This window comes from Triticum urartu, chromosome 2A (assembly GCF_056163025.1).
Source record: "Triticum urartu cultivar PI428250 chromosome 2A, HENAU_Tu73, whole genome shotgun sequence".
NCBI classification, from domain to species: Eukaryota; Viridiplantae; Streptophyta; class Magnoliopsida; order Poales; family Poaceae; genus Triticum; species Triticum urartu.
Window position 1 is genome coordinate 343,596,512 of NC_141874.1, and position 72,089 is coordinate 343,668,600.

At 46.1% G+C, this 72,089-nt stretch overlaps 3 protein-coding genes, 1 long non-coding RNA gene and 1 pseudogene across 4 annotated transcripts; 2 read left to right on the plus strand and 3 right to left on the minus strand.

The window, feature by feature from the left end:
* Positions 1–597: 597 nt before the first annotated feature.
* Positions 598–1,642, plus strand: LOC147985039 (uncharacterized; annotated as a pseudogene).
* Positions 1,643–3,617: 1,975 nt separating this feature from the next.
* LOC147985040 (uncharacterized) lies at positions 3,618–5,211 on the plus strand. Its single transcript, XM_087541376.1, has 4 exons — positions 3,618–3,821; positions 3,905–4,102; positions 4,424–4,523; positions 4,844–5,211. Exons 1-4 carry the CDS (start codon positions 3,618–3,620, stop codon positions 5,209–5,211), a joined length of 870 nt encoding a protein of 289 aa, XP_087397502.1.
* A 367-nt stretch (positions 5,212–5,578) lies between these two features.
* Positions 5,579–6,850, minus strand: LOC125537008 (uncharacterized). Its single transcript, XM_048700288.2, has 3 exons — positions 6,503–6,850; positions 6,271–6,410; positions 5,579–5,838 (listed from the first exon to the last, which is right to left on the minus strand). The coding sequence occupies exons 1-3, from the start codon at positions 6,833–6,835 to the stop codon at positions 5,700–5,702; spliced, it is 612 nt and encodes a 203-aa protein (XP_048556245.1). The 5' UTR covers positions 6,836–6,850; the 3' UTR covers positions 5,579–5,699.
* A 13,020-nt stretch (positions 6,851–19,870) lies between these two features.
* LOC147985041 (uncharacterized) lies at positions 19,871–20,962 on the minus strand. Its single transcript, XM_087541377.1, has one exon. It carries the CDS (start codon positions 20,960–20,962, stop codon positions 19,871–19,873), a length of 1,092 nt encoding a protein of 363 aa, XP_087397503.1.
* A 24,558-nt stretch (positions 20,963–45,520) lies between these two features.
* LOC147985042 (uncharacterized) lies at positions 45,521–49,167 on the minus strand. The gene is made up of 2 exons (XR_015616386.1): positions 48,803–49,167; positions 45,521–45,828 (listed from the first exon to the last, which is right to left on the minus strand). It is a non-coding gene; the product is annotated as an uncharacterized LOC147985042 (long non-coding RNA).
* Between the last annotated feature and the right edge of the window lie 22,922 nt (positions 49,168–72,089).

Here is a 72,089-nt window from a genome sequence, read left to right on the forward strand (position 1 = left end):
GATTAAAGGCAATATATCTCAGGGGATAAGATGTGTTAGAGTTATATTATAAGTCATGTACCCCTTTGTATTTATCCCGTTATATAAGGGGTTTCCTGCATATGTTTCACATCTGTACATGTATATATATCGGCCTATGGCCTCATGGGAATACAAGTTGCATATTCCTAACATGGTATTAGAGCTAGGTTAACTTTTTTGCACGCTGCAACTCGTGCGATTGATCCATCTCTCCTCCCGATAGAGGCCGCAGCCTCGATCTCCTTGTCCCGCTCGGATCCCGTCCTGGATCGAAACGGGCCTCCTCTCCCGTTCTCGATCCTATAAGGATCGCTCGCAGCCCCTCCCCCGATCGATCGCTCGCAGCCCCTCACCCGATCGAGAAGGACGCTCCCGCTCGAGCTCGCCCTTGTCCCGACTCGCACAGGCCCCTGCTGGATCCCGCCGCTGCCTCCAGCTGCCAGTCGCCCCTTGGTCTGGATCGACTGCCTGCTGCTCCCCCGATCCCGTCCTGTTGCCGATTGGAAGCTGGTGGTCTCGTCCCTGCTGCTCTCGTCGGATTCTGCTGATTTTGGATCTCTGCTAAAAAAAAAAGATATGTCTACTGCATCGGGCTATGTTGCTGTCCCTCGCTGTCCGGTGATTTTCGATGGTACTAACTACACCGAGTTCACTGGCTTTATGCGCATTCACATGCGTGGCATCCGTCTCTGGGGTGTTCTTTCTGGCAAGGTCTGCTGTCCGCCACGTCCGGTTCCTCCGGTGGCCCCTACTCCGCCGACTCCACTGGTTCTTGCTCCGGATGCTAATCAGGCCACCAAGGATGCGGCTAAGCTTGCTGATGAGGCTGCTGATCGTGCTTATGATGAGAAGGTTTTGGCTTATGAGGAGGCTCTTCAGATTTATCATGGTGCTCTGTCTGCTTACACCCAGTGGCTTGATGATGATGCTCGTGCTGCTGCTGTTGTCACTGCTAGTGTTCTGCCTCAGTTTGCTTCTGAGTTTCTGGGTCTTCCTACTGTCTTTGAGATGTGGACCCGTCTTCATCAGCGCTATCAGCCCTCTGGTGATGCCTTATACCTTTCTGTGGTCCGTCAGGAGCATGCTCTTCAGCAGGGTGACTCTACTGTTGATGACTTCTATGCACAGAGTTTTGCTATCTGGCGCCAGCTTGATTCTCTCCGCAGTGCTGGTTGTCGTACCTGCCCCTGTTGCCAGGCTGTCCAGGCCAATTTGGAGTTTCATCGCGTCTATGAGTTCCTGTCTCGGCTCCGTAAGGAGTTTGAGCCCCGGCGTGCTCAGTTGTTTGCTTGTGGCCGTATTTCTCTCATGGAGGCGCTTTCTGAGATTCGTGCTGAGGAGACTCGCTTACGTGGTGCTGGTTTGCTGGAGGTTCCCTCTGTGCTCGCTACTCGTGCTCCTACGCCACCTGCTGCACCGACCCCTTCTCGCTCGAGTGCTCCGCCGCTCTTGCCCACTCCTTCTGGAGGCTCAGGTCGCCCGCGTCCACATTGCGACTACTGCAACAATGATGGTCATCTTGAGTCTCAGTGCTACACGAAGAAGAAACACCTGCGCAAGGCGCGATAATCATCTTCAGGGACTTCGTCATCTACCTCGACAGCTTCAGCCATTACTTTGAGCAGGATATTCTGAGACTTAAGCGTCTGCTCGCGGCTTCAGGTTCTTCCTCGACGGGTACTGCTGATTCTGTGACTGATGCTTCCCGCACTGAGCAATCACCCTCTACATAGTCAGGTACATCCCCATGGGTTCTGGACTCTCGAGCTTCTTTTCATATGTCTTCTCATTCTTCCATTTTGTCCTCTCTTCGCTCGCTGGATTCTCCTGTTCATGTCCTCACTGCTGATGGTACTCCACTTTCTGTCGTTAGTAGAGGCACTCTTACCACTCCTTACTCTGTTCCTGATGTTGCTCATGTTCCTCGACTCACCATGAATCTGTTTTCTGCTGGTCAACTTACTGATTCTGGTTGTCGCGTCATCCTTGACGTTGACTCTTGTTCTGTCCAGGACCGTCGCACGCACACTCTGGTTGGCTTCATGTTCCTTCTGCTGCCACCACTATCGCCAGTTCCTCCGCTTCAGTCGCCTCTGTTACTGGTTCCTTCAAGCAGTGGCATCATCGACTTGGTCATCTGTGTGGTTCTCGGTTGTCGTCTTTAGTTCGTCGAGGCCTTCTGGGGTCTGTCTCAGGAGATGTCTCTTTAGAGTGTCAGGGTTGTCGTCTTGACAAGCAGATTCAGTTACCATATTCACATAGTGAGTCAGTGTCTAAGCGTCCTTTTGATTTAGTCCATTATGATGTATGGGGTCCGGCTCCTTTCGCTTCCAAAGGTGGTCATAAATACTATATTATTTTCATAGATGACTTCTCCCGTTACACATGGCTTTATTTCATGACTTCTCGTAGTGAGGTGTTGTCTATATATAAGCGTTTTGCTGCCATGGTTCATACTCAGTTCTCTTCACCCATTCGTGTTCTTCGTGCTGACTCTGCTGGCGAGTATATCTCTAAGATGTTGCGTGGTGTTCTTGCTGAGGAAGGCACTCTCTCTCAATTCTCTTGTCCTGGTGCTCATGCTCAGAATGGTGTGGCTGAGCGAAAGCATCATCATCTTCTTGAGATGGCTCGTGCATTGCTAATTACTGCCTCTCTCCCGCCTCATTTTTGGGCTGAGGCCGTCTCCACCTCCACCTATCTTATCAATCTCCAGCCTTCTGCTGCTCTACAGGGTGGTGTTCCTTTCGAGCGTCTTTTTGATCGTTCTCCCGATTATTCGATGCTTCGCTTGTTTGGTTGTGTTTGCTATGTTCTTCTTGCCCCTCGCGAACGCACCAAACTGACCGCTCAGTCTGGTGCTCATGCTCAGAATGGTGTGGCTGAGCGAAAGCATCATCATCTTCTTGAGATGGCTCGTGCATTGCTAATTACTGCCTCTCTCCCGCCTCATTTTTGGGCTGAGGCCGTCTCCACCTCCACCTATCTTATCAATCTCCAGCCTTCTGCTGCTCTACAGGGTGGTGTTCCTTTCGAGCGTCTTTTTGATCGTTCTCCCGATTATTCGATGCTTCGCTTGTTTGGTTGTGTTTGCTATGTTCTTCTTGCCCCTCGCGAACGCATCAAACTGACCGCTCAGTCTGTTGAGTGTCTTTTTAGGCTACAGTGATGAGCATAAGGGCTATCGTTGTTGGGATCCTATCGGTCGTCGGATGCGTATCTCTTGAGACGTGACTTTTGATGAGTCTCGTCCCTTCTACCCACGCCCATCTTCCTCGACCTTTTCAATGGAGGATATCTCTTTCCTCACTTTTCCTGACTCACCTATCACCCCCTCGAGCCTGTGCCTATTCGTTCCGCTCCCTCTGCTTCTCCACCTCTAGTCGATTTGATGCCACCATCTTCCACGGTCTCCTCATCTAGCATGTCACCGGATTCTACACCTTCATCTCCGGTGACTTCTTCGTCGCCACCCCTCGATTCTACCTTGGCGATTCCTCCTTCTATTGTTCCATCTTTTCCTCAGTATTACACTCGTCGTTCACGTCCTGTGGATGCCTCCGTGGATGTGTCGTCATCTTCCTCTCAGCCTACTTATGGCTTGCGTTCTCGTCCTCGTCCGCCTGTTGATCGCTTTGGATTTCCCACCGCTGGTGCTGCTGTTCTTGAGCCGACTTCTTATCGTCAGGCTGTTGTTCATCCTGAATGGCATTTTGCGATGGCAGAGGAGATTGCTGCTCTTGAACGCACTAGTACCTGGGATCTTGTTTCCCTTCCTCCCGGAGTCCGTCCCATCACTTGTAAGTGGGTCTACAAGGTTAAGACTCGCTCCGATGGTTCTCTTGAGCGTCACAAAGCTCGTCTTGTGGCTCATGGTTTTCAGCAGGAGCATGGTCGTGCTTATGACGAGACTTTTGCTCTTGTGGCACATATGACCACTGTTCGTACACTTCTTGCCGTTGCCTCTGCACGCCACTGGTCTATATCTCAGCTTGATGTTAAGAATGCTTTTCTTAATGGTGAGCTGCGTGAGGAGGTGTACATGCAGCCACCACCTGGGTATTCTGTTCCTGATGGCATGGTCTGTCGTCTTCGTCGCTCTCTCTATGGCCTTAAGCAAGCCCCCCGTGCCTGGTTTGAGCGTTTTGCCTTTGTGGTCACTGCTGCTGGTTTTTCAGCAAGTGCTCATGATCCAGCATTGTTTATTCACCTTTCTCCTCGTGGTCGGACTCTTCTTCTTCTCTATGTTGATGACATGGTCATCACTGGGGATGACCCCGAGTATATTGCCTTTGTAAAGGCCTGTCTTAGTGAGCAGTTTCTTATGTCTGATCTTGGCCCTCTTCGCTACTTTCTTGGGATTGAAGTCTCTTCTACCTCTGATGGCTTTTTTATATCCCAGGAAAAGTATATCCAAGATCTTCTTGCTCGTGCTGCTCTTACTGACGAACGCATTGTTGAGACTCCTATGGAGCTCAATGTTCACTTCCGTGCTACTGATGGTGATCCCCTCCCTGACCCGACGTGTTATCGTCATCTTGTTGGCAGTCTTGTCTATCTAGCTGTCACTCGTCCGGATATCTCTTATCCGGTTCATATTCTGAGTCAGTTCGTCTCCGCTCCCACATCGGTCCACTATAGTCATCTCCTTCGTGTTCTCCGATATCTTCGGGGCACAATCTCTCACCGTCTATTCTTTCCTCGCTCCAGTTCTTTACAGCTTCAGGCTTATTCGGATGCTACATGGGCTAGTGATCCTTCAGATCGCCGTTCACTTTCTGCTTACTGTGTTTTTCTTGGTGGTTCTCTCATTGCCTGGAAGACGAAGAAACAGATTGCAGTTTCCCTTCGAGTGCCAAGGCTGAGTTGCGAGCAATGGCTCTTTTGACGGCAGAGGTGACTTGGTTACGGTGGTTACTTCAGGATTTTGGTGTTTCTGTCACTACACCGACTCCGCTCTTATCTGACAGTACAGGTGCTATTAGCATTGCGCGTGATCCTGTGAAGCATGAGCTCACCAAGCATATTGGTGTTGATGCTTTCTATGTACGCGCTGGTGTGCAGGATCAGGTTATTGCTCTTCAGTATGTGCCTTCCGAGTTACAGTTGGCGGATTTCCTGACGAAGGCCCAGACTAGAGCACAACATGGCTTTTATCTCTCCAAACTCAGTGTTGTTCATCCGCCATGAGTTTGAGGGGGGGGTGTTAGAGTTATATTATAAGTCATGTACCCCTTTGTATTTATCCCGTTATATAAGGGGTTTCCTGCATATGTTTCACATCTGTACATGTATATATATCGGCCTATGGCCTCATGGGAATACAAGTTGCATATTCCTAACAAGATGCATCTTTCACATCTCAGTTAAAAAAAGCCCCAACATCACCAGTAAAAGTGTGTCTTTGGTTCAGTTTTCCCGACTTCCCCAAGTGCTTGTATAGTTGAAAAATATATCATAACTGAATACAATGAAACAACAAGAAGAAAATAGTAAGAAACTTGAAATGGTGTAGCAATTAAGTACTACAACAAATCGAATAGGAACAGACCAAATATAAACAAAGAAGTGCAATGCCCTTATCCTTATGGTGGTATTCCTTAGTGTAACATACAAACCAACCATGTCACCTATTTTTGTGCTACATATAGACTGAAACCAAGCAAGATAATGTAACCTCACAAGAAGTATAGTATAGCCGATTTAGAAATTGAGAACTGGCCATTCCAAACAAAAACAACATTGCTGGTGCTGCAAAAATGGATAATCCAGCGCCAAATAGTGATGCCTCCATCAATAAAATCCCTAGGAATTTTCCTGCAGATAGCAACAGAAAAAAACTAATCTCAGAACACGGTACCACTCAGTAGAAATCCAAAAACCGCACTGGGCAATGCCATCAAAAAAAGTCACCCCACCGACCATCATTACACCATACTGTAAATTTTGCATTTTCAGTGTTACGATCGTTCATACATATATCATCTACACTGCAGTTCTCCAGAAATAGACTGAGTTAACCATTCTATTCTACAAAAATATCTAAATCACCACTGCCGAGTATCCACGCTCAAACTAAAACAATTCGTAGCTAATCCCCAAATACAGATAGTAATCTGACGAAACCAAAACACCGCATTCACCAAATATAGAGATCTGAAGATCGGAAGGGTGGCGTAAATGCATACAACACACACGCATCAAGCAGGGCTGTAGGACCATGGAGAGCAGGGATTTGGAGGAAGTTACCTTGTCGGGAAGGGATTCCTGGCGGCAACGGTGGAGCTGACTCGCGGCGGGGACGGAGGTGACTCGACGCGGCGGCTAGCGAATCCAAGTGCAACGGCGGTGAGGCTAGGGCGCCCTCGATCCAATCCGTTGCCCTGCTCCTGTCAATCGAGCGAATAGGGTTAGGAGTGGGTTTCTGCTGCGCTCCGGCTGAGCTCCGTCGCTGCGTATCCCCGACGTGTCGACGGCGTACCTTACGGCGCATCGAGGGCGGCTGCGTTGTAGAGGAGGGAGCGGGGAGGAGACGAGTTGGAGGCGGCGCGGGCTCGAGGGCAGCGTCGTGGGAGAGGAGGGAGTAGGGAGGAGACGAGGCAGAGGGGCCGCGCGCTTGACGAGAACTGGCGGCTAGGGTTTTGACCCTTTTGCACGTTCCGCAGGGCGAGCGCAGCGCACGGGCGATTCCCGACCGCGACGAGACGCGCAGCCAGGGCCACCGACGAATGGGACCAGGAGCAACTTCGGTCCACCTGTCATCACTATAGGGCAGACGCGGGTGCATAAGCCGGCTACACACGCATTGGCCCATCCCTGCGCAACTGCTCCCCGTAACGCACGACGCGGGCAGCGTGTGTTTGACACACGACGTGACGCGGTAGGCAACGCTCACACGAAAAAGGCACAGCCATTAGACTGGCGTGTGGGACCAAGGAGCAGGTAGACCCACTTGTAGCTGCACCAACAGGCGAAAGAGAGGGGCGAGCGGGAACCGGGAATGGCACAGCGCCCACGACGTGCACACGCGGCACGGCAGGGGAGGCTGCATGCGCACCCAAAAATGTGAAACCCAGCCAATTGGATCCCGCCTCGAGCCCACAGGTCATTCTCTGTCCACAATTCACCGCGCGGTCAAAACTGCACCAACGTTTTCTAGCGACGATCGAACGGCCATCAGCGAAAAAAAGACTGTGTTGACCAAAATCGAACGGCTAACGAAGGCTAAAATCGGGGGAGCTCCCTGGGAGCGAGTTGCCACGCCTCTGTTTTGTTTTAAATAAGTCGTTTTGACCTAGGAAAAATAAGAAGAGGACTTTCGGGACGGAGTGCCGCCGTCTCGAGGCAGAACTTGGGCAGGAGCGCTTTTGCCCTCCAGCAGAGCAATTCCGCCGGGGGAACTTCCCTCTCGGAAGGGGAAATCAAAGCCACCGTCATCACCAACAACCCTCTCATCTTTGGGAGGCCAATCTCCATCAACATCTTCAACAACACTATCTCATCTCAAATCCTGGTTCATCTCTTGTGTTCAATCTTTGTACCGGAACCTCAGATTGGTACCTGTGGGTGACTAGTAGTGTTGATTACATCCTGTAGTTGATTACTATATGGTTTATTTGGTGGAATATCATTTGTGAGTAGTTACTTTTGTTCTTGAGGTCACGGGAGAAGTCATGTTGCAAGTAATCATGTGAATTTGATATGTGTTCGATATTTTGATAATATGTATGTTGTGATTTCCTTAGTGGTGTCATGTGAACGTCGACTACATGGCACCTCGTCATCTTTGGGCCTAAGGGAATGCATTATGGAGTAGTTATTAGATGATGTTTAATGCTATGGTTAGATTTTATCTTAATACTTTTTTCGTAGTTGCGGATGCTTGTAAGGGGGTTAACCATAAGTGGGAGGCTTATTCAAGTAAGAACAACACCCAAGCACCGGTCCACCCACATATCAAACTATCAAAGTAGCGAACATGAATCAAACCAACATGATGAAAGTGACTAGATGAAATTCTTGTGTGCCCTCAAGAACACTTTGCTTATTATAGGAGACCGTTTTGGCCCGTCCTTTGATACAAAAAAGGATTGTGCTACCTTGCTGCACTTTATTTACAGCTACTGTTACTTGTCCGTTACAAATTATCTTGCTATCAAACTAACTATTACCGACAATTTTACTGCTTGCAGAAATTACCTTGCTGAAAACCACTTATCATTTCCTTCTGCTCCTCATTGGGTTTGACACTCTTACTTATAGAAAGGACTACGATTGATCCCCTATACTTGTGGGTCACCAAGACTCTTTTCTGGCGCCATTGCTGGGGAGTGAAGTGCTCTCGGTAAGTGGAAATCGGTAAGGAAAAATTTATACTATGTGCTGAAATTTATTGTACTTGCTACCATGGAAAACAATTCTTTGAGGGGTTTGTTTGGGGTATCTTCACCACGATCGGAAACACAAAGAGTTGCTCCTCAACCTTCTTCACCTACTGAAAATATTAGCTATGAAATTCCTTCAGGTATGATAGAACAACTGCTAGCTAATCCTTATGCAGGAGATGAAACAGAACATCCTGATATGCACTTGATCCATGTGGATGCAATTTGTGGATTATTTAAGCTTGCAGGTTTACCCAAAGATGAAGTTAAGAAGAAGGTTTTCCCTTTATCTTTGAAGGGAAAAGCATTGACATGGTATAGGCTATGCAATTATATTGGATCTTGGAACTAGATTCGATTGAAATTGGAATTTCACCAAAAAAATATCCTATGCATCTAGTTCATCGTGATCGGAATTATATATATATTTTTTTGCCTTGTGAAGGAGAAAGTATCGCTCTATCTTGAGGGATGCTTAATTCAATATTATATTCATGCCCCAAACATGATCTCTCGAGAGAATTATTATTCACAATTTTTATGCTCTTTCTTGTGATAATCAATCTATGCTCAATACTTCTTGTACCGGTTCTTTTATGAAGAAGACTATTGAATTCAGGTGGGATCTTTCAGAAAGAATTAAACCCAACTCTAAAGATTGGGAGTCGACGAAGGTAAAGAGTCAGGTATTAAGCTTGAGCATGATTGTGTTAAATCTTTTATGAATATCGATGCTTTTCACAAGTTTAGCACTAAATATGGATTTGACTCTGAGATAGTAGCCTCTTTTTGTGGATCATTTGCTACTCATGATGATCTCCCTAAGGAGAAGTGGTTTAAATATCATCTCCATATTAAAGAAGAAATTAAAGAACCGGTTAAAGTTAATGATGAAACTATTGTTTACAACGTTGATCCAGTTGTGCCTACTGCTTACATTGAAAACCCCACCTTTCCCTGTTAGAATAAAGGAACATGCTAAGGCATCAACCGTGGTTCGCAAAAGTAATATTAAAGCACCTAAACCCTCTGAGCAAATTAAAGTAGAACCTAGTGTTGCTATGGTTAATATCTCTTGGTAGAAAATATTGATGGGCATGTTATTTATTTCTGTGATGAAGCTGCTAGAATTGCCAAACCCGATGAAAACGATACAGGTAGCCCCGTTGTTGGAATGCCTCTTGTCTCAGTTAAAATAGGAGATCATTGTTATCATGGTTTATGTTACTTAGGTGCTAGTGTTAGTGCCATCCCTTTTACCCTATATTAAGAAATTATGAATGATATAGCACCCGCTCAAATAGAAGATATAGATGTTACTATTAAACTTGGAAACAGAGACACTATCACACCAATAGGGATTGTTAGAGATGTTGAAGTCTTGTGTGGGAAAATAAAATATTCTACTGATTTTCTAGTTCTTGGTTCCCCACAAGATGACTTTTGTCCCATAATTTTTGGTAGACCTTTCTTGAACACTGTCAATGCTAAAATAGATTATGAGAGAGAAACTGTCAGTGTAAGCTTTGGTGATGTGTCTCATGGTTTAATTTCTCTAAGTTTCATAGACAAACTCATGATAAAGAATTAGCTAATAACGATGAAATAATTGGTCTTGCTTCTATTGTCGTACCTCGTACCGATCCACTAGAACAATATTTGCTAGACCATGAAAATGATATGCATTTGCATGAAAGAAATGAAATAGATAAAAATTTCTTTGAACAAGAACCACTCCTTAAACACCATTTTCCTATTGAAACTCTAGGAGGTCCTCCTCCACCTAAAGGTGATCCTGTGTTTTAACTAAAGCAATTGCCTGACACTCTGATATATGCTTATCTTGATGAGAAAAAGATATATCATGTTATTATTAGTGCTAACCTTTCAAAACATGAATAAGAGAGATTATTAAAAATTCTGAAGAAGGACTATGCTTCTATTGGATATACTCTTGATGATCTTAAGGGCATAAGCACAATATTAATACGGAACTTGATGCTAAACCTGTTGTTGATCATCAACGACGTTTGAATCCTAAGATGAAAGAAGTGGTAAGAACTGAAATACTAAGCTTTTGGAAGTAGGTACAATCTATCCCATAGCTGATAGAAGATGGGTAAGTCTTGTTCACTGTGTCCCTAAGAAAGGAGGTAATACTGTTGTTCCTAATGATAAAAATGAACTCATTCCGCAAAGAATTGTTAGTGGCTATGGAATGGTAATTGATTTTAGAAAATTCAATAAAGCTACTAGAAAAGATCATTACCCTCTACCTTTTATTGATCAAATGTTAGAAAGACTATCAAAGCACACACACTTTTGTTTTCTTGATGGATATTCTGGTTTCTCTCAAATACCTATTTCACAACCTGATCAAGAGAAAACCACCTTTACTTGTCCTTTTGGAACTTATGCCTATAGACGCATGCCTTTGGTTTATGCAATGCACCTGCTACCTTTCAAAAATGTATGACTGCTATATTCTTTGATTTTTGTGAAAAGATTGTTGAGGTTTTCATGGATGATTTTTCCATTAACAGAACTTCTTTTGATGATTGCTTAAGCAGACTTGATCGAGTTTTGCAGAGATGTGAACAAAATAATCTTGTCTTGAATTGGGAGAACTGCCACTTTATGGTTAATGAAGGTATTGTCTTGGGGCACAAAATTTTTGAACGAGGTATTGAGGTGGATAAAGCTAAAGTTGGTGCAATTGAGAAAATGCCATGTCCTAAAGATATCAAAGATATTCGTAGTTTCCTTGGTCATGCTGGTTTCTATATGAGGTTTATTAAAGATTTCTTTAAAATTTCTAGACCTCTTGCAAATCTTTTACAAAAGGACGTTCCATTTGTTTTTTGTGAGATTGTGTAGAAGCCTTTGAAACACTTAACTTCCGCACCTTTTGTTCAACTACCTGATTGGAACTTGCACAACTACAGGATGCTGCTAACACGACACTACGATCAGAGACCCTTTGACGAAACTGTGTGCGATGCATTAATCGCAATCAGTGATGTAAAAAACTGTCAAAAAAGACGCAAAACGTTTGCAATGGCGAAGACATCAAACATGGTTCAGATTTTAGTTGCGTGTGCGATGCAGGGCACACGGTTGATCCATACGAACTATTTGCAATGAGAAGAATAATAGAAACGGGCAGCCGTATCAAGGTTTGTGCGATATACGACATACAGTTCGCTCAGATGAACTGTTTGCTATTAGGGAGTGCAACAGAAATGGTTAGCCAGATCAAGGCGTGTGTGATATACGACATACGATTCACTGGGACGAACTATTTTTGATTAGGGAACACAACATAAATGGTTCAGCTTAACAAGATGTGTGTGATATGCGGCATACAGTTCACATAGATGAACTGTTTGCTATGAGCCAAAAGAACACGAACGAGTCGTGTAAACAAGATGTGTGTGATATGCGGAAAACAGCCCACTCGGATGAACTATTCGCAATGAGAAATTACAACACAAACGGTTACTACAGTTAATTCGTGTGTGATTCTATGTGTACAAAGAACTTTGAATATTGCAAACTAGTTGCTTGCGGTGGCTAGGAGCATCGCACACCATGCGTCTGCGAGTACTCGTGTGCGATGGTTAGTAACTTACACATATGTTTCCTTATGCTAACACATATGTGAATTTACAATATGGACAATTAATATGCAAATGCCTTCTGGACATAAGCGCTGATCGCCACGTCCAAAACATGGGCGTCCTCTACTCTACCGCTCTACCGGGCACACGCTTAAACTCAATGAACTGTGTACAATATTAATACTTTCCATGGAAATTTAAGAACTTGGCTAACAACATTTGAGTAATATATATATATAGTGGTTACACTATTCGACAAAAGGAGGATCTTCGTAACACGGTTTTGACAACCATATGGTCCATATCTAAATACTTAACTGGTGTAGGGTGGAACCCTAAGTGGAGATCTTTCACGAATTGGAGGGGGGATCCCCAATAACAAGATGAACACAAGAGGGAAAACAAGAGGAACACTCAAGAACAAGTCCAAATCACACATCCACTAGACAATCAAACACACAAGATCCACAAGGTACATGAACAATCAAAGGGAAATAAGATACATGGTAGACTTCATCCCAAATCCTATGAAGGAGATGAGGGCTTGATGATCTAGATAGATCCTTCCCTCAAGAGGGGTCTTCATCCACTAGGGATCTTCTCCAATGGAGGCCTTGAACTCCAATGGAGTGTCTCTCTCTCAAGAGGAATCCCACAAGGGGAGATACATGAGCTAAGCTCTAGTGTTTAGATATATTCTTAGCTAGGTCTAAATGGAGGAGATGAAGGAGTATATGTAGGTCCAAGGGATGAAGGGGTAAGCAGGGGCGAAATGGGGATTACATGGGCAAAGCCCGCAGCAACAAACAGGGGGCCCCGTGTGCACGGGGTAAGTGGAGCCCGTGCGCACGGGGTATCCAGAGACTTGATGCAAGGGACCATGCGCACGGGGTCCGTTGGGCCCGTGGACACGGGGGTCCCGTGGGCACGGTACACGCCCGTGCGCACCGGGGCTTCAGGACCGCCAGCCTGAGAGGCCCGTGGGCATGGGGTTGCCTGGGAGCTGTTGCCTTCTTCTTGGCGCTTCCTTCTCCGCTTCCAGGCTTCCCTCTTGGATGGTGTAGATGTTCTCTTATTCTTTGACTCCTCATCGATGAATGTGTAGGTCCGCTCACACCTATGTATGCACACGAGAGAGGGGTCAAGTAGTATACCATCCTCGAGAGGTACAAGTGGACACGTTTAAAGGAGATGATTCACCTTTGTATGTATGAAGTAGATGTGGCACGTGTCACTTGCCAAATGGACTCTTGACATGGTGATGTCCAGAGGATGCTCCGCATCATCCCCTCCCCCTTGGGAAAGATCCAACCTCGGATCGAAATCCAAATCACCATGGGAAAGAGATGATGTTGCTGTGTAGTAGTGGACGATCACCAAGCATTCATCATCTTGTAGTTCCAAATGGGCACACTCCGATGTCATACCGTCTTGTAATTCCTTCAAAAGGAGAAAAGATAACAAGCACTTGGAAAAACAAATGTGGTTGGCGTAAGAGCAAAACCAAGCATTCAAGAGGTTATTCACCCAACAAGTGTTGTCATCAAGCATAGCATATGGTTTGACAAAGAAGTGTGGCATGGCATTTAAGCATATAAGGTGAGCACAATCAAGTACATCATGGAAACAAGTATGCAAATGGGAGGTCGATATGCAAATATGTGTGACAAGTGAACAAGCATCTACCTCACGGTCATAGCAAGCATGCATAAAGCACTCAACAAATGGTCTATGGTATGCATAGGAATCATTCACGACACCAAATATAATGAGATGTCGAAACACATGGGGAAAGTGCAAGACAATCCAATCATAATGTGCATATGGTGTGGTGAAGATATCATGGCACTCAACACAAAGGAAGGAGCAATTGTTCAATATGTGTGAGGCAATCAAGTCAAGCATGTAGCAGTCAATGGGACATGGCATATGTGAAGTGATGACATTGTTGCAACCAAACATGTGATAGGAGCAAGTAATCCAAGAATTGAAATGCAACACACAAGGCATATATATCATGATGCATGGAATTGTGAAAATGACAAGTGGAAGCAAGATCTCTAACATGTGCGCAAGCAAGGGGTCCAAGATGACAAATAAGTCGCATGGTGCAAGCAACACAAGTAGTATGATCGATGTCAGTGTCAAAACCAGCGGATCTCGGGTAGGGGGTCCCGAACTGTGCGTCTAGGCCGGATGGTAACAGGAGGCAGGGGACACGATGTTTTACCCAGGTTCGGGCCCTCTTGATGGAGGTAAAACCCTACGTCCTGCTTGATTAATATTGATGATATGGGTAGTACAAGAGTAGATCTACCACGAGATCAGAGAGGCTAAACCCTAGAAGCTAGCCTATGGTATGATTGTATGTTCTGGTTGTTGTCCTATGGACTAAAACCCTTTGGTTTATATAGACACCGGAGAGGGTTAGGGTTACACAAGGTCGGTTACAGAGGAGGAGATATTCATATCCGTATTTCCTAGCTTGCCTTCCACGCCAAGTAGAGTCCCATCCGGACACGAGACGAAGTCTTCAATCTTGTATCTTCATAGTCTAACAGTCCGGCCAATGGAGATAGTCCGGCTGTCCGGAGACCCCCTAATCCAAGACTCCCTCAGTAGCCCCTGAACCAGGCTTCAATGACGATGAGTCCGACGCGCAGTATTGTCTTCGGCATTGCAAGGCGGGTTCCTTCTCCGAATACATCACAGAAGAATTTGAATACAGGATAGTGTCCGACCCTGCAAAATAAGTTCCACATTCCACCGTAGAGAGAATAATATTTTCATAGATCTAATCTGCTGGCTTGTTTTGACAGCATGACGTTACATCATGGCCCGGTGATTATTCGAACCGTTTCTTTTAACCAGACCCGCACATAACGCGAGGCAGTTTTTCGACACTTCTTGTCAAAGCAGAGATCGTGTCCCCTTATTACGGGATTCTCATCAATACGGGCATGGGTAACCCAACCGCGCCATCAATTGCGGCGCTTGGGGGATAAGCGAGTTTTACCAGGCAAGTGGGGACGCTTAGTTTTGTCCGCCCATATAAAGGGATAAGGATTCACCTTTCTATCCACGCCTTCTTCCTCCCTTATCCATCCATTTTCGCACACTCGAGCTCTAGCGCCCAAGTCCGCACTTCCCACCTCGACCTTCTCCAATCATGTCCGGAGCGGGAGGCAAGTGGATGGTCTCCTCCGTCATGGAGGGAGACATCAAGAAACTGAGGAGAGCCGGATACCTACCCGATGACATCGCGCACCGGCTCCCCGATGAGGGGCAGCTCATCCCCCCCAGGCCCCATGAGAGGGTGGTATTCCTCACCCATTTCCTCCGCGGACTAGGATTCCCTCTCCATCCCTTCGTCCGGGGGCTCATGTTTTATTACGGCCTGGATTTCCATGATCTGGCCCTGAACTTCATCCTCAACATCTCGGCGTTTATCGTCGTGTGCAAGGCCTTCCTCCGCATCAAGCCCCACTTCGGCTTATGGCTAAAGACCTTCAATGTCAAGCCGAAGGTGGTGGGCGGCCGTCAGGCGGAGTGCGGAGGCGCCATGGTGGGCAAGATGCCCAACATAACATGGCTCGAGGGCTCCTTTGTGGAAACCATAAAGGGGTGGCAATCGGGGTGGTTCTATATCACCGAGCCGCGTGACCCCGCATGGGTAGCGGCCCCCGAGTTCCGATCTGGCATCCCCATGCGGCTCACCTCCTGGAAAGAGAAGGGCCTGTCCTGGGGTAGTTCAAAAGAGCTGACCGGACTCCAAACATGTATTCAAAATATGGTGGACAAGAAGCTCAAGCTTGTCAACATAGTCCAGGTTATGCTCACCCGCCGGATACTCTCATGCCAACAACGGGAGTTCAACTTGTGGGAGTTCAATCCGGCGCAGCACCGAACTCTGAACAGGCTCTTCGACACGACTCATGAAGACGCCTGGAGGGTGCTGTTCAAAAGTGCCGAGGTCCCTCCCCCTATTACTGAGGATCGAGGATTCAGCGCGAAGCGCCAAGCCAGTGCAGTAAGCTGCTTTACCTTTCACAGGATACTTATTTTTTATATAGATTGACTCTATGCGGGATCTAAACTCCCGTACCTTTGACAGGACTGGCAGAAGATGGCCGGACAGATCGACTGTCCGGCTCCTTTTCCCAAAGGCCCCTCAGACGCTCTTCTGGCGAAGATGCTGACTCCGGCCCCTTATAAGGTGCCGGAGAAGACCAAGAAGGCCAAGGGAACCCGAAAGAGTTCCCGACGCCAAGCGTCGTCGGACTCACCGTCCGATGACTCTGCGGCGCACTCTTCCCCCGAAGACGAGGAAGAAGAAGACGCTCCCCCACCGACTGGGGGAGACAAGAAAAGGAAGGCCGCCCCAACTGGGGAGGCCGGAGGGTCCAAGAAGGGAAGGACTCTCCTTCCGGACAGTTCCACCGCCGCCTACAAAGGCGAAGGTGAGTGGTTGCCCAGGGTCAAGCCCCCGGGGAGATCGTAAGTATTCGGATACCAGAGTAACTCCTAGGATTCCTTTATCGCATTGCTTTCCCTAACGCTGAACGCAATTATGCAGGCCGCCACGGGCCAGTATCGATGTATCATCGTACGGCTCCTTGGGCTTGTCGGACATGGATAGCGATCCAGTCCCGACCGCCACCTCCCCTCATCCTGCCGACGACGCCGAGGTGTTGTCTCAAGAGGCACCGGATCGAGGGGAGACAGTCCTGGAGGCACCTCAAGGCGACCTTCCGGACTCCGGGAGCCGCGGGGACGGGGCCCCCGAGAGCTCCGAGTTTGGCCCTCAGCCGAACACCGTGCCGGACCCTCCAGCGGTTCCGGGCTCGAGTAGGCGGCCTCCTTCTAAGAGGGGCAAAACGCCTGTGCCGGTGACCTCTGTCCATCCAGAGGCACCGGACAATCTGCTGGAAGCGCTTCACAGCGCTTCCATCGACGAGGAGCATCGCACTATCATGAGTGCGGTGATCCAGAAGGTTCAGTCCGCCAAGAGCGGATTGACTGAAGCCTATGCCAGCCTTCTAACATGCTTTGAGGTAAGTGTTTTAAAATGTACTAGAAATATTACCGCATAGACAGTAGCCCCTGATGCTTTGTTCGGTGTTCACAAAGAAAAGCCGAACAGAGGATCAAATAATATCGCATGAGTCTAATGTAAGTATGTCAATATGCATATGCAGGACTCCCTCAATCCACAATATGCATGCTCATGGTTTGGGGGTTCTCAAAAGAGAAGGATATCACCTTGAAAGCATGTTCTTGTGCGTCCTTCACAATGCCAAAGTACAAGCAAGTGTGATGTAGAATCATCATGGTAGAAGGTGGTTCGCTCTCAAGAGCTCAGATTGTCAACTCACGTGACGTGGAAGTTTACACGAAGTCCAAGTATCCTACACATGCACACAACAAAAGAAAGAACATATGCACATGGTAGATAAACACATCATCCATCATGATGGTTCTCTTCTCTTGCACATAATCATTAGAAGCACAAGTGCGTGAAGAATATGATGCAACAATGGCAATATTCATGGCACTAGGTATATGGTGCAAAGAGGTAAGACAAGCATGCTTCATAAGGAATATGTCAAAATCTCCAAATATACGTGAGAATGCTATGGGGGCAAACTCATTATCAAGACTAAAGGCATAATTGCACTCAATACATGGCAAATCATCTAGCATGAGAGAGGAAACACATGGAGATATATGACAAGAAGCAATAACAATCATATGCAAAGCATGTAAATGGTTGTCATCAACCGCATGAAGTGAGCAAGTATGAATCATCGGTGATGCAATAAGGCAAGCAATCATAAGAATCAAGTCGTGCAAGCTAGTAGTGCGAAGATGCAACATACTAGAGGAAATCATGGCAATCATGTCATGTGAGCAAATAATAAGCATAGGCAATGCACATGGCATATCACAAGCACAAACACAAAGCAAGATGAAAGTATCATCATAGGTATGGGGCACAAAGCAAACATGGCAATAACAAGCAATGTCTCCACCAAGCTTGCAAATACACATACAAGTATGAGAATCAATCATCATGTGTAATGCAAAGCATGGGTCACGAATGCATGGCAAAGGCATCGTAATGAACATATCATGCAAAGTGAACATGGCAAGATGGGCATAGAATAGGTAATGGATAATAACCCATAGCCAAGGGAGGGCCATGTAGAAGAAATGCGCGAAGAGAGCGGTGGGAAAGACAATCCATGGGATCCCACGTCATCGTTGCTCTCTAGAGCTCGTTTTGTCAACTCGTGGGATTGCGAGGTTGACAAGAATTCATGGGTACCTACACAAAGGAGACACAAACGAAAGAAATTGTGTGTGTGGTAAATGTACACATCATCCATCATGATGTGTATGTGCACGTGAGAGTTAGCACAAGATAAGCATCGCTCAAAGAAATTTGATGCATGGTATAAGAACATGTCATCCATCATGAAAGAATAGTTATTATGTATAACATGATGGGGATGCAAATTGAGCATACAAGTATAAGGATCATGCAATGGATGGGATGAATCAAAATCTCCTAAAATGTATGAGGAAACTATGGGGGTCTCCTCATGAGCAATGTTGGAAACGTCATATGGAGAAAATGGACAACATCCAAAACAATGCATATCCGTAGGTAGATGGTTATGGCATGGCATATGAGATAAATAATGCAAAGGTAGCATATCAATATCATCACAAGAAAAACAAATGCCAATAACCATGGGCTTGTCATCTATGCCATAAGTGCAAATTGGGTTAATCTTAATGGCATATGCATAGTCACTATGAAGAGATTGCAAATATGACATGTGGTCGATCTCATGCATAGCATATGACAAGTCAAGCGGATTGGCAAACATGATGTGACCGAGAGAATTAGCACAAGAAATCCTATGTAACATGGCATCACAACTAATAGACTCCACATGGCAATCATCATACTAATCATAAATGGGTAAATCATCGCATGGGGAAGTCACACTAGCATGAAGCATGGAAATAGGTTGATCAACGTCATGCAAGCAATCAATGTCATGATAGTCCACTAGTGGGACAAGAGCATCACCTTCACCTATATTACCTTTGTCATTCTACTCAAGTGGTGTAGGTGAGGTGGTAAAGACCAAATGGTGGTCATCATCATCATCAACTTGATGGAACCATGTGGGGGGGTGCATCATATTCCACTATGGCCATCGTCTTGTCCAAAGGTAGGACGTAGTCATCGTGAATCGGCGTGTCATCATATATGGGACCTAGCACCAAATGAGAAGACACAATAGAGATAGAGGTCAAGTTGTTAGTGTTGAAAGTGGCCTCACATGCCCTATCAACTACCTCACTCTCTCTATGTGGTGGTTCACTCACTCCCTCACAATAGGTGCACTCAAACTCACATATGGTGGAGTCACTCTTCTCACTCAAGAGGTGGGGGTTGTGGCTCTCCTCACATGGGAATTGTGGAAGCACATCATATATGGGGCTAGTGGTGAAGTCACTCTCACTCTCAATATGGTGGCAAAAGTCACTCAAGTCATCATGCGTCGCCGTGGTCGAGGTGACATACTCAACCATCTCATCGCCGTCGCCATGGATGAAGGCCGAAGATGGCACATCATCACTCTCGCCTCCTAAGATGGAAGCATCATCCTTGCTCGCCACCGTGTCGCTCGCCTCCAAAGCTTGGTTGTTGAAGGTCTCCGTAGTTGAACTCGTCACCGCACCGTTTTGAAAAAGAGTCATAGGAGACTCGACATCATCAATGCCACAAAGAGGGATGGCGGTGAAGTCGAACTTGGGAGCATCGTCCTAGAGCTCGTCGGGCTTGGACATCGTGGTGGTACTAGCCTCATGCTCGTCGTGTTGGAGATTGGTCTTCGAGAAGTGTGCTTGGGGTGGAGAAGCCTTGGCCGTCATGAGTTCTTGTTCCGCCATGAGAGCACCAATGTAGTTGTCGTCGAGGGACTTGTAGTTCTCGAGGAAGATAGGCTTGGAGATGTCGTTGTTCAATCCCATCATGAAGTGGAACTTCATTGACATGGGGTCATCCACGCCGGCACGTCGCAAGGCATGCTTCATCTCCTTGAAGTACTCGTCGATGGACTTGGATCCTTGGATGGTGTTCATCAATTGGCATAGAAGTTGTTCCGTGTAGGCTGGAGGCACGAACTCTCGCCGCAAAACTCTCTTCGTCTTGGGCCAACTCATGTCGTAGCTCTCCGAAGGTGTGTGAAGCCACCATGTGGACGCGTAGTCGTGGAAGTTTCTTGAGGCACCACACTTCACTTGATCTTCGGGAGGGACTTGATGTAGCTTGAGGTAGTCGTCCATCAAACGCTCCCACTCGAGATACTCCTCGGGTTCTAGAGTCCCATAGAAAGGAATCTTGTGGTTGGTGTCGAGGTCGTAGTAGCTCGAGGGAGTAGTGGACTTGAGCTCGTGGAGTAGGCGAAGATGTCGTACGTCCAAAGGCGAAGATGCCGTGAAGTCACTTGGCGAAGATGCCAAAGGTGTTGAAGAAGCCGTAGCCTTGTAGTCGATGTTGTTGTACTGTATGGCCCATGCGCACGGGGGTGCTGTAGGCCGTGTGCACGGGGTCCCATGTGCACGTGGGTTGAGGGCCCGTGTGCACGGGGGTGGCAGATAAGCCAACTCTCGTCTAGTAGGTCGCTCTTCATGGTCTTGTCGATGTCGATGCTTGTGTGTACTTGCCGGAGATGGTAGCACGAAATTCTTTGCACTTGAGCGTCTTCTCAAAGATGAGGAAGACCGCTTGCGGTTCTTGATGAGGGCCTTGAGCTCCTCCATTTGCTTGTCCATGTTGGCGTCGATGACGTTCTTCATAGCATCGAACTCGTCGTCATGGTTGTAGACCGGAGGTGAAATGCCTTGCCTATCCATCACAAAACTCGAGCAAAGGTGAGTAGGAAATGAGATAAACAATACCAAGCTACCTTTTCCCAAAGTTGAGGATGTATCTCGTATCACTCAACGTGAGATGAAAGAATAGTGGAATTGGTACCGGACTTGTTCACTCACACCTATCAAGTAAAGCTTAAGGAGGAGCTTGGTGAGGATAGTGGCACAAAAATTTGATGCAAAGTGTTAGCAAGAGTCAATAATGTTGGAAAAGATTCAAAAATTCGCAAAGTGAAACAAGTAGACCAATAGCAATATGTGGCACACGAAAACACACATACGGATAGATAAATGGGGTCGTGCAACCAAGGAATGAGCACAAAATGTGGAATCCCCGAAAAATGCTCGTGTTGCACAACTCAAGAGAGATGCTAGCACGATTGCTCAATAGGCGGATACGACACTTGTGCACAACCTATAAGATGCAAAATGTATGAGCTTTCTATCTCAAGTATGCTATGTGTATGATGTTCCCGTTGTTCTTCTCAAGGTGATCCAAGATGATCGGATATGACAATCTTATGCGCAATGTGGTATGATGCTATGGCACTTGCTTACAAGCTCTTTACTCTCTTTTCTTTTGCTTAAAAGCTTATTCTTTTTTTTGATATGGCCACTATGCGAAATGCACAAACCAAGATAGCAATTGTGTATATGCGGGAACAATCTTGTGGCACAAGAGATGATATGATGATACCAATATGATATGGTATGTATGCAATGGAAGGTGTAGATCACTAATGTGCACAAGTAACGTTGCCGGCAATACTCAAATGGCTAGTCTCGATAGGCAAGTGACGCAAAAGGGGCTCGGGGTTATCAATGCAATTGCAAGGGGAATGTACAATGGTGTCGTCGAGGTTACCGTCCTTGAAGATGGCGAGTGGCGGTGTTCTTGATGTAGATACCAATATGATGGAGATTCGTCCCTAAGTAGCCGAAACACCTTAGGAAACGGTAAAAACCACGAACTCAAAATCTCAAGGGCAAAAGTCAAATGGTGGTAGTGAAGATGGCAATGTGGAAGTGGTGGTGATGGATGATGAAGAAACAACCGTCCCTAAGTAGCCGAAACACCTTAAGAGACTCAAGTCACCACTCAAACAACCACAAATGCTAAATGGAGCAAAAAGGGTTAGGTTGCGGAAGGCTATGGTGGTTTTGCGAATGATATGGTGGAAGGCCTAGGCAAAGATGCCAAAATGTCAAAATGTTGATGGAGTCAAATGGTGTTGGAGCCTATCTATGTGGATGGGGGATGTCCATAGCTACTCATCGAGCTAAAGAACGCGAAAATCGGACTCCGGATGTGGAAGTTATGGGCGAAATGGTGAAGTACTCGCGGCTGCTGTAGGGGGGGGGGGGCGTGCGCACAGGGTCTAGGGCCCGTGGGCACGGGGTGCCGTGCGCACGGTACACACACCGAGGGCACGTGGTCACCTGGGACACACGGGTTTGGCGGATTTCTTCCCGATCTGGGCTCCAAATGGATGGATCTCGTTGCTTTGGTGTAGCTGGGGGTATGGTGGTGGTATGGGAGGGTGGGAGGTCGAAGGGACAGTGGCCGAAGCGCACTAGAAGGGTTGCGCGCACGGGGTCTGTCTGACCCGTGCACACGGGGTCCCAATGGCCCGTGTGCACGGGGTGCTCTGTGAGCGGACGAACTGCTCCGGATCCGTGGGTAATCTCGAAATTGGGGTCAAAATCGAAGGATGGAAGGTAAGGGAAGGTGGAGAAAAGATAGATCCACTTGAAACTAAGAAAATCCATGGATCAAATCCAACAAAACATCATCAAAACCAACAAATCACAAAAAAAAATTGGGGCTATTTTTGGTGGGGAAATTTTCGAATTTAGGACGAAATCAACAAAACTAGGCTAGAAAACAAAGAGGGGGCTCCAATTTCGTGAGAAACCTTGGCTCATGATACCAAAATGGTGTAGGGTGGAACCCTAAGTGGAGATCTTTCACGAATTGGAGGGGGAATCCCCAAGAACAAGATGAACACAAGAGGGAAAACAAGAGGAACACTCAAGAACAAGTCCAAATCACACATCCACTAGACAATCAAACACACAAGATCCACAAGTTACATGAACAATCAAAGGGAAATAAGATACATGGTAGAGTTCATCCCAAATCCTATAAAGGAGATGAGGACTTGATGATCTAGATAGATCCTTCCCTCAAGAGGGGTCTTCATCCACTAGGGATCTTCTCCAATGGAAGCCTTGAACTCCAATGGAGTGTCTCTCTCTCAAGAGGAATCCCACAAGGGGAGATACATGAGCTAAGCTCTAGTGTTTAGATCTATTCTTAGCTAGGTCTAAATGGAGGAGATGAAGGAGTATATATAGGTCCAAGGGATGAAGGGGTAAGCAGGGACGAAATGGGGATTACATGGGCAAAGCCCGCAGCAACACACAGGTGGCCCCGTGTGCATGGGGTAAGTGGAGCCTGTGCACACGGAGTATCCAGAGACCTGACGCAAGGGCCCGTGCGCACGGGGTCCGTTGGGCCCGTGGACATGGGGGTCCCGTGGGCACGGTACACGCCCGTGCGCACGGGGGCTTCAGGACCGCCAGCCTGGGAGGCCCGTGGGCACGGGGTCGGAGGGGCCCGTGCGCATGGGGTTGCCTGGGAGCTGCTGCCTTCTTCTTGGCGCTTCCTTCTCCGCTTTCAGGCTTCCCTCTTGGATGGTGTAGATGTTCTCTTCTTCTTGGACTCCTCCTCGATGAATGTGTAGCTCCGCTCACACCTACGTATGCATACGAGAGAGGGGTCAAGTAGTATACCATCCTCGAGAGGTACAAGTGGACACGTGTAAAGGAGATGATTCACCTTTGTATGTATGAAGTAGATGTGGCACGTGTCACTTGCCAAATGGACTCTTGACATGGTGATGTCCATAGGATGCTCCGCATCATTAACGTAGTAACAACTATCACATTTTAAGAGGCTGAGGGCCAACAACCATATCGTCCATATCTACATACTTAACATAGTAACACCTAGCACATTTTAAGAAGCTGAGGGCTAACAACCACAACTATCCACTGGAAGCAGCCTGATCACGTCGACTCGGCATCTCGTCAATGAAAAGGAAGAGCCCTCCTGTGCCTTGCACTACTAGGGAAAACCTTATACACAGAATCTTACCAGCAACGCGGTTTAAAATAAGGCGCTGCTGCTACTTAGCAGTAGCGCGCGTAAAAAACCGCGCTGCTACTACACACGTAGCAGTAGCGCGTTAGAAAAGAAAGCGCTACTACTACAAATGCCACGACGTTGCCACCGGAGTAGGTTTAGTAGTAGCACCGGTTCTCTAGTAGCGCTACTGCTATTGAACTTAGCAGCAGTGCTTTTCGCCCACCCTCGCTGGTGCTATGTTTAGTCCACTCATTTGCAACTAATTTAGTCCCACCTCGCTCCGCAAACAGGGTGTTTACCACCTTAAATATGTTACTTCTCAAACCATCACAACCACTTGGTCTTCATTGAACTCTATGTGTAGGATCTGTGGTCGCAATAGGAATCTTCGCAAACCGGGGAAGATTCCTATTGATAATTTAGATTCTACACAAAAAGATCACTGATGACCAATGTATTTTTGATGTTTTTTGTATGCTTAGCCCTAGCAGTAGCGCTTTTTCCCACAAGGCCCTGCTGCTATTGGGATAGCAGTAGCGCTTCTCTAGTGAAATGCGCTACTGCTATGGTGTTTAGCGGTAGCGCTTTATCCCAAAGCGCATTGCTGCTAAGCCAATCCTATCTTCTCCAACCGGCCGCGCACCCCTCTCACTCTCACTCTCGCATTCCGCCGCCGCCGCCGTCGACGTTCGCCCCTCCCCCACCGCCGCATTGCCGTCGCCCCCAGGGTATCCTCTCTATCTCCTCCTCCTCCCCCTTCTCTCCTCCCTCCGGCGGCCCTCCTCCCCCTCCTCTCTCCCCCTCCAGTCACTGCCCCACCTCCATACGCCACCCCTCCTCCATCCTTTCCTCCCCCTCCATCTGCCGCCATCTCGGCCTCCTCCCTCTCTCCTCCCTCCCTCCCGCCTCCCTCCCTCCCTTCGTCCCTCCTCCCTTCCTCTACAAGTTTGTAATTAGGTATAGAAATAGTTTTAGTAATAGAAAGTTTTACTATAGAACTAGTTTATTTTTAGTAAGAAAATTAATGGAACTAGTTTATTTTTAGTAAGTGCTTAGTCGAACTAGTTGAATTAATAGAACTAGTTGAATTTATGCCATTATCACTTTATCATCAAAGAATGCTATATGAGATTTGATGATCTAATTAAAATTTTACTCAGTGGAATATGCAGGCTTTGTAGAGTCGTGTCTCCTTGAAGTGATCATCATCCGAGCTACCTCTACTTCCTCTACACCCGAGTCGGTGAGCTAAAAGTACACCTACTCCTTCTCTACTCCTCGGTGTTGAATAGAGTAGAACTAGGGTATTTAGTTATGCTTCTTAACCAAATGAAATGTTCAGGTTATAAGATATATTGAAATGCTCGGGTGCGAATGCTTATGATAATTGATTCAAATATATGAGAGAAGGGACATATTTGTATCGCAGGAAAAATCCAAGTGGCCTATGTTTTGCCGGAGTGTTGATTCATTTCCGTTCCTACAAATTTCAGGCGCTCGATATGTCCTATTTTAGCAAAGGTCATGCCGGATTTTTCTGTGAATTTAAGCATGACTTGTGTTAGAATATGTAGGAAATATTGAGTGCCCCAGATTTTCTATAAAGAGAATTAAACGACATTTCGTGTTGACTTTAAGTCTGTCGGGGCTCCATACATGACAGTCAAAACATCGGTGAGGGAGAGTCTCCACCATACACTGGTATGCATCGGTGCTATACAAACGGTTTTTAACCCCTTTCCGCGATGACATTTGGAACCGTCGCCTAGTGAGTGACGGTGATAGGGGGGTCCTTCCCACACGACCCAGAAACCGTCGGGGATAGGGAGCCTTGATGCATACAGTCGTCCCTATATAACCATTTCCGATATCTCGAATATCCCAAACGCTTCTCCATGCTACTCGTTTGTGCTCGCATTGCCATCGCAGTCGGAGTTTTGTGGTTTTACCTAAAACCAGGCAGATTCCAGGCACAAGAGCTTTCCAGGCACAGGAGTTTTACGATGCCTGGCACATCACAAAAAGTTCATGATTATGAACCGTGTACGATAGGTAGACAATCACACACACTTAGTTTTCCCGCACCATATGTGATAGTGTCTGACATCACACACGCTTTGCAAATGACAACTATGTGCATTGTTACACACGTTCCCTCTCCGTTAACCGTGTTGGATTATGATGTACATCGCACACGCTGTGCTTTATTAACCGTGTGCGCCGTAATGACCTGCACACTGTAATTTCGCCCTAATTTAATTGTTGCTATTTAAAATTGTACCTAATTTAAACTTGAAAGTAGGCTATAGCTTTATTCATATCCATCAGGTTCAAACAACCAATGCATTATTCGATTCACAGGTACATATGTTTAAGAATTACATAAGCACCAAATAAAGAATGATGAACCAGGGTTCTATACTTGTACTATTACAGATGGTAAAGAAAGAGGCGATAGACATTCCGGTTGCTGAACAAGGTGATGAGGACATCAATACCATTGTTACACCCACAGCCCCTGCTGCTATACATACTGGACCAATTACTAGAGCTCGCGCACGCCAATTAAATTATCAGGTACTTTCGTTTCTTGGTAATGATTCTAATGTTCATGAGAATATGATGCTGCCTAAATTGGATACATTTGTTTTGCTTACAAATGAAGGGCCTGGCATGGATAAGACGGATGAACACTGGAGCAAGATCAAGCATGGAGATGATGGCATGCGCAAGGGGAGCCAGAACGGAGTTACAAGTGATGATTTCAGGACTTTGAAGCCACCATAAGGAGTGCATGAAGCCTTGGACGAAATATACAATATGCCACTTCATAAATTTCGTCCAGGGGCTATTCTAGGTGCTACGTCACCTTATTATTGGGCCAAGCCCATGTATTTTCGAAATACTTATGTATAGGATGTTTTTAGAGTCCGTATGTGTGGGGAAACAAGAGTCAGGGTTGGTTTCGGACCCCTCCTCCAAGGGCCACGAAATTCCCCCCTCTTCCTCCATATATACAGCCCTTAGGGCGTCATTCAGACTTTGGGTTTTGTTTAGATTAAAGTTTGTCATAGCTGCAACTTCGCATACTTCATTTGTGTTCAACAACCAGACAAAGGCGTCACAGAACCCCACCTTTTATCAATAAAGCTTTCCTCTTATATTCGCAATATCCAGATTGCAATCTTAGTTTCTTTCTTATTCTTTGTTTGCCTGCAGGAAACAGACCTTCGTGGTCAGGTTGATCGTGCTCCGGCGTGGTCAATAACCTCTCGGAGTTGGTTTAGCGATTTCTAAGGCGCGATGTCCTCGCACGTTCGTAGTCATATCGTCAAAATCGACTTCCCCCAAAACAATAGCCACCATCTCATCGAAAGATCGGGACCCTCGCCTCTATCAAGTGGTATCAGATTTCCAGGTTGCTCGGAAAGATTTTATAGTTTTTCATAGTTTAGATCGAGTCTGTTCTTCATACCTATAGTCCACGAAAAAGCCAAAAAAATTAGGGTTAGTTCATCATATTCGAACCAATCTGAGCCTTTGCATAATCTTTTTAGGGTTTTGCATTGTTGAATTTGCGGTTGCATCGTCGTGTCTAGTTGCTAGTCTTAGTGTCTAGTCCTTTAGAGTTTCAAGTTATGTTCAAAAGTTGTGATGTAGGGTGGAACCATAATCGACCGATCTTTCACGAAAGGAGCGGATCCCGCGATGAACACGAAGAACACGAGGAGGGAAACGAGGGAAAACACAAGGGGAAACACAAGAGGAAACACTAAACCAACACGAATAAGTCACACATGTGCTAGATCCTCGAGTACATAAGAAAAGATACACGATCCACAGACAACTAAGGACGATACTGAAGGAAATATGCCCTAGAGGCAATAATAAAGTTATTATTTATTTCCTTATATCATGATAAATGTTTATTATTCATGCTAGAATCGTATTAACCAGGAAACATAATACATGTGTGAATACATAGACAAACAGAGTGTCACTAGTATGCCTCTACTTGACTAGCTCGTTAATCAAAGATGGTTATGTTTCCTAACCATGAACAAAGAGTTGTTATTTGATTAACGGGATCACATCATTAGATGAATGATCTGATTGACATGACCCATTCCGTTAGCTTAGCACCCGATCGTTTAGTATGTTGCTATTGCTTTCTTCATGACTTATACATGTTCCTATGACTATGAGATTATGCAACTCCCGTTTGCTGGAGGAACACTTTGTGTGCTACCAAACGTCACAACGTAACTGGGTGATTATAAAGGTGCTCTACAGGTGTCTCCAAAGGTACATGTTGGGTTGGCGTATTTCGAGATTAGGATTTGTCACTCCGATTGTCGGAGAGGTATCTCTGGGCCCTCTCGGTAATGCACATCACATAAGCCTTGCAAGCAGTACAACTAATGAGTTAGTTGCGAGATGATGTATTACGGAACGAGTAAAGAGACTTGCCGGTAACGAGATTGAACTAGGTATTGGATACCGACGATCGAATCTCGGGCAAGTAACATACCGATGACAAAGGGAACAAACGTATGTTGTTATGCGGTCTGACCGATAAAGATCTTCGTAGAATATGTAGGAGCCAATATGGGCATCCAGGTCCCGCTATTGGTTATTGACCAGAGACGTGTCTCGGTCATGTCTACATTGTTCTCGAACCGTAGGGTCCGCACGCTTAAGGTTTCGATGACAATTATATTATGAGTTTATGAGTTTTGATGTACCGAAGGAGTTCGGAGTCCCGGATGGGATCGGGGACATGACGAGGAGTCTCGAAATGGTCGAGACATAAAGATCGATATATTGGACGACTATATTCGGACATCGGAAAGGTTCCGAGTGATTCGGGTATTTTTCGGAGTACCGGAGAGTTACGGGAATTCGCCGGGGAGTATATGGGCCTTATTGGGCCATACGGGAATAGAGGAGAGAGGCCAAAAGGAAGGAGGCCTGTGCCCCCCCTCTGGTCCGAATTGGACAAGGGGCGCAGCCCCCTTTTCCTTCTTTCTCTCCCCTCTTTCCCCTTCTCCTACTCCAACAAGGAAGGAGGGAGTCCTACTCCCGATGGGAGTAGGACTCCCCTTGGCGCGCCCCTCCTAGGCCGGCCGCCCCCTCCCCCTTGCTCCTTTATATACGGGGGCAGGGGGGCACCCCATGACACACAAGTTGATCTTCGTGATCGTTCCTTAACCGTGTGCGGTGCCCTCCCTCCACGATATTACACCTCGGTCATATTGTAGCGGTGCTTAGGCGAAGCCCTGCGACGGTTGAACATCAAGATCGTCACCACGCCGTCGTGCTGACGGAACTCATCCCCGAAGCTTTGCTGGATCGGAGCCCGGGGATCGTCATCGAGCTGAACGTGTGCCAAGAATTCGGAGGTGCCGGAGTAACGGTGCTTGGATCGGTCGGGCCATGAAGACGTACGACTACATCAACCACGCTGTGCTAACGCTTCCGTTGTCGATCTACAAGGGTACGTAGATCACACTCTCCCCTCTCGTTGCTGTGCATCACCATGATCTTGCGTGTGCGTAGGAATTTTTTTGAAATTACTACGAATCCCAACAGTGGCGTCCGAGCCTAGGTTTTATGTGTTGATGTTATATGCACGAGTAGAACACAAGTGAGTTGTGGGCGATATAAGTCATACTTTGGTTCGGCGATATTGTTGGACGAAGCGGCCCGGACCGACATTACGCATACGCTTACGCGAGACCGGTTCTCCCGACGTGCTTTGCACAAAGGTGGCTAGCGGGTGACAGTTTCTCCAACTTTAGTTGAACCGAGTGTGGCTACGCCCGGTCCTTGCGAAGGTTAAAACAACACCAACTTGACAAACTATCGTTATGGTTTTGATGCGTAGGTAAGATTGGTTCTTGCTAAGCCCGTAGCAGCCACGTAAAATTTGCAACAACAAAGTAGAGGACGTCTAACTTGTTTTTGCAGGGCATGTTGTGATGTGATATGGTCAAGAAATGATGCTAAATTTTATTGTATGAGATGATCATGTTTTGTAACCGAGTTATCGGCAACTGGCAGGAGCCATATGGTTGTCGCTTTATTGTATGCAATGCAATCGCCTTGTAATGTTTTACTTTATCACTAAGCGGCAGCGATAGTCGTAGAAGCATAAGATTGGCGAGACGACAACGATGCTATGATGGAGATCAAGGTGTCGCGCCGGTGACGATGGTGATCATGACGGTGCTTCGAAGATGGAGATCACAAGCACAAGATGATGATGGCCATATCATATCACTTATATTGATTGCATGTGATGTTTATCTTTTATGCATCTTATCTTGCTTTGATTGACGGTAGCATTTTAAGATGATCTCTCACTAATTATCAAGAAGTGTTCTCCCTGAGTATGCACCATTGCGAAAGTTCTTCATGCTGAGACACCACGTGATGATCGGGTGTGATAGGCTCTACGTTCAAATACAACGGGTGCAAAACAGTTGCACACGTGGAATACTCAGGTTATACTTGACGAGCCAAGCATATACAGATATGGCCTCGGAACACGGAGACCGAAAGGTCGAGCGTGAATCATATAGTAGATATGATCAACATAGTGATGTTCACCATTGAAACTACTCCATCTCACGTGATGATCGGACATGGTTTAGTTGATATGGATCATGTGATCACTTAGAAGATTAGAGGGATGTCTATCTAAGTGGGAGTTCTTAAGTAATATGATTAATTGAACTTTAATTTATCATGAACTTAGTCCTAGTAGTATTAGCATATCTATGTTGTAGATCAATAGCTCGCGTTGTTGCTTTCATATGTTTATTTTGATATGTTCCTAGAGAAAATTGTGTTGAAAGATGTTAGTAGCAATGATGCGGATTGAATCCATGATCTGAGGTTTATCCTCATTGCTGCACAGAAGAATTATGTCCTTGATGCACCGCTAGGTGACAGACCTATTGCAGGAGCAGATGCAGACGTTATGAACGTTTGCCTAGCTCAATATGATGACTACTTGATAGTTTAAGTGCACCATGCTTAACGGCTTAGAATCGGGACTTCAAAGACGTTTTGAACGTCATGGAGCATATGAGATGTTCCAGAAGTTGAAGTTAATATTTCAAGAAAATACCCGAGTTGAGAGATATGAAGTCTCCAGCAAGTTCTATAGCTAAAAGATGGAGGAGAATCGCTCAACTAGTGAGCATGTGCTCAGATTGTCTGAGTACTACAATCGCTTGAATCAAGTGGGAGTTAATCTTCCAGATAAGATGGTGATTGACAGAATTCTCTAGTCACCATCACCAAGTTAGTAGAACTTCGTGATGAACTATGATATGCAAGGGATAACGGAAACGATTCCCAAGCTCTTCGTAATGCGGAAATTGATGAAGGTAGAAATCGAGAAAAACATCAAGTGTTGATGGTAGACAAGACCACTAGTTTCAAGAAAAGGGCAGAGGGAAGAAGGGGAACTTCAAGAAGAACAGCAAGCAAATTGCTGCTCAAGTGAAGAAGCCCAAGTCTGGTCCTAAACCTGAGACTAAGTGTTTCTACTGCAAAGGGACTGGTCACTGGAAGCGGAACTACCCCAAGTGATTGGCGGATAAGAAGGATGGCAAAGTGAACAAAGGTATATTGGATATACATGTTATTGATGTGTGCTTTACTAGTGTTTATAGCAACCCCTCGGTATTTGATACTGGTTCAGTTGCTAAGAGTAGTAACTCGAAACAGGAGTTGCAGAATAAACAGAGACTAGTTAAGGGTGAAGTGACGATGTGTGTTGGAAGTAGTTCCAAGATTGATATGATCATCATCACACACTCCCCTATACTTTCGGGATTAGTGTTGAACCTAAATAAGTATTATTTGGTTTTTGCGTTGAGCATGAATATGATTTGATCATGTTTATTGCAATACGGTTATTCATTAAAATCAGAGAATAATTGTTGTTCTGTTTACATGAATAAAACCTTCGATGGTCATACACCCAATGAAACAAGTTCATTGGATCTCGATCATAGTGATACACATATTCATAATATTGAAACCAAAAGATGCAAAGTTAATAATGATAACGCAACTTATTTGTGGCACTGCCGTTTAGGTCATATTGGAGTAAAGCGCATGAAGAAACTCCATGCTGATGGGCTTTTGGAATCACTTGATTATGAATCACTTGATGCTTGCGAACCATGCCTTATGGGCAAGATGACTAAAACGCCGTTCTCCGGAACAATGAAACAAGCAACAGATTTGTTGGAAATCATACATACTGATGTATGTGGTCCGATGAATATTAAGGCTTGCAGCAGGTATCATTATTTTCTGACCTTCACAGATGATTTGAGCAGATATGGAGATATCTACTTGATGAAACATAAGTCTGAAACATTTGAACAGTTCAAAGAATTTCAGAGTGAAGTGGAAAATCATCGTGACAAGAAGATAAGGTTTCCACGATCTGATCGCGGAGACGAATATTTGAGTTACGAGTTTGGTCTTCAATTAAAACAAAGTGGAATAGTTTCACAAATTCATGCCACCTGGAACACCACAGCATAATGGTGTGTCCGAACATCATAACTGTACTTTATTGGATATAGTACAATCTATGATGTTTCTTACCGATTTACCACTATCGTTTTGGGGTCATGCATTAGAGACAGCTGCATTCACGTTAAATAGGGCACCATCAAAATCCATTGAGACGACGCCTTATGAACTGTGGTTTGGCAAGAAACCAAAGTTGTCGTTTCTTAAAGTTTGGGGTTGCGATGCTTATATGAAAAAGTTTCATCCTAATAAGCTCAAACCCAAATCGGAGAAATATGTCTTCATAAGATACCCAAAGGAGACAGTTGGGTACACCTTCTATCACAGATCCGAAGGCAAGACATTCGTTGCTAAGAATGGATCCTTTCTAGAGAAGGAGTTTCTCTCGAAAGAAGTGAGTGGGAGGAAAGTAGAACTTGATGAGGTAACTGTACCTGCTCCATAATTGGAAAGTAGTTCATCACAGAAATCTGTTCCTGTGACTCCTGCACCAATTAGTGAGGAAGATAATGATGATGATCATGTAACTTCGGATCAAGTTACTACCAAACCTCGTAGGTCAACCAGAGTGAGATCCGCACCAGAGTGGTACGGTAATCCTATTCTGGAGGTCATGTTACTTGACCATGACGAACCTACGAACTATGAGGAAGCGATGATGAGCCCAGATTCCGATAAATGGCTTGATGCCATGAAATCTGAGATAGGATCCATGTATGAGAACAAAGTGTGGACTTTGGTGGACTTGCCCGATGATCGGCAAGCCATTGATAATAAATGGATCTTCAAGAGGAAGACGAACACTGATAGTAGTGTTACTATCTACAAAGCTAGAATTGTCGCAAAAGTTTTCGACAAGTTCAAGGTGTTGACTACAATGAGAGTTTCTCACTCATATCTATGCTTAAGTCTGTCCGAATCATGTTAGGAATTGCCGCATTTTATGAAATCTGGCAAATGGATAAACAAAACTGCATTCCTTAATGGATTTATTAAAGAAGAGTTGTATGTGATGCAACAAGAAGGTTTTGTCAATCCTAAAGGTGCTAAAAAAATATGCAAGCTCCAGCGATCCATTTATGGACTGGTGCAAGCATCTCGGAGTTGGAATATACGCTTTGATAAGTTGATCAAAGCATATAGTTTTATACAGACTTTCGGTGAAGCCTGTATTTACTAGAAAGTGAGTGGGAGCACTACAACATTTCTGATAAGTATATGTGAATGACATATTGTTGATCAGAGATAATGTAGAATTATTCTGCAAAGCATAAAGGAGTGTTTGAAAGGAGTTTTTCAAAGAAAGACCTCGGTGAAGCTGCTTACATATTGAGCATCAAGATCTATAGAGATAGATCAAGACGCTTGATAAGTTTTTTCAATAAGTACAAACCTTGACAAGATTTTGAAGTAGTTCAAAATGGAACAATCAAAGAAAGAGTTCTTGCCTGTGTTACAAGGTGTGAAATTGAGTAAGACTCAAAGCTCGACCACGGCAGAATATAGAAATAAAATGGAAGTCATTCCCTATGCCTCATCCATAGGTTCTATAAAGTATGTCATGCTATGTACCAGATCTATTGTATACCCTACACTGTGTTAAGCAAGGGAGTACGATAGTGATCTAAGAGTAGATCACTGGACAGCGGTCAAAATTATCCTTAGTGGAATAAGGAAATATTTCTCAATTATGGAGGTGACAAAAAGGTTCGTCGTAAAAGGTTACGTCGATGCAAGTTTTGACACAGATCTGGATGACTCTAAGTCTCGATCTAGATACATATTGAAAGTGGGAGCAATAAGCTAGAGTAGCTCCGTGCAGAGCATTGTTGACATAGAAATTCGCAAAATACTTACGGATCTGAATGTGACAGACCCGTTGACTAAAATTATCTCACAAGCAAAACATGATCACACCTTAGTACTCTTTGGGTGTTAATCACATAGCGATGTGAAACTAGATTACTGACTCTAGTAAACCCTTTGGGTGTTGATCACATATCGATGTGAACTATGGGTGTTAATCACATGGTGATGTGAACTATTGCTGTTAAATCACATGGCGATGTGAACTAGATTATTGACTCTAGTGCAAGTGGGAGACTGAAGGAACTATGCCCTAGAGGCAATAATAAAGTTATTATTTATTTCCTTATATCATGATAAATGTTTATTATTCATGCTAGAATTGTATTAACCAGGAAACATAATACATGTGTGAATACATAGACAAACAGAGTGTCACTGGTATGCCTCTACTTGACTAGCTCGTTAATCAAAGATGGTTATGTTTCCTAACCATGAACAAAGAGTTGTTATTTGATTAACGGGATCACATCATTAGATGAATGATCTGATTGACATGACCCATTCCGTTAGCTTAGCACCCGATCGTTTAATATGTTGCTATTGCTTTCTTCATGACTTATACATGTTCCTATGACTATGAGATTATGCAACTCCCGTTTGCCGGAGGAACACTTTGTGTGCTACCAAACGTCACAACGTAACTGGGTGATTATAAAGGTGCTCTACAGGTGTCTCCAAAGGTACATGTTGGGTTGGCGTATTTCAAGATTAGGATTTGTCACTCCGATTGTCGGAGAGGTATCTCTGGGCCCTCTCGGTAATGCACATCACATAAGCCTTGCAAGCATTACAACTAATGAGTTAGTTGCGAGATGATGTATTACGAAACGAGTAAAGAGACTTGCCGGTAATGAGATTGAACTAGGTATTGGATACCGATGATCGAATCTCGGGCAAGTAACATACCGATGACAAAGGGAACAAACGTATGTTGTTATGCGGTCTGACCGATAAAGATCTTCGTAGAATATGTAGGAGCCAATATGGGCATCCAGGTCCCGCTATTGGTTATTGACCAGAGACGTGTCTCGGTCATGTCTACATTGTTCTCGAACCGTAGGGTCCGCACGCTTAAGGTTTCGATGACAATTATATTATGAGTTTATGAGTTTTGATGTACCGAAGGAGTTCGGAGTCCCGGATGGGATCGGGGAAATGACGAGGAGTCTCGAAATGGTCGAGATGTAAAGATCGATATATTGGACGACTATATTCGGACATCGGAAAGGTTCCGAGTGATTCGGGTATTTTTCGGAGTACCGGAGAGTTACGGGAATTCGTCGGGGAGTATATGGGCCTTATTGGGCCATACGGGAATAGAGGAGAGAGGCCAAAAGGAAGGAGGCCTGCGCCCCCCCCCTCTGGTCCGAATTGGACAAGGGGCGCAGCCCCCTTTTCCTTCTTTCTCTCCCCCTCTTTCCCCTTCTCCTACTCCAACGAGGAAGGAGGGAGCCCTACTCCCGACGGGAGTAGGACTCCCCTTGGCGCGCCCCTCCTAGGCCGGCCGCCCCCTCCCCCTTGCTCCTTTATATACGGGGGCAGGGGGGCACCCCATGACACACAAGTTGATCTTCGTGATCGTTCCTTAACCGTGTGCGGTGCCCCCCCTCCACGATATTACACCTCGGTCATATTGTAGCGGTGCTTAGGCGAAGCCCTGCGACGGTTGAACATCAAGATCGTCACCACGCCGTCGTGCTGACGGAACTCATCCCCGAAGCTTTGCTGGATCGGAGCCCGGGGATCGTCATCGAGCTGAACGTGTGCCAAGAACTCGGAGGTGCCGGAGTAATGGTGCTTGGATCGGTCGGGCCGTGAAGACGTACGACTACATCAACCACGTTGTGCTAACGCTTCCGTTGTCGATCTACAAGGGTACGTAGATCACACTCTCCCCTCTCGTTGCTGTGCATCACCATGATCTTGCGTGTGCGTAGGAATTTTTTTGAAATTACTACGAAACCCAACAGATACAAGGGTAGCCGGTCTTCTCCATGAGGAGGTCTTGAGTTCTTCCCTAAACGGGGTCTTGAATCCGCTTGGGGGATCTTCTCTGGTGGAGGCTCGAATCTCCAAGGAGAAGGTATCCAAGTGGATGAGCAAAGCTCTCACACAAAATATGAGCTAATCCTTTGCTAACCCTAGAAAGTAGGACGAGGAGGAGTATATATAGTCTAGGGGGGTGAAGGGGTACACGGGCCTCGGCCCTTCATTGTGCGCAGACAGGGGAGGCCGGACATTCGGGCGTTGGGCCGGATGTCCGGGCTTTCACGCGAGGCCAGATGTCCGGGCTGAGGAGGCCGGATGTCCGGGTTGGAGCGACTGGTTTGTTGCTCTCGGGTTCGGAGGCGTCAGAATTTCTGGGCTAGAGGCCGGATATCCGGGGGCTTGGGAAGGGCCGGATGCCCGGGCTGGCGAGGCCGGATGTCCGCGGCCTGTAGTGTCCTGGCGGCTGAGTGGCTGTGGTGGGTGAAGCTCCAGGGGCCGGACGTCCGGGGTCGTGGCCGGATGTCCGGGGCCTGGGAGGTGTCCTTGACTCCTTCCGTTGGTTTTCTTCATCCGTGAACTTGGGGGCTTGTACATCTTCATGTGCATCTCCGGGAGGATCCTTTTGATACCTAATCATGCACAACAACTCGGACTTAGGTAGTAGCCATGTCTCATGCATCGAAAGTGGGAGTTCGGAGAGGAGTGAGTTCACCTCATCTTCGATAGCCTTGGCTCGGGCTCTTGTCATTGGTCCAAGTGGTGTCGTTGGAGGTGTAGGTGCATACATGGGGATGATCGTGGGATGCTCCGCATCATCTCCCCTCCCTTGGGGAAGATCCGTCCTCGGATCGAAATCCTCATCACCATGGTAGGGTGAGAGATCTTTGATGTTGAAGATGTCGCTCACGGAGTACTTGTCACGTGGGATGTCGATCTTGTAGGCGCTGTTGCTGTAGCGTTCGAGCACCTTGAAGGGTCCATCTGCGCGTGGTCGAAGTTTGGACTTGCGTTCGTTGGGGAAGCGGTCCTTGCGAAGGTGTAGCCATACAAGATCTCCATTGTTGAATACCATGGGGTGCTTGTTGATGTTGAGCTTGATCACAAGTCGTTGTACTTGGCGCTCGATGTTGAGCCTTGTATCTTCATGCACCTTCTTGAGATGGTTCACACGTGCACTTGCGTCCATATTGATGCGCTCTTGTAGTGGTAGAGGGAGAATGTCCAATGGGGACAAAGGTTTGAATCCGTAGACGACCTCGAAGGGGGACTTGCCGGTTGTTGAGTGTCTTGCGCGGCTATAGGCGAACTCAGCGATAGGTAGATACTCCTCCCACTCCTTGATGTTCTTCTTGATGAGTACTCGAAGCGGAGAGTGTGCGATTGGTCACCTCCGTTTGGCCGTCGGTTTGAGGATGGTAAGCCGTGGAGAAGAGTAGCTTGATTTCGAGCTTGGCGCATAGGGTCTTCCAAAAGTAGCTTAGGAACTTGACGTCGCGGTCCGAGACGATCGTCTTTGGCACTCCATGAAGACGCAATATTTCCCTACAAAAGAGATTGGCAACATGTGAAGCATCGTCTATCTTGTTGCAAGGAATGAAATGTGCCATCTTGGAGAAACGGTCCACAACGACAAATACCGAATCCTTTCCATTGCGAGTCCTAGGCAATCCAAGTACAAAATCCATGGTAATATCTTCCCATGGTTGGTATGGAATTGGTATAGGCATGTAAAGGCCATGGGATTGAGCTTTAGACTTAGCTTTGCGGCATGTAGAGCATCGGTTGGTGAAGCGGTTGACGTCACGAAACATCTTGGGCCAATAGTAGTTCTTTGAGAGCGTTGCGAACGACTTGTCTCGTCCAAAATGTCCCATTAAGCCTCCTCCATGAGATTCCTGCAAAAGCAACAAACGAAGAGAAGACTCGGGATGCAAAGCTTGTTAGCTCTCATAAGATATCCATCTTTGATGTAATAGCGATCCCAAGAGGTGTGCGTCAAACACTTGGCATAAGGAGTAGCAAAAGTAGGATCATGCTCATACAAGTCTTTTATATGCTCAAAGCCAATGACATCCAATTCAAGTTGAGTAACAAGCATGCATATGCGGGAAAGGGCATCCGCCACAATATTTTCCTTACCTTTAATGTACTTGATGACATAAGGAAAAAACTCAATAAAGTCGCTCCATTTAGCATGACGCTTGTTCATCTTGGTTTGGCCCTTAAGATACTTGAGCGTTTCATGATCGGTATGAATGATAAACTCATGAGGGCGAAGATAGTATTCTCATTCATGCAAAATGTGGACTAAAGCATATAGCTCTTTGTCATATATGGGGTAGTTGAGTTGCGCGCCGGAGAGTTTCTCACTAAAGTAAGCTATGGGGCGCATCTCTTGCATTAACACACCTCCTATGCCATTACCACTAGCATCACAATGAATCTCAAAGGGTTTGTCAAAGTTGGGTAAAGCAAGCACGGGAGCATGAGTAAGCAAATTCTTAAGCTCATTGAAAGCGGTATCTTGGGATGGTCCCCAAACAAAAGGCGCATTCTTCTTGCTCAAAGCATGCAAAGGCGAAGCAATGGTGCTAAAATCTTTCACAAAGCGATGATAGAAACCCGCAAGGCCAAGAAAGCTATGCACTTGTTGCAAATTGGTTGGTTGTGGCCAAGTCTTAATAGTATTGATCTTGGACTCATCAACATGAACAACCTTAGAGGAAACAACAAAACCCAAGAAAACGAGCTTGTCAACGCCAAAAAGGCATTCTCCATATTAGCATAGAGATGCTCTTTTCGAAGAGTTTGCAAAATGGTTCAGACATGGGTGGCATGCTCTTTGAGAGACTTGCTAAAAACAAGGATATCATCGAAGTAGACCACAACAAACACAACAATGAAAGGGCGAAAAACATGATTCATACGACGCATAAAAGTAGCCGGTGCTTCCGGTAGACCCATAGGCATGACTAACCACTCATACAACCCAAACTTGATTTTGAAAGGGTTTTCCATTCATCACCCTCTTGTATGCAGATTTGATAGTAACCACTCTTAAGATCAATTTTTGAAAAGATAGTGGCACCGCCAAGTTCATCAAGCATATCATCAAGGCGTGGAATGGGATACCTATAACGAACGGTGATAGCATTGATAGGTCTACAATCGGAGCACATGCAAAAGCTACCGTCTTGTTTTGACACAAGAATGACCGGACGACACAAGGGCTCAAACTTTCACGCACATATCCATGGTCTATGAGATGCTTTACTTGCCTTTGTATTTCTTTGGTTTCTTCGGGGTTGACGCGGTAGGGGGCTTTGTTCGAAAGAGGTGCTCCAGGGATGAGGTCGATGCAGTGCTCGATGCCTCATAGTGGAGGTAGTCCCGGAGGTAGCTCGTCGGGGAAAACATCAAGAAATTCCTGCAAAAGAGAAGACAACACTAGAGGAAGAGTGTGAGAGGTGTTAATTTGTGGTTCATTGTCCTTGCACAAAAGGACATAGTGTAGGACACTAGATGGGTTCTCGCACACTCCTCTTATCCCACTTTTGGTGGCAATTAGGACTAAGTTCTTCTTTTCGCTCATCATGGAGGTGCTTGATTTGGGCTTTTGGTGGCTCGCTCTCTCACTATTATCTCCATGATGGGTGGCTTGCTTGTTGGCGACAACTTGGCTTGGAGACATGGGACGGAGTACGTACTCCTTGCCCTTCATCTTGAAGATGTAGTGGTTCGTTCGACCGTTGTGGATGACTCCTCTATCAAATTGGCATGGGCGTCCAAGGAGAAGGTGGCAAACGGTCATTGGGACGACATCACACTCTAAGCTGTCTTCATAGGCGCCAATTTTGAAGGAGACTTGTACTCGATGCTTGACTTGGATAGTGTCGGAGTCGCTAAGCCATTGCACTTTGTATGGATGCGGGTGCTTCGTCATGGGCAATTGGAGCTTGGAGCAAAGTTCTTCACTTGCGAGATTATGACAACTCCCTCCATCGATGATGACCTTGACGGATCTTCCATTGATACCAGCCTTGGTGTGGAATATGTGGCATCTTTGGTCTTCTTCTTGGTGATGTTGGAAAGTCAAGACCTTGGAGACAACAAGAGCGCGACTTGAATCTTCATCGCAAAAGACTTGTTCCTCTTCATCATTCACTTGCCGGTGCATGGCGACTTGCTCAAGAGCGTCCATTTCTCCTTCACTCATCGAGTCGTAGGTGCCATCGTCATTGAGGATCATGGTCCGCTTGTTGGTGCACTCATAGGACTTGTGGCCTCGGCCTCCGCATGTGAAGCATCTGAAGGAACTTGTGTTGACGGTCTCATCAGTGGGGGTTGATGATGATGAAGCTCTCGGCTTGAAGTTGCTTGTAGTAGTAGGATGACTTGGAGTTGACGAAGCTTTCTTGGAACTCGACTTGTCGACGTTGCTTGTAGAAGGCTTGGTATACAGCATTGGAGTCGTTGAAGCTTGGTTGTTGGAGAAGCCGTAGAACTTGATGAGAACTTGGCATACTTGAAATCGTCTTGCACTTGACGTTCCGCATTTGTAGCTTGATGCACTAGCTCGATGAGGTTCGAGTATGGTTGGAAATCGGCGATCTTCTTGATAGGATGGTTGAGTCCATTCAAGAAACGTGCCATTGTTTGCTCGTCGTGTTCCATGACATTGGCTCTTATCATGGCAATCTCCATCTCCTTGCAGTACTCTTCAATGCTCTTGGTTCCTTGCTTGAGTAGTTGGAGTTTCTTGAAGAGGTCGCGGTTGTAGTAGGTAGGCACAAAGCGTGCTCTCATGACATCCTTCATTTGCGCCCAAGTAGTGATGGGTGGTTCACCTCTTGCCTCTCGACGCTCGATAACTTGTTCCCACCAAATGAGGACATAGTCTTGGAACTCAAGGGATGCCATTGCGATCTTCTTCTCTTCTTCAAAGTTGTGCAAACGGAAGATTTTGTCGACCTTCAATGCCCATGATACGTACTCTTCGGGGTCGTTGCTTCCGTTGAACTTGGGCATGGTGAACTTGAGCTTGCCGTAGCATTGCTCTTCATTGTGTTGGGGTCGGGGATGATGATGCCCATGTTGTTGATGATTGTCAAGCTCGTGTTGCTCTTGGTGAGGAGGGTTGTGAACCTCATGTTGCTCTTGTCGTGGATGAATTCCATTGTCTTCATGCTCTTGATGAACTTGATGTTCTTGGCGAGCTTGTGGAGGAGCTTGTCGAGCTCGAGGAGGAACTTGACGATGCACGCGAGCTTGAAATCTTTGTTCTTGAACTTCTTCGTGAAGTGCTTCTTCTTGTTCACAAGCTTGTCGACCTCGGTTGGCTACGGCTCGACTTGAATCTCAGAGGGCTTGTTGCGCCGCAAGTGCTTGAGTTTCACGGAGTTGTTGTTCTTGGCGTTGTGCCTCGGTATCTTGTGCATCTTGGAGTAAACACGCTCGCTCTTCCTCTTCATGTTGGCGTTGTCGTTGCCGTTCTCGTGCTAGTGCAAAAGCCTCTTGGGTTTGACGTTGTTGGTGCTCTTGAGAGTCGGTGTCGCGTAGAGGATTGAGGCTTGCCTGGCGATCATTGCACGCGGCATGGCGAAGAGTGTTCGATGTCGGTGTACTTGAGCCGGTGAGGGTGAAGTCGGGGTGTCGACTTGAGCGGGTCCTTCTTGAAGAGGACGAAGTGAAATAAGAGCGGTTGAGCAGCAAAGCACGAATCTCGTCCATCCTTGTGTCATTCTCTTGCTTGCGATCGTCGAGCTTGTGGTCGAAGTAGTCCCTTGTACGTTGCTTGAAGAGTCGCAGGTCGGCGGCGAGGTTGTCAATGCGTTCACTCATTGCTTGTTGCTCTTGATGCAAAGCACGTTGTGCACCAAAGAGGTTGCTCTTGGTGACGTAGGAGTTCATGTCGTCGTCGTGCTCAATGAAGAGTGGGTTGGTAGAAGTACTTGGCCTATCCATCATTCCAAGAAAAATGTGAGTGGTAGAAAGAGAAGAACGAATACCAAATGTACCTTGACCGAAGTTGAAAGTGGATCGATGATCACTCCAATGTAGGACAAGGAAATAGCACAATTGGTACTAGTTCTTGTCAGTTTCTCACACCTACACAAGTAAAATCTTATGGTGGAGCTTGGTTAGGATGGTGGCACAAAATTTTCTGCAATTATAAGTGAGCTTCAATAATGTTGGAAAAAATTCGCAAGATTGCAATGTAACACGTAGACCAAGCAATAAAATGTACATGGAAACACACACGCAAAAAGATAAGCGGGGTCGTGCAACCAAGGATGAGCCAAAATGTGGAATCCGCAAAAATGCTCTTGTTGCACAACACTGGAAAGACGCTAGCACGATTGCACAATAGGCGGATACAAAGACTTGTGCACAACCTACTAAGCAAAAATGCAACGACTTCTATCCCAAGTATGCTCTATGCAAGGTGTTTCTATGTGATGATCCAAGATGATCGAGTATGACAATCTTAATGTTGTATGATGCTATGGTTCTTGCTTAAAAGCTCTTTGCTTATCTTTCCCATTTGCTTAAAAGCTTGTTTGGCTCTTTGTTGTTTGAGCTCTTTTCTCGTGCAATGCTTGACGAACCAAGATAGCAATTGTGTATGCGATGACAACTTTGTGACACAAGAGATGATACCAAGATATGCAACAATGATGTATGTATGCTATTTGAAGTATGATCACTAATGTGCACAAGTCTCATTGCCGGCAATACTCAATGGCTAGTCTCGATGGGTAAGCAATGCAAAGGAATAAGGCTATGATGGCTATCAATGTAATGGCAAGAATGATGTATCACGATACCAAGACGAGGTTACCCTTCTTGCTTACGGTATGGTGTCAAAATGGTGGACCGAATACCAAGATGTAGTCGAGGTGGTCGTTGTTGATGACGCGTCCGTGGCGAAGATGAGCGGTGGTGATGTTGATGTCGAACCGTACCTAAATAGCCGAAACACAAGTAGGACACGGTAACGCAATTCAAATTCTCAAATCAAAGTTGGACCAAAATTGTCGTAGTTGGAGTTGTTAAGCGGTGGTTGTGTATGTGGTATATGGTGGTGCTATGAGGAAGTGGTGGAGGTCTGCGGAAGTATATGTGGGAACCGGAACACAATTTGGCGAAAAATGGACAGAAAACAGGCGGTGGAGAGGAAGTGGTGCTGCCAGGGGCCGGATGTCCGGGCCTGATGGCCGGATGTCCGGGCTTGTAGGGCCGGATGTCCGGGCTCTGGATCCGTGGATGGATTCGAAGATCTTCGCGAGGAGAGGTCAAATCTGGGCAAAATTCAGAGAAATTTGTGGATAGAAATTGGGGAAAAGTGGATAGAAAGCTAGATCTACCTGCAACACACGAAATCCACGGATCAAATCCAACAAAACTTCTTCACACCAACAAATCACAAAAAAAAATTTGGGGGCTATTTTTGCGGGGAATTTTTGAATTAGGGACAAAATCAACAAAATTAGGCTAGAAAACAAAGAGGGGAGGCTCCGAAATCGTGATCAACGTGGCTCTTTATACCAAGATGATGTAGGGTGGAACCCTAATCAGCCGATCTTTCACGAAAGGAGTGGATCCCACGATGAACACGAAGAACATGAGGAGGGAAACGAGGGAAAAGACAAGGGGAAACACAAGAGGAAACACTAAACCAGCACAAATAAGTCACACATGTGCTAGATCCTCGAGTACATAAGAAAAGATACATGATCCACGGACAACTAAGGATGATACAAGGGTAGCCGGTCTTCTCCGTCTTTCGATGAGATGGTGGCTATCGTTTTGGAGGAAGTCGACTTTGACGATCTGACTACGAACGTGCGAGGACGTCGCGCCTTAGCAATCGCTAAACCAACTCCGAGAGGTATTGACCACGCCGGAGCACGATCAACCTGACCACGAAGGTCTATTTCCCGTAGGCAAACGAAGAACAAGCAAGAAACTAAGATTGCAATCTGGATATTGCGAATATAAGAGGAAAGCTTTATTGATAAAAGGTGGGGTTCTATGACGCCTTTGTCTGGTTGTTGAACACAAATGAAGTATGCGAAGTTGCAGCTATGACAAACTTTAATCTAAACAAAACCCAAAGTCTGAATGACGCCCTAAGGGCTGTATATATGGAGGAAGAGGGGGGAATTTCGTGGCCCTTGGAGGAGGGGTCCGAAACCAACCCTGACTCTTGTTTCCCCACACATACGGACTCTAAAAACATCCTATACATAAGTATTTCGAAAATACATGGGCTTGGCCCAATAATAAGGTGACGTAGCACCTAGAATAGCCCCTGGACGAAATTTATGAAGTGGCATATTGTATATTTCGTCCAAGGCTTCATGCACTCCTTATGGTGGCTTCAAAGTCCTGAAATCATCACTTGTAACTCCGTTCTGGCTCCCCTTGCGCATGCCATCATCTCCATGCTTGATCTTGCTCCAGTGTTCATCCGTCTTATCCATGCCAGGCCCTTCATTTGTAAGCAAAACAAATGTATCCAATTTAGGCAGCATCATATTCTCATGAACATTAGAATCATTACCAAGAAACGGAAGTACCTGATAATTCAATTGGCGTGCGCGAGCTCTACTAATTGGTCCAGTATGCATAGCAGCAGGGGCTGTGGGTGTAACAATGGTATTGATGTTCTCATCATCCTTACTACATCCAATGGTTCAACAACAGTGGCAAGATTAAGGTAACACGTACTGTTCGTGTGCATTTTAGTATCTCTACATATGCTGATTATGTTGATTGTGATGTGGTACCTATGCAAGCATGTTCCTTGTTACTTGGTAGACCATGGCAATTTGATAAAAAATCTGTACACCATGGTAGAAACAATCAGTATACTTGTGACGCCCCCAATTCAATCGTACACTAATCATACACGCAAACGTGTACGATCAAGATCAGGGACTCACGGGAAGATATCACAACACAACTCTACAAATAAAATAAGTCATACAAGCATCATATTACAAGCCATGGGCCTCGAGGGCTCGAATACAAGAGCTCGATCATAGACGAGTCAGCGGAAGCAACAATATCTGAGTACAGACATAAGTTAAACAAGTTGCCATAAGATGGCTAGCACAAACCGTGACACATATCGAAAGAGGCGCATGCCTCCTGCCTGGGATCCTCCTAAACTACTCCCGGTCGTCGTCAGCGGCCTGCACGTAGTAGTAGGCACCTCCCGAGTAGTAGCAGTCGTCATCGACAATGTCGTCTGGCTCCTGGACTCCAACGTCTGGCCGCAACAGTCGGATATAGAAAGGGGAAAAGGGGGAGAAAAGCAACCGTGAGTACTCATCCAAAGTACTCATAAGCAAGGAGCTACACTACATATGCATTGGTATCAATGGAAGGGGGTAGTATATGTGGACTGAACTGCAGAATGCCGGAATAAGAGGGGGGTAGCTAGTCCTGTCGAAGACTACGCTTCTGGCCGCCTCCATCTTGCAGCATGTAGAAGAGAGTAGATGGTAAGTTCACCAAGTATCATCGCATAGCATAAACCTACCTGGTGATCCTCCCCTTGTCGCCCTGTGAAAGAGCGATCACCGGTTGTGTCTGGCACTTGGAAGGGTGTGTTTTATTAAGTATCCGGTTCCAGTTGTCATAATGTCAAGGTACAACTCCGGGTTGTCCATTTACCGAGGGACACGGCTATTAGAATAGATCAACTTCCTTGCAGGGGTGCACCACATTTCCCAACACGCTCGATCCCCTTTGGCCGGACACACTTTCCTGGGTCATGCCCGGCCTCGGAAGATCAACACATCGTAGCCCCACCTAGGCACAACAGAGAGGTCAGCACGCCGGTCTAAATCCTAAGCGCGTAGGGGTCTGGGCCCATTGCCCATCGCACACCTGCACATTGCGTACGCGGCCGGTGAGCAAACCTAGCAACCTCCATTACAAAGGAAGTTGCGTTACGCGGTCCAACCCGGCGCACGCCGCTCAGTCGCTGACATCACGAAGGCTTCTGCTGATACCACGACGTCGAGTGCCCATAACTGTTCCCGCGTAGTTGGCTAGTGCGTATAGGCCAGTGGCCAAACTCAGATCAAATACCAAGATCTCGTTAAGCGTGTTATATTGAAGTAACCGCGTACGCCGACCAGGGCCAGGCCCACCTCTCTCCTGGGTGGTCTAAACCTGCCCCGTCGCTCCGCCACAAAGATCCACCCAGAGGGCCGTCGGGGCAAAGGTCCTTTCAGCCCCCAATCTGTGAATCACTCGCGGGTACTCTACGAGCCGACCAGTCTTTAGTCACCATCTGTATAACATATAATAGTGTAGTATGTATATACCCGTGATCACCTTCCGAGTGATGACGGCCCGATAGTATAGCATAGCAGACGGACAAGAATGTAGGGCCACTGATGGGGTACTAGCAACCTATACTAAGCATGTAGGATTGCACGTAAAGGTATCAACAATTGTAGCAACAATGATAGGCTATGCAGCAGAATAGGATTAATCAAAAGCAGTACATGCTACACTACTCTAATGCAAGAAGTAGAGAGAAGGAGTAGGCGATATCTGGCGATCAAGGGAGGGGGGCTTGCCTGGTTGCTCTGGCAAGAAGGAGGGGTCGTCGTCGATGTAGTCGAACATAGGGGTATCGGCAGCAGTCTCGGGGTCTACCGAAAAGAAGTAACGGAGGGGAACACAATAAATAATAGAGCAATCAAAGCATCAGAAAGCATAACATGGCAATACGCGGTGCTAGTGGTGACCTAACGCAGTGCTACACGATACCGAGGAAGGGGGAACCCATCCGGGAAAGTTTTCCCTGTTCCGGACAAATGTCGGATAGGTGATCGGAGGGGGAATGTTCCAGGTTCGAATAGTTAGAGGTATCCGGCGGGTATGTGGGTAGCGTATGCTGATTCGACTCGTCGTTCTGAGCAACTTTCATGTAGAAAGTTTTTCGATCCGGGCTACGATTGAATTCCTATGAATTTCCAAAGTTCTATAAAAATATCTGAAATTCTGCTATGTCTGAGAAGCCCTTAGTTTTAAACACCACTTAGCCGTTTTCCGGAGGCTATTGCTATTGATCTGTACATTCTATGATTTTGTGCCTTATATCAGTTGTGAGCATTTTTCTGCGATCTACATGTTAGTATCACTTTTATCCATATTAGAGTTTGTTAGCTTAATCATCAACAACTCTAAAGTAGCCATGAAAATAGAGCTGTTTTCAGTCTTTCACTTAACAGAACTTAGACTTTTGTCATTTTCATAGCATTTAAACCTCACACCTTTTGAATTTGGTCCAATGAAATGTTTTGAACCTTGACAAGTGTACTACATATCCGTATAATTTTTTTCCATGTCCGGAAAAGTTTTGTTGTTGTTTTGATGATTTACAAATTGGCAACCAGTGTAGATTTGCAAAAGCTAGCATGCGCTACAGTGCACACACCAAACACACAGCACGCACACACTCAACGCACACAACACGTGCGCACACATGCTAGCCATGGCCATGGCCACTAGAAGCAACAAGCAGCGCACAACAGCGGCATCGTAGTAGCAAAACTAGCAGCAAGTAGAGGCAGCGGCGCAGCCGCATTAGAGTAGAGCAGCGACGTCATTTGAGCAGCAGTCAGTAGCAGCGAACAGCAGCAACTAGCAGCGGACGATAGAAAAACACAGCAGCAGCAAAGCATCAGCAGAAGCAGCGGCTAGGCAGCGACCGGATGGGCATGCGCACTCGCGTGCGTGGGCGCGCGCCATCGGCAGCAGCCGTGCGTGGGTGCGGGCTGGCGCGCGCGGGGCGCAGGAGGCTGCGGCCGGTCGCTACCTTGGGCGCACACGGGCGTGGACAGACCTCGGCCGGGGCACGGCTGGGGAGGCTCGCGGGGCTGGTTGCGGTCAGGGGCTCGTGAGCGCGAAGCTGTGGCGGGCGAGCACAGCGGGGGTGGTTGCCCATGCGGAGGTGGACGAATACGACAGCAGCGTTGATGTCCAATGACAGCGGTGGCTTAGCTCCGACGAACTCGAGCATACGGCCACGAGTTTGATGGACAGAGTGGGTTGATGGCGTCTAGCTAGCTCCAAGAGCACACACGCATCGATAGAGGGAGCTAGGGGAAACGGCCGTGATGAGCCCGCTGGCCGCGGCGGACGGCCGAGCCGGAGCTCATGGGGATAAGTGCTAGGCGACGAGATTGATGGCGGTAACAGAGGGGGAACCACGTGGTGCTCACATAAGTGACGAGGAGCAGCTTGGTGAAGCCGGAGTGGGTCGAACGGCGGCGGATCGAAGCGACCGACGACGGCGATCCGAGGACAAAGACGATGTGGGTGATAGAGATGGGGGTTCCCGGCTCCAATCCGGTGGTGAAGGTGCCGTAGCGGACGATGAAAATCCTCCTGGACATGCTGCGGAGGCGATTCGAGGACGGTGTCCACGCGGGTGAGCAGCGGCGGTGACGACCATCTCTCGGGCGACGGGAAAAACAACGAGGGTGAGTGAGAGGGGAGAGGTGAATGAACTAGGGTTCGCAGGGGCGTTCGCGGCGTCGTTCTTATCTCCCCCGCAGGTCCAACGGATGCCCGACGCGTGTGCATCGCCGACCATGGCACCGGACGATGAGCGCCACGCCCTCCTCTGTGAACAGGAGGTAGGAGGCGATGGAGGTGGGCTGGGCCTGCTTAGTAGCAGAAGGCCTAAGTGCACAGTAGGATAGGTCTTTTCCTTTTTCTTTAGTCTTTTTTTTGTTTCTTTCAATTAGCTTCTGTTTTCTTTTAATGCCAAAAGCAAATGACTTTTATTAATTAAAAGACTTGGCCCAAAATTATTCATGCAATTTTTGTCACCGCCACAAAAAGTTTGGGATTACTTGAATTTATTTTAATTTTGTTTAAAAAGAAAAGATTTATTTTGGGGCTGTTTCGTCCAGTTTAACATACGGTAATGGCATTTTAATAATTCAAATAATGTAGGTGTATTCATGAAAATTAGTTAGTGAATTTTTGCAACCCAGCGAACATTTTTTTACTGTTTGTAGAAATAATTTATTTGGCTTTATTTTAAACTTCAAATTGAATTGGGTTTCGATCAAAGAGAGGTTTAGCAAAAATAATTGTGATGACATGGCACCATTAGCAGGGGATTACTTTAGCTTAATTATCCGGGCGTTACAATTCTCCTCCACTATAAGAAATCTCGTCCTGATATTTAGGAGGTGGGTAAGGGGAAAGAATTGGTTACGAAATTCTAACGAATCTTCTCGATCTTGGTTGCTCTTCCCGAAGTAGTCGATCCTTTGAGTTGATGTCTTTCGTTCTCTGCTTCAGGGAATCGTGACGAAGTTGTTATTCTTCCTTCAGGATCTCCATCGTACTTACCGAAAAGATAAGGGAGAAAACTCGAGAAGGCGGAGCTCAACACATGTTAGGTACTTGGGGGTTATCTCCGTGAACGGGGCATAGAGTCATCTCTCGAGTTGAGATTCAAGAAAGTCATCGCGAGCAAAATAAGAAAGTATAAAAAGAAGTTTCAATCGTATAGATAATCGTTCGATGTCTGAAACAACGTGTGAAAGGGTCCAGAGCAACGAGAATAAGTATTGCGTCTGATACCAGAATAGATCACTAAGAAGGTGACCCGTGAATTACATATGGAATCAAGCGCGAGGAATTACTTTGGCCATAGGGGTGTATAGGAGAGTCAGGTTTCGATCTTGTGTAACTGTGGGTTATGGCCCACCATGTGGCTTAAAAGTAGGAGCGGTGACATCTTGCACGGTCGTGAAAGCAAGGCATGTCAGAGGGTAGCAGGTCAGTTATGTCAGCAACAACGTCGGTACCAAGGGCAAGGGACGAAGAGAACCATTTTCCCGCTCGTTGAATGAGGCGGACCAGTAGGCAAGGTTCTCGTCCATCGGTGGTCACCGGAATGTTTTCAACAATAGTAATAGGGTCTTGCTGACAGAATTGTACACCGAGGTGTTTACATAAGCAGGAGAATATTACTGCTTAGATCATATAGACCTCAAGAAAGGTTAAACCAGACAATGGAAGGGATAATATGGTTATCAAATTAAACAGAATAATGGAAAGGAAAATGTGTTTAAACACATATTTCAAGGGTATATCCTTCGGAAGGACAAGCAGGGCATGATATCCATGACAGGATATAATGTAGAAAACTCTTTAGGTGGGGGAGAGAATTTTCATGACATTACCCATACAATGGTGTTTGGATAATCGAGCAGGAAACATTTAGCATTGGGCTTCAAATGTTCTTGTTGAAAATTGGAGTACCATGGACATGCTTCGAGATAGCATTGACATGGTCAATAGGTGAAGATCAGACTTTGGAAACACAAAGGATCCATCGCAAACAACTTACAGAATAAGTCTTACAATTTCCTCATGAAAGAATTGTTAACCTTGCTAAAAAGGAAGCTATAACAATAGGTCCTCCGGCCAGGTGTGCTAGGCATGACACCACCTTACCGGGTCATATAACGACCAATGTTATAACTCTTGGAAAATATTCCAACCATCATATCTGACCGAGTTTCAAATCTGATTGGGGTCAAGATACCTCAGACTTAGGATGCCTGAGATAAAAAGGTACAACACGAATTGACGTGAAGACCTCGTAAGATTCTAGGGAAATGAACTATGGAAGCGAGTTCCTAAACAAGAGTTCATCAATAAACCAAGGAGGGGATGAGGAGGTGGCTGATGAACTCAGCGACAAATCATTGGGATTCCCAAAAGATGGATTTCCACAATTATGGGAACAAGGAGATAACATTTGTCAGATCAAATGGTATAATGATGTATGCCCGAGGGAAACATACACAAATAAACATTGGTTGACGGTGCACCCGAAATACGGACTTAGGTAGCATAATCAATGTTAGAATGGTGATTCGATAACCAATGGTCTAAGAATGAAATGTCGACCATTAACTTCAAAGCAATAAGGTTGCTAGAAGTTTTAAAATTACTAGTCCATCTGTTGGTATTCCTGTTAGGAACAACACGGGGACCAAGAAAGGAATGGTGATGGTGAAGTATCACTTATATCCAGAATTCTCAAGAGGTGGTGAAATTCTCACAACATCCTTGACATAAAAGATGGTAATACTCCAAGGTAAAGAAGAATAATTGCTGGATAGCAAGGGTCTCCAGGTATAACACAAAACACGAACAAGTTTGTGTTGGAGGGAAAGCAATAATGTTGTCGATGATAACACAAGTCATCGAGGGGCAAGGATGGTACTTGTCATCATGAATTTGATTGATATTCTGGAAGGAGTCAAAATGTTGATGATGATCACGACAAATTTTGTCGAGACGATCCACTAAGAAGTAATCGAACAACTACTGCATCAAGCAAAAGGAGTGGTGTAGTGAAAGATTATGGGAACCACAGATACGTCTCCAACTCGGAATCAAGCTTGCTGTTCGAGGTGAATCGATATGACGAGGAAGAGCGACATAAGCTAAGCTCATCGTCAAAAAATGTGCTCCGGGAAGAAGGACCAGGTAGCATAGTTAAAATTTAGCACGCTCAGGCTAAGAATGGTTTAAATGATTATTAACTCGTAAGCAACAAAAATTACTTAGATTTATTGAACCAGAGTGCGAAATCGATTCACTTATCGGTGTTCTCGAGTGACTATTAACTCAGAACCCGGGGGTGGATTGGAATCGGCGAGAATAATAGTTGACGAAGAACTCATAAGAAGTTATGTAGTTCCGTGATATTCTCGAGATACCAGAGGGTATACTCGAAGGCAAATCAGAATAGAAACTGAATTGGAGCGTTGACTTGCTATAGCAGATACTTTAATCTTGTTAGAGACGAGGAAATGGAATGGTTTCCTTTCAGATATATTGAATAAGGTTAGCATGGTTGGAACCATAACTACAAGGGATCCCATTTACGATACCGGAAGAATGATTCAAATGATTAAATATTCTTGCAAGAAGCTTTCATGATAAGTTCATCGTGTCCGTGGGCATGAACACAAAGGTTCAAGGTCGACTGCCACTTCCAATGCATAACCTTTCATTCACTTCCCGTTTTCGAAAAAGTTGTAGTGTTGAAATTTTATTTGCGAAGCAATAGAAGAGTATGGCTCGCGAAAACTTTCGGGTTCATACAGTTTAGGGAAGGCATAGGTTCAACCCATTGGGGAATCTTAGGAGCATATACCATAAATTTCAAGAATAATAAACACAAGCTCAATAGTAGAGCATGCTTGAGAAAGCAGAGGATACAATTTACCAAAGGCATTATGTATCCGAGGAAAGGCTCACAAGCTTATTGAATATGAAGGACGTTGTCGTATAAAATCCGACAAAGGGTCTGGTGGTCCACAAGGAATCTGACGTGAGCATCGGTACTCAACCAGAGGAAGAAAGAATGCAAGGAGATCAGATTATAGAAACAACTTACTAAGTCAAAGCTCAAATGCAAAGGAATTATGAATTCCAAGACAAGGGATCAGAAGCAATGCTCTGATTAGGGATGGATAAGTAGAATAGCCTTAGGGGTACAATCGATGACAATTTAATGGGTCAAAAACTAGCTCATGTTCAAAATGACATCTGAGCTGGAAAGATAATTTAAAAGGATCAACCGATAATTGTGTGCCTTTGCACTCATGTTGAATTAATAGGATCAAATTGACGGTGTCAAAGGAGACTAATGAATATTGCCAGTCATATGGAAAGCATCCATCATGCAAGCAGACAAGTATTTGCAGAGCAATAAGCCGCTAAGGATTTTCAAAGGATCGAATAGTATTTCGAAGACTTTTGTGAAACACCTGAACAACTAGGGATGAGCGGATACTCGGTAAGTGCGAGGAATTATCCGTAGGGGTATTCATGTGGCAAAGAACTATAAGGCAGTAGGCACAAAGGATTCTCGAAATATCAAAGAAATTTTTAGGGTATCAAGTAATAACAAGGGCAACTGGGAACGAAGGTATGAACAACAAGCGTAAGTAGATACCCGTAAGGACTTATCGGTGGTCGGGAATAGCAAAAGCGGTGGGCACAAAGTCTAGAGAGAACATCAGAGAGTATCTTTGGAATCTTTCGATGCACCAAGAAATCATCTGGAGTGAGGGTCTCTCCGAGAGGAAGTAATTACGAGAACCTAGAGCTAGAGTTAGCAAAATCATTTAACCTGAATAAAAGAGAGATCAGAGTCCCAGAGTATATACGAGGAGTAAAAGATCCTAATACCACCCAATGGCGACGTGGGCCTGTAAGCCACATAACCATGTTAGTAAAAGTTTTGCAATTGACTAGACTCGACTTCGGCCAAGGAGTTTGAAAGAGGGATTCCTACAGGCAGTCGGCTCTGATACCAACTTGAGACGCCCCCGATTCAATCGTACACTAATCATACACGCAAACGTGTACGATCAAGATCAGGGACTCACGGGAAGATATCACAACACAACTCTACAAATAAAATAAGTCATACAAGCATCATATTACAAGCCAGGGGCCTCGAGGGCTCGAATACAAGAGCTCGATCATAGACGAGTCAGCGGAAGCAACAATATCTGAGTACAGACATAAGTTAAACAAGTTGCCATAAGATGGCTAGCACAAACTGCGACATAGATCGAAAGAGGCGCAGGCCTCCTACCTGCGATCCTCCTAAACTACTCCTGGTCGTTGTCAGCGGCCTGCACATAGTAGTAGGCACCTCCCGAGTAGTAGCAGTCGTCATCGACAGTGGCGTTTGACTCCTGGAATCCAACGTCTGGTCGCAACAATCGGATATAGAAAGGGGGAAAAAGGGGGAGCAAAGCAACCGTGAGTACTCATCCAAAGTACTCGCAAGCAAGGAGCTACACTACATATGCATTGGTATCAATGAAAGGGGGTAGTATATGTGGACTGAACTACAGAATGCCGGAATAAGAGGGGGATAGTTAGTCCCGTCGAAGACTATGCTTCTCGCCGCCTCCATCTTGCAGCATGTAGAAGAGAGTAGATGGTAAGTTCACCAAGTATCATCGCATAGCATAAACATACCCGGTGATCCTCCCCTCGTCGCCCTATGAGAGAGCGATCACCTGTTGTATCTGGCATTTGGAAGGGTGTGTTTTATTAAGTATCCGGTTCTAGTTGTCATAAGGTCAAGGTACAACTCTGGGTCGTCCTTTTACCGAGGGACATGGCTATTCTAATAGATCAACTTCCCTGCAAGGGTGCACCACATTTCCCAACACTCTCGATCCCCTTTGGCCGGACACACTTTTCTGGGTCATGCCCGACCTTGGAAGATCAACACGTCGTAGCCCCACCTAGGCACAACAGAGAGGTCAGCACGCCGGTCTAAATCCTAAGCGCGTAGGGGTCTGGGCCCATCGCCCATTGCACACCTGCACGTTGCGTACGCGGCCGGTGAGTAGACCTAGCAACCTCCATTACAAAGTAAGTTGCGTTACGCGGTCCAACCCGGCGCGCGCCGCTCAGTTGCTGATGTCACAAAGGCTTTGGCTGATACCACGACGTCGAGTGCCCATAACTGTTCCCGCGTAGTTGGTTAGTGCGTATAGGCCAGTGGCCAGACTCAAATCAAGTACCAAGATCTCGTTAAGAGTGTTATCTTGAAGTAACTGCGAACGCCGACCAGGGCCAGGTCCACCTCTCTCCTTGGTGGTCTCAACCTGCCCTGTCACTCCGCCACAAAGATCCACCCAGAGGGCCGTTGGGACAAAGGTCCTTTCAGCCCCCAATCTGTGAATCACTCGTGGGTACTCTACGAGCCGACCCGTCTTTAGTCACCATCTATATCATATATAGTAGTGTAGTATGTATTTACCCGGGATCACCTCCCGAGTGATCACGGCCCGATAGTATAGCATGGCAGACGGACAATAATGTAGGGCCACTGAAGGGGTATTAGCAACCTACTAAGCATGTAGGATTGCAGGTAAAGGTATCAATAATTGTAGCAACAATGATAGGCTATGCAGCAGAATAGGATTAATCGAAAGCAGTAACATGCTACACTACTCTAATGCAAGTAGTAGAGAGAAGGAGTAGGCGATATCTGGTGATCAGGGGGGGCTTGCCTGGTTGCTCTGGCAAGAAGGAGGGGTCATCGTCGATGTAGTCAAACATAGGGGTATCGACAGCAGTCTCGGGGTCTACCGAAAAGAAGTAACGGAGGGAACACAATAAATAATAGAGCAATCAAAGCATCATAAGCATAACATGGCAATACGCGGTGCTAGTGATGACCTAACGCAGTGCTACACGATACCGAGGAAGGGGGAACCCATCCGGGAAAGTTTTCCCCGTTCCGGACAAATGTCGGTCAGGTGACCGGAGGGGGAATGTTCCAGGTTCGAATAGTTAGAGGTATCCGGTCGGTATGTGGGTAGCATATGCTGGTTCGACTCGTCATTCTGAGCAACTTTCATGTAGAAAGTTTTTCGATCCGGGCTACGGCTAAATTCCTATGAATTTCCGAAGTTCTCTGAAAATATTCGAAATTCTGCTAAGTCTGAGAAGCCCTTAGTTTTAAACACCACTTAGCCGTTTTCCGGAGGCTATTGCTATTGATCTGTACATCCTATGATTTTGTGCCTTATATCAGTTGTGAGCATTTTTCTGCGATCTACATGTTAGTATCACTTTTATCCATATTAGAGTTCGTTAGCTTGATCATCAACAGCTCTAAAGTAGCCATGAAAATAGAGCTGTTTTCAGTCTTTCACTTAACAGAACTTAGACTTTTGTCATTTTCATAGCATTTAAACCTCACATCTTTTGAATTTGGTCCAATGAAATGTTTTGAACCTTGACAAGTGTACTACATATCCATATATTTTTTTCCATGTCCGGAAAAGTTTTGTTGTTGTTTTGCTGATTTACAAATTGGCAACCAGTGTAGATTTGCTAAAGCTAGCATGCGCTACAGTGCACACACCAAACACACAGCACGCACACACTCAACGCACACAACAAGCGTGCACACATGCTAGCCATGGCCATGGCCACCAGCAGCAACAAGCAGCGCACAGCAGCGGCAACGGTAGTAGCGAAACTAGCAGCAAGTAGGGGCAGCGACGCAGCTGCATTAAAGTAGAGTAGCAACGACATTTGAGCAGCAGTAAGTAGCAGCGAACAACAACAACTAGCAGCGGACGACAGAAAAATGCAGCAGCAGCAAAGCATCGGCAGAAGCAGCGACTAGGCAACGGACAACAGAAAAAAACCAGGGAGAAGGATTCATCGTGTTTTACGATACAGAGCCGCCGCCAAGCCCTAAACTCTCTCGGGAGGGCTGATCTGGAGTCCGTTCGGGGCTCCGGGGAGAGGAATCTGCCGCTATCGTCATCATCAACCATCCTCCATCACCAATTTCATGATGCTCACCGCCGTGCGTGAGTAATTCCATCGTAGGCTTGTTGGACGGTGATGGGTTGGATGAGATTTATCATGTAATTGAGTTAGTTTTGTTAGGGTTTGATCCCTAGTATCCACTATGTTCTGAGATTGATGTTGCTATGACTTTGCTATGCTTAATGCTTGTCACTAGGGCCCGAGTGCCATGATTTCAGATCTGAACCTATTATGTTTTCATCAATATATGAGAGTTCTTGATCCTATCTTGCAAGTCTATAGTCACCTACTATGTGTTATGATCCGACAACCCCGAAGTGACAATAATCGGGACCACTCCCGGTGATGACCATAGTTTGAGGAGTTCATGTATTCACTATGTGTTAATGCTTTGGTTCGGTACTCCCTTAAAAGGAGGCCTTAATATCCCTTAGTTTTCAATAGGACCCCGCTTCCACGGGAGGGTAGGACAAAAGATGTCATGCAAGTTCTTTTCCATAAGCACATATGAATATATTCGAAATACATGCCTACATTACATTGATGAACTAGAGCTAGTTCTGTGTCACCCTAGGTTATGACTATTACATGATGAACCGCATCCGGCATAATTCTCTATCACCGATCCATTGTCTACGAGCTTTCCATATATTGTTCTTCGCTTATTTACTTTTCCGTTGCTATTGTTATCATCACTACAAAACACCAAAAATATTACTTTTGCTACCGTTACCTTTTGCTACCGTTACCACTACTATCATATTACTTTGCTACTAAACACTCTGCTGCAGATATTAAGTTTCCAGGTGTAGTTGAATTGACAACTCAGCTGCTAATACTTGAGAATATTCTTTGGCTCCCCTTGTGTCGAATCAATAAATTTGGGTTGAATACTCTACCCTCGAAAACTGTTGCGATCCCCTATACTTGTGGGTTATCAAGACTATTTTCTGGCGCCGTTGCCGGGGAGCATAGCTCTATTCTTTGAGTCACTTGGGATTTATATCTGCTTATCATTATGAAGAACTTGAAAGATCCAAGAACCAAGATTTATCCCTCAACTACGAGGGGAGGTAAGGAACTGCCATCTAGCTCTGTACTTGATTCACCTTCTATTTTGAGTAAGCATGCGACACCTAAACCTGCTTCTGCTATTAATTCTGATATGTCGCATGTTATTGATGATGCCACTTCTGCTATGCATGATACTTATGATGAAACTACTTCTATGCTTGATACTACTGTGCCACTTGGTGAATTTCTTGATGAACAACTTGCTAGGGCTAGAGAGAATGAAATTATTGAAACTGATAATATTGATGAAAGTGATGATGAAGATTCTCCCCCTAGATATGAATTACCTGTTGTTCCTGAGGGTTATGTTATGGATGAAGAAACTGCTAGAGATTTTCTTGCTTGCAATGATAGGAGTGATCTTAAGAAATTATTAGCTAAGCTGAAACAAAAAACTTTGAATGCTAGAATGAAATATGATCCTGCTTATGCTACTTCAACTATCTTTGTTACTGATAAGAATTATGATTTCTCTGTTGATCCTGAGATAATTACTTTAGTTGAATCTGGTCCTTTCTATGGTTATGAATCTGAAACTGTTGTGGCACATCTTACTAAATTAAATGATATAGCCACCCTGTTCACTAATGATGAGAAAACTCGCTATTATTATATCCTTAAATTATTTTCGTTCTCATTAAAGGGTGATGCTAAGATATGGTTAAATTCTCTTGATCCTGGTTGTGTGCATAGTCCCTAGGATATGATTTATTACTTCTCTGCTAAGTATTTCCCCGCTCATAAGAAACAAGCTGCTTTAAGGGAAATATATAATTTTGTGCAAATTGAAGAAGAGAGTCTCCCACAAGCTTGGGGGAGGCTTCTCCAATTACTTAATGCTTTGCCTGATCATCCTCTTAAGAAAAATGAAATACTTGATATCTTTTATAATGGACTAACCGATGCTTCCAGAGACCACATGGATAGTCGTGATGGTTGTGTTTTCGGGGAAAGAACACCAGATGAAGCTGAAATTCTATTGAATAATATGTTGAGTAATGAAAATAATTGGACACTTCCTGATCCAATCCCTGATACACTTCCTGAGCCAACTCCTAAGCCAAGTCCGAAGAAAAGGGGTATTCTATTTCTCAGTCCTGAAGATATGCAAGAGGTAAAAAAATCTATGAAGGAAAAGGGTATAAAAGCTGAAGATGTTAATAATTTACCTCCTGTTGAAGAAATTCATGGTATTAATTTACCGCCTGTTGAAGAAATACATGGTATTAATTCATTACCTATTGAAGAAACACATGGTCTTGATAACCCGACACAGGTAGTAAAGGTAAATTCTCTCTATAGATATGATAAAGCTGAAATCCCATTGACTAAGTTTGCTAGCCCATGCTTGGATGAGTTTGATGACTTTATGGTTAAACAAGAAAACTTCAATGCTTATTTTGGTAGAGAATTAAAACACAATGCTGATATGCTTGAACACTTGGGTGATTATATGGCTAATGTTAAAGGTGAACTTAAACTTATTAGTAAACATGCTTCTATGGTTACCACTCAAGTAGAACAAGTACTTAAAGCTTAGAATGATTTGGTCAATGAATTAATAGTAAGAAAAATGATAATGTTGTTAGAGTTATGACTAGAGGTGGTAAAATGACTCAGGAACCTTTGTATCCTGAGGTCCATCCTAAGAGAATTGAGCAAGATTCTCAGAGAAATAATATTGATGCACCTAGTCCTTCTAAGAGGAAGAAAAATAAAAATGATAGGACTTTGCATGCTTCTAGTGAACCTGTTGATGACACACCTAAGAATCCCAATGATATTTCTATTTATGATGCTAAAACACAATATGGTAATGATCATGAACCTAGTGATAATGTTAATAATGATGTTCATGTTGATGCTCAACCTAGTAATGACAATGAAGTAGAGATTGAACCTGCCGTTGATCTTGATAACCCACAATCAAAGAATCAACGTTATGATAAGAGGGACTTTTTTGCTAGGAAGCACGGTAAAGAACGAGAACCATGGGTTCAGAAACCAATGCCTTTTCCTCCTAAACCATCCAAGAAAAAGGATGATGAGGATTTTGAGCGCTTTGCTGAAATGATTAGACCTATCTTCTTGCGTATGCGTTTGACTGATAAACGAATCCTTATGCTAAGTATATGAAAAAAATTGTTACAAATAATTGAAAGATATCGGAAGCTGAAATTTCCACCATGCTTGCTAATTATACTTTTAAGGGTGGAATACCTAAGAAACTAGGAGATCCCGGAGTACCAACTATACCATGCTCCATTAAAAGAAACTATGTTAAAACTGCTTCATGTGATCTTGGAGCCGGTGTTAGTGTTATGCCTCTCTTTTTATATCGTAGACTTGATTTGAATAAGTTGACACCTACTGAAATATCTTTGAAAATGGCTGATAAATCAACTTCTATACCTGTCGGTATTTGTGAGGATGTGCCTGTTGTGGTTGCAAACGTTACTATTTTAACAGACTTTGTTATTCTTGATATTCCCGAGGACGATAGCATGTCTATTATTCTTGGTAAACCCTTTTTGAATAATGCAGGGGCTGTTATTGATTGCACCAAAGGCAATGTCACTTTTCATGTTAATGGTAATGAGCATACGGTACACTGTAAGGTCATATTTATCCCTAAGTGTTTTGGTGATTGATGACAATGCATTTGCGGACTAATCGTGTGCCATGAGCTTTCCAGACTCTTCTCTGCTAGGCACAAGACGATTGGGTGCCCCTCAAAGACTGACGAAGATGGCGTCTTTTCTACGTTTCTTTTTGGTGGATTTGAGTCGTAGGAAAGCCGTACTATTAAGAGGGGGTCCGCGTTGGAAAGGTTTGGGTGGAATCATCACGTACACGTCTCCTTTTATCCCCTCCTTCTTCCTTGGAGCTTCCTCCATTTTCCTACCATAGTTGACTGACTGCTTGTGTGGTTGCGGTACTACCGCTCCAGGATTAATGGTAGTACCATGGGCATCCACGGTAGTACCGCGCAGTGGCACGGTAGTACCGCTGGTGCTCACGGTAGTACCGCTCCCCCGGAGCCTTACTACCGCTGCCCCACCCGGCTAGTGCCGCCCGGTTGCGGTAGTAGGAGCGGATGTAATTTTTTACATCCACACCTGTCGCGGTAGTACCGCTTTCGCCGTGCGGTAGTACCGCGCTAGGCGGTCAGGCAGTAGTACCGCCCCTCGACAGTACTACTATGTCGAGTTTTTGCTACTTCCGTTCTTTTGCGGAAGTATGCACGGAAGTTCCCCTCCCCCCTATCAGGACTTTTTGCCTCACGGTAGTACTACCCTGATGGCGCGGTAGTACCGCGTGGGCGGAAGTACCGCCCCAGCTTGCGTCTGTTTCCCTGGCTGGGGGTCGCGGCAGTACCGTAGGGTGGTACGGTAGTACCGCACTACCGTGCGGTAGTACCGCTGGCCATGCGCGGTAGTACCACTGGCCGCGGGCTGGTAGGTGGGTAACGGTTGGATCTTTTCCACACACTATATAAAGGGTCTCCTCTTCCCCATTGACTCACCTCTTCCACCATTAAGGCTCCATTATTTCTCCGAGCTCCATTTTCACCCGATCTCTCTCCCTAGCCAACCAAACTTGTTGATTTGCTCGGGAGTGGTTGAGAAGGCCCCGATCTACACTTCCACCGAGAGATATTTGATTCCCCCTACTAATCCCTTGCGGATCTTGTTACTCTTGGGTGTTTGAGCATCCTAGACGGTTGAGGTCACCGCGAAGCCATAGTCCATTGTGGTGAAGCTTCATGGTGTCGTTGGGAGCCTCCAATTGAGTTGTGGAGATTGCCCCAACCTCGTTTGTAAAGGTTCGGTCGCCGCCTCCAAGGGCACCAATAGTGGAATCACGGCATCTCGCATTGTGTGAGGGCATGAGGAGATTACGGTGGCCCTAGTGGCTTCTTGGGGAGCATTGTGCCTCCACACTGATCCAACGGAGACGTACTTCCTCTCAAAGGGAAGGAACTTCGGCAACACTTCCTCGTCTCCACCGTCTCCACTTTTGGTTATCTCGTGCCTTTACTTGTGTAGCTTATTTGTTTCATATATCTTGCTTGCTTGTGTTCCTATTCGTGTTGCATCATATAGGTTGCTCATCTAGTTGCATGTCTAGACAACCTATTTTGATGCAAAGTTTAAATTGCTAAAGAAAAGCTAAAAATTGTTAGTTGCCTATTCACCCGCCTCTAGTCAACCATGTCGATCCTTTCAATTGGTATCAGAGCCAGGTTTCTTTATTCAGGACTTTACCGTCCGAAGAGTATGGTTGATACCGTAGACGGAGCGGAGGAACACTCCTGTGTGAATCCTATCTCGTCTACGGGCGATGGGGGAACTTCGGTCTCTCGTGAGGAGTTCAATGTAGCCTTGGAGACATTGAAAACCTCCATGACGACCGAAGTTGAAAGCATGTTTACTAAATTTCTTGAGGGGCTTAAACTATCAACCGCACCGTTGAAAGTGGGGGATCCCGCCAACAAGGTGTCAGATGCTATCCCTGAAAAGGGGGAAGCTAGTAGTGAAAATACTCCTTCTTCTAGTGGCAAGAATGGCACCGGCATCTTTGCCCATGTGGAACCACCACTTGTTTATGGTGGACCGGTTCCTTCCACTCATTTGAATCATGCCAGTCCTCCCCCTAAGATTGTGAAAAATGAGGATTTTGATTCTTGGGTTTACCGCTTTAAACGTCATTTAAATCATGTGAACACTAACCTTTGGAGAATCATTGAAGAAGGTTTCTATCCACATGATCCAAGCAACTTCACTCCTCGAGAAGCCGCGGACAATCAATTCAATGAGAATGCTCTCTTCATCATTCAAGATGCAATTCCACCCGAAGACCTACCTCATCTTCGTCCCTTCGCCTTGGCCAAAGATGCATGGCATTGTGTCGTGTCTCTCTACCGGGGAAGCGCAAGCATTCAACGCTCCAACTATGAAGTGGTACAAGATGAGGCCGATGAGTTTGCAATGAAGGAAGATGAAGAACCTCGTGAGCTCTATCGGAGAGTCACCAAACTCGCGGTCTCACTACGAGATCACGAGAGCAAGGACACGGATGACAATTGGATCAAGCGCAAATTCCTCAAGGCGATGATGCCCTACCACAAGGCCATGTCCTCCGTCATTCGTCAAAGACCGGACTTCCACACTTTGACCTCAAGCAAAGTGTTGGATGAGTTTGTGGCCATGAACATTTTGGACAAGACCGCCGACAATGCGGTGCTTCGTTCTCAACGGGAAAAGAAGCCTAACCTTGCATTGAAGGCCAAGCTCACCGTGGAAGAAGAAGAAGAGGAAGAAGAGGAGCAACCCCGAAGATACGAAGTATGCATATCATGAACATATGGCACTTGCTTCAAGGCAATTTTGGAGCAAGAAAAACTCGAGGCCCAACTTTAGCAAAAACAACTCGAGTGGCACAAGGGGCAAGCAACATGTAAGGACTTGATACAATTGCGGCAACGTAAGTCATTTCGTTGCGGAATGCCCGTATGAGAAGAGGGAAGACAATGGTGGCAAACTCATCCGAAAGGACAATGCCAAGTCATTCCCCAACAAGAACAACTTCACCAAGAAGACTCCTCCCAAGGCCTTGGTTGTGCAAGAAGAGTACAATGAGGATGATGACGATGATGAAGATGATGAGTCGGTTGCCATGGCCTCCGTCGCCATTGCAACAACGTCACGAGTGTCTCTCTTCGACTCACCCAATGAGAGCATCACCGCCAAGTGCCTCATGGCTAAAGCCACCAACAAGGTAACCTCCAACATCAAAACTACCATCATTAATCATCCTTCGCCAACGGATAGCATTAATGAAGTTGAGGGAGCTAATGTGGAGGCTAACGAGTTTGAGGCCTTTATGGGTAAGCTCAAGGGAAAATCTAAGAAGCACTTTGTTGCTCTCTTGGAACAACTTGGTGAGGCCAATGACATGATCGAGGCTCATGAAGACACCATCTCGAAGATGGAAGGGCATAGTCGTGACTATGCCGATGAGATTTTGGATCTTTCCAATGCTCTTGAGGAAGAGCGTGGTCTTCGTTTGGCTCTTGAGGAGTCATACAACATTGATCATGCTAAGTTAGAGAAAGATTATGATCATGCCCTCGTTGTTTCTCGTGTGCTAAATTCCAAGAAGGCCAAACTCGGGGTTGATCTTGCTAGACTCAAAGAGGAGTTTGATATACTTGACGAGGCCCACAAGGCCTTGAAGGGTATTCACGCTAGTCTCAAGGAGTCTCATGATCAACTCCAAGTGAAGCTAACTAAGGAGAAAGCAACTTTTCCTCATATGGTTTTAATTGATAATGCAAATGCTACTAACCCGTGTTGTGAGCATATACATCTTGTTGAGGAAAATGCTAAGTTGAAGGAGCAACTTGAGAGAGGCCTTGCGACTTGCATACAAGGCAAGAAGAACCTCAATGATCTCTTGATCAACCAAAAGGGAGGTGTGGCGAAGGAAGGGGTTGGGTACGTCCCCGACTCCAAGAACAAGAAGAAGAATGACAAGACCAAACGACCTCCTCCCCTCATGCAAACCTTTGTGAGGGCGGGAGAGAGTGTTCCCGAGGAGAAGAAGAAGAACAAAGTCAAGAAGGGCAATGTCATCTCATCCAACAAAGCCGGCGATTTTAATCCTTCTTATGTGTTTGTGCCGTGCTAGTGATGGGCATGTTTATGCCAAATTTGTTGGTTCTCTTCATGAGTACATTGAATGGTCTATTTGTGTTCCTAAGACCCTTGTTACTAACATCAAAGGACCCATTACAAAATGGGTACCTAAAACCAAGCATTGATCTCTTGTAGGTGTTTGCTTCCGGTGCTGGATCATGGTTGCTCGATAGCGGAGCTACAAATCATATGACCGGAAGCAAGGACTTGGTGGTGGACGTGCACAAGGTTCCATCTATGCCCACCAATGTCGAGTGAGGTGACGCCTCATCTTCTAAGGTATTGGGACTTGGCAAGGTTGTCATCTCTCATGATCTCATGATCGAGAAGGTCATGTTTGTTGAGTCCCTTGCATACAATTTACTTTCCATTCGTCAACTTGCAATCATGGGCTTTGCCACTTTCTTTGATATCGATACCGTGGCCCTCTTGTGGAGCAAGACTCTTAAAGTAGCCTTTGTTGGGCATGTCGAGAACGGTCTATATGTGATTAACTTTTCGGAGCGACCCACTAAGACCGCGACATGCCTAATGGCTAAAGTTGATGTGGGATGGCTTTGGCATCGCCGTTTAGCCCATGTCAATATGAGATCTTTGCAAAGTCTCCTAAAGGGGGACCATGTCCGTGGACTAACGAATGTTAGTTTTGCTAAAGATCGTGCTTGCAGTGCCTGTATCGAAGGAAAGCTACATGAGAAGGCTCACCCTCCCTCGACTATCATTTATTCAAAGAGGCCTTTGGAGCTCCTTCACATGGATCTCTTTGGGCCTCCATCCTTCGATAGTCTTGGAGGTAGGAAGTATTGTTTGGTGATTGTGGATGACTACTCAAGGTACACGTGGGTGTATTTCTTCAAGAGGAAGAGCGAGACCCAACAAACCGTCATTGACTTTGCAAATGAAGCACAACGTCAACACAATGCAAAGATCTTGACAATAAGAAGTGACAACGGCACCGAGTTCAAGAACTACACCTTGGATGAATTTCTTAGTGATGAGGGAATCAAGCATCAATATTCTGCACCATACACCCCTCAACAAAACGGTGTTGCGGAGAGGAAGAACCGGACGTTGATGGATGCGGCAAGGACCATGATGGCGGAGTTCAAGTCTCCGTACAATTTTTGGGCCGAAGCCATCAACACCGCGTGTCATGCATCCAATCGGCTCTACCTCCGCAAGGGCTTGAACAAGACTCCATATGAGATACTCACCGGTAACAAGCCCAACCTCAAGTACTTCCGGGTATTCGGGTGTAAGTGTTTCATTCTCAAGAAAGGTGTTCGGTTTTCTAAATTCGAGGCTAGAGCTTATGAGGGCATATTTGTTGGTTATGCTACAAACTCTCATGCTTACCGTGTCCTCAATAAATCCACGAGACTTATTGAGGAGACGTGTAACGTGGAGTTTGATGATAATAACGGCTCCCAAATGGAGCAAAGTGGCACTTGTGATGTAGGTGATGAAATTCCTCCTCAAGCCATAATAAGAATGGGTGTTGGTTTCATCCTACCCATTAAGGAACCCCTTGTGGCCAAAGGAGAAGGACAATGCTCCACTCAAGTGGAGCCATCAACCCAAGGCCCACACGCTTCCGAAGAACAAAGTGAAGGCCCTCAACCTCATGAACAAGACCAAGGGCTAGATCATACTCAAGACGGTGTGGACACACCAAGTGATGCCCAAGGTCAAGTTCTCTCCCCCGAGCAAGTTCAATATCAAGAACAAGTTCATGACGGCGCTCAAGATGATCAAGTAACCGCTCCTCAACTCACCACCGAGGAGGAATTAGAGCGTCGTGCCGCCAAGGTTGCTTCCAAGCTCTCCACCAAGGATCATCTCATGACGAATGTGCTTGGAAGCTTAAGAAAGGGGGTAAGCACTCGTAGACAATTAGCAAATTATTGTGAGCATCACGCGTTTGTCTCTTGTGTGGAACCCCACAAGGTCTATGAGGCGCTAGAAGATCCGGATTGGCTCAATGCCATGCACGAAGAACTCAACAACTTCGAGCGCAACAAAGTGTGGAGATTGGTACCAAGGCCAATAGGGAACCACAATGTCATTGGAACCAAGTGGATATTCAAGAACAAGCAAGATGCCCATGGGATTATCATTCACAACAAGGCTCGTTTGGTAGCACAAGGCTACTCCCAAGTCGAGGGTATCGACTACGGTGAAACCTTTGCTCCCGTTGCTCGTCTTGAATCCATTCGCATGTTGATTGCATATGCTTCTCATCATAACTTTAAGTTACATCAAATGGATGTGAAGAGTGCTTTTCTTAATGGTCCCATTAATGAATTGGTGTACGTCAAGCAACCCCCCAGGTTCGAGGATCCCTACTTTCCCGATCATGTGTATCAACTCGATAAGGCACTCTATGGCCTTAAACAAGCCCCACGTGCGTGGTATGACCACCTTACCGAGTTGTTACAAGACCGTGGCTTTGAAGTTGGGATAATCGACCCCACTCTTTTTACTAAGAAGGTCAAAGGGGAGTTGTTTGTGTGCCAATTATATGTTGATGATATTATCTTTGGTTCTCCTAACAAAGCTTTCAATGAGGAATTTGCCGCTCTCATGACCTCAAAGTTCGAGATGTCCTCCATGGGAGAGTTGAAGTTCTTTCTAGGGTTCGAAGTGAAGCAAAGAAGAGAAGGAACCTTCATCAATCAATCCAAATACACTCAAGACATGCTCAAGAGATTCAAGCTAAGTGACGTCAAGTCGGCTTCCACTCCAATGCCCACCAAGTGCCAACTTGACTTAGATCCCAATGGTAAAGTGGTGGATCAAAAGGTATATTGTTCCATGATTGGATCCTTGCTTTACCTTTGTGCATCTAGACCGGACATCATGTTGAGTGTGGGAATTTGTGCACGGTTTCAAGCCGCACCTAAGGAAAGTCACTATGTGGCGGTCAAACGAATCTTTCGATATTTGGCTCATACCCCAAACTTTGGCTTATGGTACCCAAGAGGATCAAACTTCAAGCTTGTAGGGTACTCGGATTCTGATTGGGTGGGAGACAAAGTGGATAGGAAGTCCACTTCCGGAGGGTGCCAATTCCTTGGTTGCTCTTTGGTAAGTTGGTCTTCCAAAAAGCAAAGTTGTGTGTCTCTCTCGTCCACCGAAGCGGAGTATGTTGCGGCCGGTAGTTGTTGTGCACAACTCTTATGGATGAGGCAAACTCTAAAGGATTATGGTGTCACTTGTGACAAATTGCCTCTTTGGTGTGACAATGAAAGTGCCATCAAGATCTCTCTCAACCCGGTGCAACACTTCAAGACGAAGCATATTGAGATCCGGTATCACTTCATCCGGGATCACATTAGGCGAGGAGAGATCGAGCTCAACTACGTCAACACTCATGATAACCTTGCAGATATCTTCACGAAGCCCTTGGATGAAGCAAGATTTCGCGAGTTAAGGCATGAGCTAAATATCATCGATTCGAGCAATGTTGCGTGAACCCTTGCACACCCCACCATACTCAACGTGTCATCCTATTTAGATGTAGGCATGGACATAGGGGGAGTGATGTTCTCTCAATGAACTCTCCCTCCCCCCATTATGCATAAATCAATCAAGTCTTTCACATTAGCCATTTTTTATGGTACTTGTGCTTCAAAGACGAGTTTTGGTCATGGACCCAAGGATAATTCTTCGCGGTGCCATACCAATTGACTCAAACATAGGTGGCTACAGCCACCGCCCTCTCTTTTGGAGAGGTGGTGTCTCGTGGTTGGTTCGTTTGTCGTGTGCCTTTCTGGTTTTGTGTGTTGCGTGGTCTTGTAGTGTTGTGTTGGCCCGGAGTTATTTTGTGCAAAGATCCAGTTTTTCGGGCTCGATACATGCATCTTCTTGAGCCCATGGTACTACCGCGTCTGGGTGCGGTACTACCGCTTGGGAGGCACGGTACTACCGTGCCACAGCACGGTACTACCGCACCACGCGGTACTACCGTGTCTGGGCACGGTACTACCGCGCCGTCAAGGGCGCGTGGGGGGTTATGACTCGGGCAGGGGAGTTCCAACTCCCCATACCCATTCATTGTCTCTCTCTCCACGTCTCTCCCTCTCAAGAACGGCGCCGGAGGCCCTCGCCGGATCTCCGTCTCCGGCCACTCTCCTCGGATTCCGACCGGTGGGATCGTTCCCCACCACTTCCTCTTGCCATGGACCAAGGTTTTTCCCCAAATCCCTCTCTATCTTGGCTGTTTTCTTGCTTCTAGGCTTTTGGGGAGAAACTTGTTGTTCTTGAGATTTTAGGTCAAATCTATGCAAGAGTAGGATGTAGGAGAGTCGTGATGTGCAGGAAACATACTTGATATGCTGTCTTGTGGTAGTTTTGTCCAACCGTAGTACTGCCGTGTTTTCGTGGGCTTTCTTAGATTTGAACCAGTTCAGATCTGACGCGGTGCGGTACTACCGTGCCCGATGTGCGGTACTACCGCTCTTGCGGTACTACCGCCCGTCAGGTGCGGTACTACCGTACCGTGCGGTAGTACCGCTCTGCAGACACGGTACTACCGTGCCAGCCGCGGCACTAAGGTCGTACTACCGCTCCTACACCCGGTACTACAGTGATCTTGCACGGTACTACCGTGTCTAAGAGCCGTACTACTCTCTTAGCTCCACAGCTCTTGGCAGTACTACCGTAGGGATCAAATCTCTCTCTAGGCATGTATCATGTGTGCCTTCTACTTGTTTCACTTGCTTTGTTGTGGTCTTTGCATTAATCTCTCTTGGCCGTTGTGGGTGTTTTTGCGTTCTGTGTCTCAGGTGGTGGCTCTCGCCGTTCCAATCCCAGTCGTGACACTGGCTCCAAGCGTCTGCGCAACCCCCAAGATGAAGCTCCAGAGGTCTCCAATGCCCCCAAGCGCAATGTCAAGACCACTACCAGCAAGCACAAGGAACCGGCTAAGGGCATGGACGAGATTTCAACCACTGAGTATGTCGAGCGCCGAAAGATCAATCCCTATGTGAATCCTCGGGCTATCCTTAGAGGCACCGAGTTGTTCTGGACCAAGCAACAGGCTCTAATCTATCTGGATGTGATCAAGAACAAGCAGAATACCTACGTGGATGTTAAGTGGATAGACATGCATCACCTGCGGAAAGACAAGTTTCGTGACTATTTTGGAGAGGCTCTGGACTTGGTGGAGCAGTTTGCTATTGAGCCGGTGATCTCCTTTCACCTTGAGTATGACCCTGAGCTTATCTGTCAGTTCTTTGCCTCAGTGTACTTTCATCCCGGGGAGGAGCGGAGGATGACTTGGATGACCAATGGGCGTCAGCTGTCTGCTACATGGAAAGAGTTCATGGATCTGCTGCACATTCCTGATGACGGGCTTCACACCCCCGTTGGCGTCCGCCCCCATGCAAACTCTGAGTCTGCCAACAAGAACCGGCTTCAGCCCTTCCTTGTTGAGAAGGTACTCCCCAATGGGAAGTCATCTTGGGTGTTGAACTCCTTTCTGGATATCATGCATCGCATCTTCCGCAACACTCTGTTCCCACGCATTGGCGACAAGGACAAGGTTCATGCATATCTAGTGGACATGTTGCTCTTGTGTGCAGAGGCAAGTTCTTCTCAGACTCAGCCGCTTGATGTCTCTCACATCATGTGGTGTGAGCTTCGGTTTGCGGTGTTCACTCGCAAGGTACCTATCTATGGACCGTACCTGTTTCTGCTGCTCTCCTCCACTTGGGAGAAGACGTATCCAGGTGATGAGTTCCTTGCTCCAGACTGGATTCGCCATGAGTCCATCAGCCTCCGCGTCAAGCCCAACTGGGCCAACACCACTACTCATGCTGAGGCATCTTCTGCTAGGAGGGCTGCTGGTCAGGGGGAGGCTACTGAGGACCGTGCTGAGGACCGTGCTGCTGAGGACCGTGCTGCCAGGTCCACCACTTCTTCCTCTGAGCCATCATGGGCCAAGAAGCTGAAGAACAAGATGAAGACTCTCTTCTGCATGCAGGCGAAGGGACAGTACAGGGCTCACGTGTCTGACAAGGAGAGTCGCCGCCGTGACAAGAAGGTGATGAGGCTCTATGGAGAGGATGTGTCTGGCGGGTCTAAGGACGTCATCACTCCTGAGGCTGCCTGGATGTCTAAGCAGGGCTACAAGTGGACCAGTTCAGAGGATGACATGGAGGAGACTATCCCCGCCGCTGAGTCTGACGAGGAGCACGAGGAGCAGTGGGACGACTTCTCTGCCTGAGCCACCCCGTGTCTGTAGGTGTCCTCTCTGCCTTTTTGGCGTCTCGATGCCAAAGGGGGAGAGAGTGTAGGGATTTGCGTTGTGTTTGGTGTGTTTGTTTGCTTTGTTTGCTTTGTCGTTTGGACCTCGTTTGCTTTAGTTCGGTTTGTGCTTCCGAGACCTTTCCTCCATATGGTGTAAGACATATGCACTTTATCTATCATAGTTAACTTATGTATGGTATATCTCGTCTAGTGTTAGATATGCTTTGTCTCTATAATATAGGGGGAGCTTTGATCCTAGTATTCGTGTGCCGTGCAGTTCAAAGCACTCATCTAGGTAGCACACATCTAGGGGGAGCCCGTCTATATTATAGAGAGGAGGGATTTGCATTTACTTAATATTATTTTCTTTGTGCAAATCCCGTATTGTCATCAATCCACCAAAAAGGGGGAGATTGTAAGGTCATATTTATCCCTAAGTGTTTTGGTGATTGATGACAATGCATTTGCGGACTAATCGTGTGCCATGAGCTTTCCAGACTCTTCTCTGCTAGGCACAAGACGATTGGGTGCCCCTCAAAGACTGACGAAGACGGCGTCTTTTCTACGTTTCTTTTTGGTGGATTTGAGTCGTAGGAAAGCCGTACTATTAAGAGGGGGTCCGCGTTGGAAAGGTTTGGGTGGAATCATCACGTACACGTCTCCTTTTATCCCCTCCTTCTTCCTTGGAGCTTCCTCCATTTTCCTGCCATAGTTGACTGACTGCTTGTGTGGTTGCGGTAGTACCGCTCCAGGATTAACGGTAGTACCGTGGGCATCCACGGTAGTACCGCGCAGTGGCACGGTAGTACCGCTGGTGCTCACGGTAGTACCGCTCCCCCGGAGCCTTACTACCGCTGCCCCACCCGGCTAGTGCCGCCCGGTTGCGGTAGTAGGAGCGGATGTAATTTTTTACATCCGCACCTGTCGCGGTAGTACCGCTTTCGCCGTGCGGTAGTACCGCGCTAGGCGGTCAGGCAGTAGTACCGCCCCTCGACAGTACTACTGTGTCGAGTTTTTGCTACTTCCGTTCTTTTGCGGAAGTATGCACGGAAGTTCCCCTCCCCCCTATCGGGACTTTTTGCCTCACGATAGTACCGCCCTGATGGTGCGGTAGTACCAC

Coding starts and splice junctions, on each gene's coding strand:
- LOC147985040 (XM_087541376.1), top strand. CDS start 3,618: ATGGCTTGCGTTCTCGTCCTCGTCCGCCTGTTGATCGCTTTGGATTTC. Junction 3,822..3,904: donor CGGAGTCCGTCCCATCACTT/GTAAGTGGGTCT, acceptor CATGGTTTTCAG/CAGGAGCATGGTCGTGCTTA. Junction 4,524..4,843: donor TCACTTCCGTGCTACTGATG/GTGATCCCCTCC, acceptor ATTGCCTGGAAG/ACGAAGAAACAGATTGCAGT.
- LOC125537008 (XM_048700288.2), bottom strand. CDS start 6,835: ATGGGCCAATGCGTGTGTAGCCGGCTTATGCACCCGCGTCTGCCCTAT. Junction 6,411..6,502: donor CGCCCTCGATGCGCCGTAAG/GTACGCCGTCGA, acceptor CTCGATTGACAG/GAGCAGGGCAACGGATTGGA. Junction 5,839..6,270: donor AGGAATCCCTTCCCGACAAG/GTAACTTCCTCC, acceptor TGCTATCTGCAG/GAAAATTCCTAGGGATTTTA.
- LOC147985041 (XM_087541377.1), bottom strand. CDS start 20,962: ATGGATAGGCAAGGCATTTCACCTCCGGTCTACAACCATGACGACGAG.